The sequence below is a fragment of the Tauraco erythrolophus genome, chromosome 3, assembly GCF_009769465.1.
Source record: "Tauraco erythrolophus isolate bTauEry1 chromosome 3, bTauEry1.pri, whole genome shotgun sequence".
Taxonomy (NCBI): Eukaryota; Metazoa; Chordata; class Aves; order Musophagiformes; family Musophagidae; genus Tauraco; species Tauraco erythrolophus.
In genome coordinates, this window is record NC_141467.1 from 78,939,799 (window position 1) to 79,005,683 (window position 65,885).

The 65,885-nt window shown below is 44.3% G+C and overlaps 2 protein-coding genes across 2 annotated transcripts; one reads left to right on the top strand and one right to left on the bottom strand.

The window, feature by feature from the left end:
• Positions 1-5,667: 5,667 nt before the first annotated feature.
• ESRP1 (epithelial splicing regulatory protein 1) lies at positions 5,668-38,137 on the top strand. Its single transcript, XM_086609464.1, has 14 exons — positions 5,668-5,799; positions 6,005-6,133; positions 6,983-7,096; positions 9,957-10,071; positions 17,704-17,802; positions 17,906-17,960; positions 19,825-19,935; positions 20,026-20,158; positions 20,242-20,284; positions 21,751-22,052; positions 23,547-23,765; positions 25,726-25,924; positions 27,775-27,943; positions 38,047-38,137. The coding sequence occupies exons 1-14, from the start codon at positions 5,668-5,670 to the stop codon at positions 38,135-38,137; spliced, it is 1,911 nt and encodes a 636-aa protein (XP_086465590.1).
• Positions 38,138-64,859: 26,722 nt separating this feature from the next.
• LOC147529056 (GSK-3-binding protein-like) lies at positions 64,860-65,465 on the bottom strand. The gene has a single exon (XM_086609465.1). It carries the CDS (start codon positions 65,463-65,465, stop codon positions 64,860-64,862), a length of 606 nt encoding a protein of 201 aa, XP_086465591.1.
• Positions 65,466-65,885: the final 420 nt, after the last annotated feature.

The window sequence follows — 65,885 nt, forward strand, 5'->3', positions numbered from 1 at the left end:
AAGTCGGACTTTATGTGAAAGTCTTGCATCAGTTTAAACAAGGGTGTGGTTCGATATATCCCATTTTCGGTGGTGAAACTAGTTCAGGAAGTTCCCGTCCCCACACCTCATGTTGGGGAGCTGGGCCACAACCAGTTTTATTGGCACACCTGAAGAGGTGTTTCGTGGCAGTGCAGGGAGGCTCATCAACTGGAATTGCTTCCAAATCCACTGAAAACAGGGTACTGCCTCCTTATACTATTTCATCAAATGTAGTTTAAAATACTGCAAATCCCTTCACAGAAACATTTCAGAATTTGAGACTCAAGGAGCCTCCTTGGCCATTCTGGCAGATCTGCCCACTCTCATTCTTGCTGGGGCTAGGATCCTCTCTCATCCTGATGGATGAACAGATCTACACTCCTGGAGTTAAATGTAAATAGTTTATGTAGAAAAACAAAAAATCTTTAATTAGATATATTTTGCTAAAGTAGCACAATGCCTTACAGCTGCTAGTGACACTTGCTGTGGCTTATGTTGGTTATATTTATGGGCTCCTTGGAGATGTCTATGGGAGAGTAGCTTTGCAGATCTACTCCAAACATGGGCATTGTCGGGCATATCATTGTGGTGGAGGAACGCAGTCCCAGTCAGATGGCTTCTCTCCTGGGACAGCCTGGAACAGTATTGCAACCAGGTCAGCTAGCAGGAGTAGTTTCAGTAACTGGCAGGGGAATTCCAGCCCTGTGTTCTTATCTGCAGTGACTCCCTCGCTGCTGGTAACAGCTATGGCTCTGGATGCGAGAAGATTCAGCTTTGCAGGATTAAATTCAGATGGCTCTGAATGCAATGTCATTGATTTCAGCGCGTGGCTGACCTTACAAGTCAGTGGCGTTTCTTTGCTGCAAGGTAAAGCAGCAGTGTGTGAATGTCACACCCAGTTGCACAATTCCAGGGAACAAGTTGGGTATTGGTAGAAAGAGATATAGGGACTGACGAAAGTGGAGAAAACAGAATTTGGTTGGCAGCAGCAATTATTCGAGAGAGATTTAAAAAAACAGTTGGTGGTAACCATTAACACATTCCAACAAAATGATACAGCTCTGCTGATTCTCTCATTCCAGTTGTAAAAAGTCGATATTCTGAAAGAAAACATAAGCGCTGATTGCGAAGATCAATACAGGTGGGAGACCTGCCACAAACCAACTGTCTGTTCAGGGAAGGATAACAGAGTTGCAGGTGGTATTGGGGCAAATTGAAGACTCTCCTATAGAGGAATAAAGCAGAGTGGGAGATGCAGAAATCGCAGGAAAAACCTGGAGACAGAGACATGTGCAGTGTCACAGGTTTGCTCAGAATAAACCAGGAGGAAGGGGGTCAATGAGTGAGAGGAGGAAGCTTCAGGAACATGAGGTAAATAAATAAAGAGGCACACAGGTCTCTTGATATGGTCAGGGGATGGTGTTATGACCAGCTCCTTGGCATGAAGGAGTGCGTGAGTAATTTCAGAAATTTTCTGAAACAGAAAGTGGCACAAAAGGACACGTGGTGGGAAACCAGAACTAATACAAAAAGGGCAGAGAAACAGTTACACTGGGATTAGTGAAGGGGCTGGAAATTAGACAGACAGGCAGCAGGCGGGAAACAGGAGTATCAGAGGAGAGAAATACAGCAACAAGGTGCTGGGAGGAGCCTTGAGAGGTCCTCATGCCCCAAAGCATGCTAGTACATTCCTGTAGGTAACAACACTGATGTCATTGGGAAGGTGACAGACACTTCATGCAGAGACTATGCTTAACCAGGCCCGGGGATAACGAACAGTCAGGGAGAAGCAACTGGAATGGGAGTGCACAAACGCCAGGAGCCTGGGCAACAACTCAGGAACCTGAACGACTGGTGCGTATTGTCAGACTGGATACTGCAGGCATGAAAGAAAGAGGGTGGAATGGGAGCTGTGTCTGGAAAACAGACATTTTAGGGAAAGAGAAGAATAAAAGGTCATGGCACTACAGTAGCAATTAGCGGCAAGTGGCTTCTAAAATAAATAAATAAAACATGGATTAATCAAAAACCCAAAAGACATAATGGGAATTAAAAATACTTTTAGGGTACAGCTTAACCTATGAAAGGGGCTACCATATGTAATGGCAGCCTGCTGTAGCAATAAGGGGGGGACTCTGGTGCTCCTAAATGGAAAGAGACAAGATAGAACAAGACGATAAGAGGGAAGAAAAAAAATAAACGCATAAGCCAGAACACAACAAATCACAAGTGAAGGAACATGTACCCATCCAGAAACAGTTTTCACAAAGACAAGGGCTGCATCTCGAAAGCCAAGCAGGCATTGGGAAGGAAACCATCTAGAATTGGGGTTAAATCCAGTTGGCGGCTGTTCACAAGTGGTCTCCAGGGCTCAGTATTGGGGCTGGTTCTGATATCTCTTCATTGATATCTCTATCAGTGATCTGGATGAGGGGATCATGTGCAGATAGTGTGCAGATGATGCCAAATTGCGCAGGAGTGTTGATCTGCTGGAGGGTAGGAAGGCTCCACAGAGGGATCTGGACAGGCTGGATCGATGGGCTGAGGCCAGTTGTATGAGGTTCAGCAAGGCTGAGTGCCGGGTCCTGCAGCTGGGTCACAACAACCCCACGCAACGCTACAGGCTTGGGGAAGAGTGGCTGGAAAGCTGCCTGGCAGAAAACAACCTGGGGGTGCTGGTTGACAGACGGCTGAATATGAGGCAGCAGTGTGCCCGGCTGGCCAAGAATGCCAACAGCATCCTGGCTTGTATCAGAAATAGTGTGGCCAGCAGGACTAGGGAAGTGATTGTCCTCCTGTACTCGGCACTGGTGAAGCCACACCTCAAATACTGCATTCAGTTTTGGGCCTCTCATGACAAGAAAGACATCGAGGCACTGGAGTGTGTCCAAAGAAGGGCTACAAAGCTGATTAAGGATCTAGAGAGCAAGTCCTGTGAGAAGCAGCTGAGGGAACTGGGGTTGTTTAGCCTGGAGAAAAGGAGGCTGAGGGGAGACCTTATCGCTCTCTACAGCTCCTGAAAGGAGGTTGTAGCGAGGTGGATGTTGGTCTCTTCTCCCAAGTAACGTGATAGGACAAGAGAAAACAGCCTCAAGTTGCACCAGGAGGGGTTAGATTGGATGTTAGGAAAAATTTATGGACCAAAAGGGTTGTCAAGCATTGGTACAGGCTTCCCAGGGAAGCGCTTGAGTCATCATCCCTGGAGGTATTTAAAAGCTGTGTAATGTAGTGCTTAGGGACATGGTTTAGTGGTGGACTTGGCAGTATTAGGGTTATGGTTGGACTTAATGATTTTCAGGGTCTTTTCCAACCTAAAAGATTCTATGATTCTGTGATTCTAGAATGGATGATTAAGTTTCAGTGAAAGATGCTCAGCGAACCAAGCAAGCACTATCTCTCTGGCATGCTCCAATGTGAAGTCATTTTGAAAATGTACTTCTGGACTTTTTTACTAAAGTATCAATTTTTTTTTAAGAAGTTGCACTAAACTAAGACCTGAAAGGGAAACTGTGCAAAGAAATTCTCTATACCGTCAAATCCCTCTGCTCCAGGCTGGGCAAAGGCCACTGAGCAACTCGCCGTGCAAGGACCAATCCCACACTTCAGATGCTGAGTACAGATTGGCTGCAACCACTGCTCAGGACGCACACCCCAGTGCTCCACTTCACATATGTTTTGCTCAATGCATCAGAAAGCTGGAAGGCAAACGCACAAAGAAAACCAGGCACTCTAACCCTCTCACAAAAGAGGGCACGATTAGCTTGCGTGTTTCCTGACACCGGATTCACGTGTCCAATTTCAGCCACTGTTTTTAAAAACTGGAGGAATTCATTTGCCATCTTCACCCCTCAAGTTGCAGTAACTGCTGAACACCGTTTTTGAAATCTTACACCAAAAAGGGTGAAAATTACTCCAGCCATCTTCCATCATGCAAAGGCTGTCTATTGCAGCACATAAACCATCGAGCAGGAATTTGGTGGCAGTCCCTGTGAGCAGAACCACGCCGCACCAAACTGTGGCGGGGCAGGACAGGGGTGCCAGGCACCGTGCGGACTAGTCAGTGGCTGACAGGATCCCCAGCGCTTGTCAAACACACCCTCTGCCTTTCTGCCAAGCCAACAGATGTGTACGTGTTAATAAAAGGAGGGGCAAGCTCCACCAGCACAAGGAACGGCGATGAAGCAAAGCCTGATGTGCACCATGGTCTCAGGTAAACGTTTAGAGAAGGAGCATCACAATGAAGTGGGAAATACACATCCAAGGTCTTAAAGAAATAGAGGCACTACAGGATTTCCTTGGGGAAAGTTAGTGTTACTTGTTTAACCTACATTCAGTGACCTTTCAGTTATTCGTAAAAAAAAAAAAAAAAAAAAGGTTTTGAGCAATACGCATTTAAAACATAAATTTCCCAGAGAAACAGTGATTCCCAGAAGAGAGGTTGTTGTCACCAGGACTAAAATCACCGAGTTCATTCCGGGAAGGCTCCGACAGCCAAACCAGCCAGCTCTGAACGCCCGACTGGCTCCACGCTGCCAGGGCGGTGGGGAAGCCGCCGTGCCGCTGCCCTGAGCGCGACCGAGGGAGAGGCTTCGCCGTCCTGCGCCCGCTCGGCTTCCCCGGCAGGAGCTGCTCTCGGTGGCGTCCGGCCCGCACACCGCCACGGTGCTCCCTGGCACGGCACGGCACCGCCCGGCCCGGCCCCTGCGGCCCCCGACGGCCGCGCTCGGCCCGTCACCGGGGCGGCTGCGGGGCAGCTGCGGTCGGTGTGGCCGTCTCCCTTCCCCTTCCGTCCAAACGGAGCGGGAGGGGAGGGTGCCAGGCAGGGCGAGCCACGCTGCGCTCAGCCGTCGGACGGGGCTGCGGGCTGCCCGCGGACGCGGGGCCGACCTGCCCTCCCCGCCCGCCGCGACGTGTCCCGGCAGGAGCGGGCGGCCTCGCCCGGGCGCGCTCCCTTCCGCCGCCCCGTCGGTAAGGAGTCGCTCCTTCCCAGGCAGCGCGCACCGACGGCGGGAGGCGCAGCCCGGCAGGCTGCGAGCCGCCTGTAGGTGCACGTTAGGGCTCCTCAGAGGCCCGGAGCGGCTCCGGTCCGGTCCGCTCGGGTCCAGTCAGCCCGTCCGCCGGTGCTCCCGGCGCCCCGCCCGCCATCGCGGCCCCGCGCCGGGCGCCCCGCCCGCCATCGCGGCCCGCCGCTCCGCCAACCACCCCCGGCCGCGCTTGCCACGTCCCCGCCCGGCGGGGCCAATGGGCGGGCGGCGCCAGGTGTGTGCTACCTGCACCACGTGGGGCGGGGGGTGGGCAGGTAGCGCCGCGGCCCCGCGCAGAAAAGCCCGCAGCCATTGCGCCTTTCCCAGGGGTGCAGCTGGCGTGGGAGCGGCCGCCGCCCGTCCCGGACGGGGGAACAAACAAACAAAAAAATATAAGGGGAGGGGGGTGGGAAAGGGGGCGGCTGTGCGCCTTCCCCGCGCCAGCTCCTCGGGGAGTGAGGTTGCAGGTGGGGGCTCTGCCGCTTGGGTCTCGCTTGGAAGCGCCTCGGACAGGGAAAGCTTTCGGCGTCTTTTCTTTCCCCTCCCCCCTTTTCTTTCCCCTCTTTTTTTTTTTCCTCTTCCCCCACCCCCCCTTAATCCTTTCTGCTGGCCCGGTGGGACCATGACGGCGTCTCCCGACTACCTGGTGATCCTCTTCGTGTCCACGGCGGGCACCAACGGGGCAAGGCTGGGCTCGGATGAGCGAGAGCTGCTCCAGCTCCTGTGGAAAGTGGTCGACCTGAGGAATAAAGAGGTATTTTCCCCCGAGGAGGGAGCACCCCGGCCTGCTGCTTCCCTTGGCCCCTACCATGATGGGTACAGGTGGGGCAGCCCTCGTACTGGGCTGGTGGTGGGTGCCCCAGGCTGGAGCAGGCTCTGGTGGAGGGCAGGGGCTGGTGATGCAGGTGGGGACCTCCAGCCTGGGGAGCTGATTCGCCGTTCCTCTGCTTTTTCTGGAGCTGGGGCACCTGCATGATGTGCTGGTCCGGCCTGACCACCTGGAGCTGACGGCTGAGTGCCAGGAGATCACCCAGGTGGATGTGGAGAGCCTGGCACTGGCTCCACCGCTGGAGCAGGCATTGAGACAGGTGACACCCCGTAACAAGGTGCTGGTGTCCCTTGGGTGCTCCCTGGTAGAGTAGAAGCAGCATTATTATCCGTTTGTCCCTTCTACCATCACTGTTGGGGACAGTGGAGCCTGGCACAGGGTCACTGCAGACATGTGGACCAGGCAGCTTGGTCTGTGGTGGGCTTTGTGGAGGTTTCTGTCTTGCCTTTTGCTCATTTGCCTTGAGAGGTGCTGAAACTCGAGAGAGGAACATCAGGGTCAGGTGTTCCCTTACCCCGGTCTTCTGCTATGCTGGACCCTGAGTTTCAGCTGAAGGTGGACCCCAATCAGTGTGGGAGGAGGCCAAGTTTAGGTGCCCCCTGAAAAGCCTGGGTGATGGCAGGCCCTGTTAAGGCTTGTAGCTCATGAGTCCTGGGAAGGAGACAGAACTGAAGTGTCTAGCGAAATTGACGATAAGGCTAAAAGGCTGTCTCCTTTCCAACATGCTTGAGTGCCCTGTCTGGAAGGCTCATCTGCCCCAGCACTCCCTCAGGTCTCTGCAACCAGCTTTACATCTCCTTGCAGTATTCCTGCAAATGCTCCTGGAAAAGGACTTTTTTCTGTGATGTGGACCATATGTGTGGCCACATCTCACTAGAAAGGGGGAAAAGGGGCAGTTTCCTTGTTAAGATAATTATCATGAAAGTTATCATGTGCTTAGCTAGTAAGAATCAAATCTACAGAAGTGAAGGACTAGGCTCAAACAAAAAGGAATTCCAGCTTTATGTTCCTGCTGCCTAGGAATAACATGTTACCAACTGATGACGCTGCCTAGTGCAGCCACTCTGTTATCTTTTACATGTGTGTCTTTTTCTGTTCCTGCTTTCAGTTTAATCAGTCCGTGAGCAATGAGCTGAACATTGGTGTAGGTACTTCCTTCTGTTTCTGTACTGATGGACAGTTGCATATTAGGCAGGTTCTGCATCCTGAAGCTTCCAAAAAGGTATGTAGTTGTTAAGTTTGACTCTTAGTGTGCTTTATATGACTTCTTGCAAAACCGATCAACTTCTCTGTAGTGTGAGGGTGCCTCCACACAACCATAGTACAAACATTGCTGGTATGTTAATACACTTACCTGACTAAAAACCTGTCTGTGTGAAGGCATAGACAATGCCCTGCACTTACATAGCCCTGAGATGACTTTTTAAGTTAAAGCAGAAGAAATTTTTTTTTTTTGAGTTAAGTCTTTGAGAAAAGAACAGTGTATTGACAGCATACTTGTAGCTCCTACAACTGTAGGAGCTACAATGGGTTAACAAGTGGGAATTTGGAAATGTTGCCAAATAGTTAACCACCTTAATCATAAACTGTCTTTTGAAATTTTGCATTCACCTTTAGGTTCAGCAACTTTCAACCTGTGTGTAGTCGGTTGACGCTCTAGGGCGGTGCTCACATTTGTAAGGAGCTGAACAGTAGTTTCAGGCAGGCTATGAGCCATGACTAGTCCCATAGTCTATAGAGTTTTCTGTAACTTCAGAGTTGCCAAATCACTAGCAGTGTCATGAGATCCTGCCTACTTTTCATTAGTGATAGAGTTGCAGCAATATGCTGAATCTAGTCCTGAAATGACTGCTTCAATATTAGTAACATCTTGTTTTGTGGCTTGCTGTGAACATGCATTGCTCTGTAACCGAGCTGTTCTGCCCCTCTCCTTGCATCTGATCCGTGCCCGTCAGTTTGCTGCTTCATCTTAGAAGGGGCACTGCTGCAAGTCTGTGCTACTACAAAACTGGTACTGGATGAGTTTGGGTTTAATACTTCTTGGTGCTCTAAGTATTTATACCTTTGAAGGTTTAGAAGAGAAGCAGCGAACATGATTCATAATGAAGGGACAGTCCTTATACGTGTAACTTGTCGTAGGGTATAATGTGGGAACAGGTTTTTAACAGACTTGCTTCTCACTTGTCATGGGTTTATGTTTTATACGGTTAATCTTTCCATGCAATTAAACTATGTGGATAAAAGAAGGGACAACCCTATGATTAAAGCTTGTCTGGTATCAGGGATAGGCATCCTTTTTCTGTATCATCACAGGGTCACTGGTAGGAATCAAATCTTCAACAAAATCTTCTTTTGCTGTTTCGTTAAGAATTATTCATTTGGAATCTGCTCTGTGCTGCCTATAGATTAAGTAAACCAGATGCTTATGAGACCTGTAATAGTTCTTTGGTGAATACCCTAATCCTGAGGTTGAGGTGGGGATTACTAAAATCCAGATAGGCAGAAATGTTTAGGCTCTTGAGAATGTGGGGTTTTTTTCCTTTTAAGATGCCCAGTCTGAACCAATCTAGCAACTCATGGTATCGCAGAATGTTAGGGATTGGAAGCGACCTCAAAGGATCATCTAGTCCAATCCCCCCTGCCGGAGCAGGACCACCTAGATCAGACCACGCAAGAATGTGTCCAGGCGGGTTTTGAACATCTCCAGAGAAGGAGACTCCACAACCTCTCTGGGCAGCCTGTTCCAGTGTTCTGTTCCCCTTACTGGGAAGAAGTTCTTCCTCATGTTTAAGCGGAACCTCCTATGTTCCAGCTTATATCCATTTACCCTTGTCCTATCATTGGATGCCACTGAGAAGAGCCTGGCTCCATCCTCATGGCAGTCACCTTTACATATTTATAAACATTTCAGAGAATGAATTGGCATCAACTGTTCCAAGTGAATGTCAGTGAAGTACAGAACTTGATCTCTTACCGAGAAAGAAAAATAGCCAGGCTAGAACTAGAGCAGGAAATCTTGGCAAGCACAACTGCATTTTCATAAGTTTGTCTTTAAAGAGTATAATTTGCCTAATGCACCTGTCCATATGCGAAGATAAGCCCTAATGTTTTCAAAGCAGAATTTGTTTAAGAGTCTGAACTTCTTTCTTTGGTCTCTCTAAATGTCCTTTCACGTATCCTGTGATTCAGTTATAATGCCAAGATGCTAACTAGTTCTTAAATCACAGAAAGCTCTTACTTCTGGTCTAGAGAGGCATTGCAGACAACAAACAGCTAAGTGGAATATCAAGTATTGTGTCTGTGGGGAAGCTTTGGGCTGAAGAGCTAACTGAAAGAGTAGAGGTTTGTGTTGGTTTAAACAGCTTCCTCCGAGTAGTCTTCATGTCTTCTCCTTACCAGCCCCCCAAAATTTAAAAACATGTGGTGGAGGTAGTGGTGGGGCAAAACGGATTTTACTGATTGCTAGTGGGCATCATAACTTGCTCCTGCCTTCGTACGCTGCAATTTAAAGCAGTCACCACACGCAGACTGACAACCTCTGCATTGTATCAAACCCTCATCTGCACACAGTTGAGTGGTTTTTTTTTTGGTTCTTGGTTGTTTTTTTGTTTTTAAGGGAATAAATATTTAAAGTGTGACTATTCTCTGAAAACTCAGCCTTATCTAGATACCAAAACATCTTCTGCTAGTCTTGCAAAATTTGCTTTGCTCTATAAACTGAACTGAGTGCCCTCTGGCTTTTTACAGTTAAAATTGGAATCAAGAATTGATGATAAATGTTGCAATAGCAGGCATTTGCTCTCCTACATATATATTGGATCTGAGGCACCAGTAATAATAGCGAATGTTTCTCTGGCAGTGAAAAAGCACATTTCTCTTTTTAAACCACACAGAGAGGAAGCTGCTTAAGCAAAAAAGTTTATAAACATGCTTGCATGACTAAGAGCTGTGTGAGTTTCTCTGTAGCAAAGGCTGTTTGTGTTTCCTACTCATTATAAGGAAATTGTTAGAAAGTTTGGTATCTAAAGATAAAGTAAATTAAACTCACCCTAGCTGACAGTAGTTACTTTGTCCTTTTACAGAATATCTTACTACCTGAATGCTTCTACTCCTTTTTTGACTTGCGGAAAGAGTTCAAGAAATGTTGCCCTGGCTCACCTGATGTTAGCAAACTTGATGTTGCAGCCATGACAGAATGTATCCTTTTACACAGTGATGGTGTCTACTGTTGTTACAGGTTTGGGTGAATTTTAGGATAGGGATGCAGGAGTAATGCTTGCAACACATGTTTAGGGGTGGTATAACTTTAATGAGTGACTTGGACTTGTGCTGAGCATTCTAACAAAGATGAAGATAAAAACATACGAGGATGCATGCTCCCATGGGGAAAATCCTGTGTTTCTTGATTTCTGTACATTTTCTGTACTACCTTTGTAGTTTTGTCTCTTTAAAATTTACAGTTTAGTGTAACAGGCATATCTGTTCAAATCGCTGATATGAATCCTAATATTAAAGTTACGAGGTTGCTTCTCGCATCAATTAGATTTTTATTTTATTTTCAGGTAAGAGTCAATGTTGGGAGATCATCTTAATTTTCAGGAAGGGGAATGGTTATTCTTGATGTGAACTTGTAGTGAGTCTTTGATTCAGGAGTGAGCTTAAGGCAGGGATGCTGTTGGCACACGTGCTATTTAGTCTCATGGAAGCTGTACATGTTGCACCTCGCAAGGTGACGCTGGGCTGGCAATAAGATGCAGTCAGTAACATTTCATTTCCATTTTCAGTGATAGAGATGTCTAAAATTATGGTCTAAATAGTCTTAAGTGCTATGTGACTTAGTCCTGTCTGGCTCTTTACTAGACTTAGCTAGGTTTTGTTTGCATGCCATGTACAATTACCAGAGCCAAAACTGGGGCTGTGAATGATTTGGCTGTACCTTCTTCCATGCTTCCCCAATGGCAGCCTCTCCCATTGCTGCAGGCTCCAGTCCTCATCTCAAATGTACTCTCAGGCATGGAAAACACTTGACTTCCCTACTGACCTACTGAAGCTGTGACCACAAAAGCTAGCTAGTAAGGAGGGATAAAGGAATTTGGGAGTGTTTTTTAAAATATTTTTTATTGGATTATTTTGTCATTGTTTTTAATAACTTTTTTCCTTTGACTAGCTTATTGTGTCCATAGAGTGGTTGCCATTAGGAACTGATATTTTTCAGACTCAAGTCTGTAGCTTCTGAATAATTTTGGGCTTTTGCTGCAGGACTGCTGTTGCCTGGACTTTGTACCTGTGTTGGGGATGTTAAAATATCTATGTATGTATGGATTTTTTTTTTTTGTGTTTAACCATAAGGTTGAATACTGGAGACTGTCTGCTCTGCTTTGCCATCTGCAAATTAAGATTAATCTCCCATAGTGAAGGGGCAGAAATCACTTCTCCCCCTACTTTGAGGTAAAGCAATACACTTAGTGTAGGAGTGTGAATTTTCATGTAGAAAAGCTAAATAAATGCTTGTGTTGCATAGCCTAGAAGCTGGATGATGGAGACTTCTTAAAGTTATGCTCAAAAGCTTAATACATTGTTTAGGGATGCTTTGACATGAGCAGGAGACGTTAAAGACACTGAGTTACTTCAACTGTTTTAGAGATGTCTTTTCTTTCTCCTTGTATGAATGTCTGGTGTACATCGTGCCACTGGAAGCAGTCATATAACTGTAGCCACCTGGAGTGCCACTGGTCAGTGACAGGCTGCGTACTCCCTGCCTGCTGGGAGAGGGGAGCCGACCACCCTGCGTTACCCAACTGTCAGGAAGCCCCTGAAGAGTTAGTACCATCTGAGGGTGGTTTTGGCAGTTGCCAACAGTATTTCCGCCAAGTTCCTAGAGCCTCAGTGAGTCTATCCAAATGCTCTCAGCTTGACTCCGAATTCTGGATGTGGTATGCTTCTTAAGGTATATAAGCCTAAATAACTTAGTTCTGGTTTAATATTAATCTTGTGGTTTGTCTGGTTTTGTAACTGCTGATGCTCTTATTTGTAAACTTGCTGTATTTGTGCAACATGGCTGAAACTAATTGTCTCTGCCCTATATTGCTTGAGAGTGTTGTGGAGTGGAGAATGCAGAGACAAAAAAGGAAAATAATTTTTATTTTCCTTTTATTGACAAATATGATGACTTTCTTCTCGCCTTGCTGAAATGTGCCAACTTAATCTCCTTGGTGTCAGAAGCTGTATAAGTTAATTGCACTTGCAGAGTCTGGACATGCATGTAATGCTCGAGATAAAAAAAAAAAAAATAATTGTTGAAGCAGGTGCTAAGTCCAAAGACTCGTTCAAACAGTTTTGTGCAGAGATTTTTTGCTTTCCTTCTTCATGTAAGCAGGATAGCTACTTTCCTCCTGAGACAGTTAGATAGAAGAGAAAACGTCTAAATGAAAAGCAACTTGGATTTGAAGTGGATATGCTGGTGTGGGGGACACAAAAACAAGTAAAAACAAACGGAGTAGGTTGAAACAAAGTTGCCGATCAATGCACAGAATCTGACCAAGCTCTTGATATTCTTGTAGAAAGCGCAGATCTTCCCCCTGTAGCTAAAGCGGCTGCATGAGGAGAATCTTTCATGACTTGTGCCACAAAAACTATACTGGCCCAGGTTCATTAGCATTTGGTGGGGATAGAAGGTTTTGGTTAAAGGTAGAGTAATGACTAGAGGTGCAGAAGACTTGTATTTAAAAACTGGTAGGAACCGGAATAGAAGGATTTGGGGGCACATCCCTTCATGTACTTATGTCTCCATTTACTTGTGTGTAAGATGGTTGTGATTAGTGAGAAGAAGCTTGTGTGATATGAAAGAGGTAGGGGAAAGCTGGGTATTATTGTACAGTCATTTAAATTATTAAAAGTCTTCCAAAAGCTTTTATTTTGATGGGTAACATTTGATTATCCATTTGCCTGTGATTTGTTGTTTAATGTACTCTATTGCTCCCAACAGTCAGGGGCGATAACTTCCTACTGCACAGTCATTCAAGATACATATTCCAGTGTATAACACACTGGATAGTTGGTGCTCAGCTATGTATTTCTTGCAGACAAGGCAAGCACAGTCTTGAAAAAGAGCATAGAGATATTAAGCCAAATAACTGGCTGGATTATTCTTCCTTTAGAAGGTACTGCTGGGACTTACTCTTTCAGCAAACTACTTAAAATTGTGTACAGCAATGAAAGCATTCCACATCCAAGAGCTCAGGTGGTGGAAGCTTTACATCTGTCGTGTATCCCCCCCCACACACACCCCAAGAAATTATAAATTTCAGGTACTAACAGCCACTGATTTCTGTTAATTCAAGGTAATCAAATTTCACGGCATTTAAAACATTTTAGGGACCAAGAAAGAACTGAGACTAGTTGTAACTGTTAGCCCTGAGTGCTGCTGCTGCCTAACTTACGGTCTCAAAACAGTTTTTGGTGTAGGAGACAGTCTTCTGGCAGACTTTCTTTAGTCAATATTGTGTAAGAGTTGTGACAGAAGAACAATTATGAGAAATTTTGAGTAACAAAAAGAACGTGAGAGAAGCGATCATGTTCTGGCAGAGAAAGGAACTCAGGTCTGTCGAAATCTTTTTTTTTTTAAACATGTGTAAGTATACAAAAGGAGCAGGGCTGTTCTTGCACCCTCTGTACCTCCCATACTTGCTGCACTTCTCAATTTGCAAAGCTTGCTGAGCCAGTTTTCACTGCTGTGAGTGCCTTCAGGGTGGAGTGAACAAAGCTTGCATGACTATTCCTATTCGGTCTGCAGAAGACTCATCCTTTGCCTCAAGATTGGGTGTGCAGAAGCCATTAAATGGCAAATAGCTCTTGCTTCCTCCAGTGCTCCACTCACTTCTGAACTGGATTTGTGAGGGTAACTCCTTACTAGGAGTATCTACTGGATGTTGTCAGTAGAAATACAAGCATACTTCAGAACAGCCTGCTTATTGTGCTGGATACTGCAATACTGAAACTTGGTTGGTTTGGTTTTGTTGGGTTTTTTTTGACCTGATGTCTTGAAAACAGTGATGTGGAGCACAGTTATAACCAATAGTACTTAACTCTGGCAATAAAAAGCCCATTATTGGGTATTACTGGAGAATCTTGCGTATTGCTGTTTGTGTTTCCTGTGATAGTACTCAGGAACTGGTTAATATCAGATTACCTTTCTGCAAAGTAGTATTTAAAAAGATGTAATATTCTGCCTGAAGAGACTTAAAAACAGAACAAAGGGGGAAGAAGATCAGTGCAGAACACAATTGCAATACTAGTTCATGTCGTGTTGTCTCAGAGCAAAGTTAGTTGTTCAGTATTTCTTTTGCATAGTTAAAAAAGGAGTTGAGAGACTGAGAAATGGAAGAGAGTGGGAGGGAAGAAGTCTTGGAGGGCACTGGCAGTGGGTGAAGCTGTGGTGATGAATCAGAGGGAATTATTTAGAAATTTATTCCATCTTATATAGTCGATCCTGATGTAGAATATGCCTTCTCCCCCTGCCCCCTTTGCTAACTTGCTGAGTGGTGCAGGAGGTGGTACCACAGCTGTGCAACAGCATTAAGAAGTTCCTTGTTTCCCATCCTGCCTTGTAATTCAGGAGTGTCTCTTGCCCATTGCTTCATTTAGAATAATATATGTGCATGCTATTGCGTATAGTAGCTTTAGACAGCCAGGTCTGTTTTCTAACACATCCTCAAATGTGAACTTGGGTTTATCCATTGCAATCAACTCCTTCCAATTGCCCAGGAGAGGCAACCTTTAAATATCACTGTACACAATCACATGTGTAGTCTCCTATCCCTTCACAGAACAAGACGTGGGTTTTATAAAGACTATTCCATTATCAGCTTTTTCCAAAGTATCCATAGTTTCTAGTGCCTCCGTTGATAGCAGTTTAGCTTTATGTAGTCAGTCCCGTTCATTAGAACTCAGCTTAGCACTTATTTAATGTTATTGTTAACATGCTCCTTACATGTGCAGAAAACTACCAATTTTCTTCTCCAGTCTTGCCTAAAAGCCTTGCTTCAGAGCTAAAAGTGTGAGTGACTTCTCATTCCTGCTATTGTTGATGACTTTCTTCCTCCCCTTCCACTGTGTTTATATATAATCTAGAGTTCCTTGGCACAACTGACTCCCTCTGTCTGAACACCTGGTACCAACTTCTGTTTGCACTAGGGCATTCTTAGAAGCTGTATCTCCTGTTGATCAATATTTTCAGTGAAAATGTTATCTGAAGAAAATGAATGTGGGGTGGGGGAGTTTGTTTTCCTTGTGTGACAGTCTTGCTTCAAATTCCCAGCCCCTTCATGCTGCTGCATTCCCCTCTCTGGCAGCTAATCGCTTGTAGAGATCTTTGGCTCTGCAAAGAGGAAATATTGAAATGTCTCTTCATTTTTGACACCACAGTCTAACAGCCAAGCGCATGTGTGTGCACATGTGTATGCATGTCCCCTGCTCCAGTAGCTACTGAAACTCCTGCCTAATTTCTCTTGATTTTGACAGAGGAAAGATAACATTTCCAAAATATTCATTAGAAAATTGTCAGACAAGACCAGGGTTCCAATACCTGCGTCTTCAGCAGCTTCTAGTTCCCTGGATGGGCAGCAGAGACTCTGTGCAAGTGCAGTGTGGAGCTGTTAGATGCTGCAGGGGGAAGGGTGTCAGGAAAGGAGGAGAAGCATTCCTCTGCCCTGGTGCACAAGTGCCCAGAAACATCTGTGTGGTGCTGATTAAGCACCCTCCCTACAACGGAGTCTGTTTGTGGATTATTTTTCTTTTCAACCTCCCTTCCCCAGGGGACGGGGGAGGAGATGAGCTTGAGTGTACAGCTTGGGAAGAGATACTGCAGTGAAGAAGTTTATTCTTTGTCGTAAATACTGATAGTCTCTTAAACCATGCTTTGAGGTTGTTGCATGTGGTTTGTTCAGGATTTTTAGCTTGGTTTTTAAGAAAACTATTTAATGTTCTCATTGCTTTACTACATAGAAGGTACTGGCAGGGTGGGTAATGGCAATGGTTAGAAAACTGTATTTAGTTAAGCAGTTGGAGGGGAGGGATCGCTTATGTAAGTCATCTGGTTTTTAAACCATGATAATTCACTTAGTCTTACAAGAACGTTTGAAGTTTAAGCACCATCCTCTTACTTTCTGTATTCCAATATATGCTTAAAACCAGCAAAGCCTCAAAATCAAATGAGCCTCAAAGTGTATTGTGTTGGCACAGCAGCTTTCCTTTCCTTGCTATGGAAGTGGAGTTCCTTAATTCAGCTGAAAGCGTTTTTCATCTCCACGAGATAACAGTCAAAAACAACTAAAAAAAACAAATCTATGTTGTAGGAGTGACTTGCAATCATCCCACAAATAACAGGGAAGACTTTCTTTCACAGTGAAATTTGTGCCACCTCCCTTGTTGATGAGATGATATGACAAAGCTGGTGTGTGGTGTCTAACAGAAGCTGTTGTTCTGTTCCCTGCCCTTCATGTAGGCATCTGCCAACTCAAAATGCGCTCAGCTCTGGGTGGACAAAGCTTTTTTTCTTTTAAGAGGAACCTTGCTATCTCGGACTGAGAAGAAACTTTTGAGCACCAAAATGCAGATGCTTCTGAGCATTTGAAATGTGTCTACTATAGTTTTTTTGATATGTGGGCAAACAATTGGTGCATTTGACTGTTTTGAATGTCTTTCATTACTATACAGCTATGCTAGGATAGGTCTTGTTTAAGAAACTCTTTCACTTTTGCGCTAAAGTCTTGATGCAAAGTGATAAGAGAAGTCAAGAAAGCAAGTCTTATTAGCCAGAATGCTTTATGTTTTACTTCTGTTCCTGTTTTTTTGGTTTTTTTTACCCTACACACCTGAAAGAAGGAAATGTGAGTGGAAAAGACCTTTTTAAAAACTTGCTTTGAAAATGATGGAGTAGATTTCCAAGTAATCTTACAGTTCTGTAGCTTGGTGTTAGAGAGGAGCAAATATGACAATGAGCAGAAGAGATACCATAGTAAACTCTGTTTAAAGTTATGTGAAAAAGGACAGTATATGCAACTTAAATCAGACTTCCTTTATGAACATGAGGTTTTTATCTGATCATTTAACAGCCTGTCTTTCCAGGACAGAACACTTCCTGCTCTCTATTGGCAGGAGAGCTTATCCTTGCTATCATCTTCCAAAATCCTTCAGATCGAAGAAGATACGGATTATGAGACTCTGTTTTGTCTCTTGGTTATCTACAATGGTGCACTTTTACCAGATTCTAAAAATGCTTCTGCGTAACAGCACAAAACTTGGGTTGTAACTTCTCATAGGCAAGATTTAGATGAGGTGCCATTTGTGAATTTTGTCAGTGGTAAGATGTTTATTCTACTTTGGGATTTACTTGTTCAGAAAGCATGTGTTATCCTCCTATTTCTGGACCTTCTAGTTGATGGTTTGCTGCTTCTCCTTCCCCAAACCTCCTTAGAGGTTAAAGATGATGTTAATTAAAGAGGACAGGACTCCAGTTTCTTCCACATGCAAAAGTGTATCTATCTGTCAAACATACGTAATGCATGAGTATATTAAATATATATATATTTATGTATGTCCTTATTATGGGGCGTCATGTCCCCAGATACTTTCTGGAGTGACCTCACACTCCTGTGGGTGGCAGTAGTTAAGAGGCCAAGGCAGAACAGCTGATGATTCCAGCAGCAAAATGGGTTAAATCTTCCCCCGAGAAGTGACTTAACCATCAAGGATAACGTGAAAGCTTGTTGCTCGAGCAGGAAGCCAGTTAGAAATCTGTTTGGTGGTGATTGACTTAACTCCAGCATGAAGATTTAAATCTTGACAAGAACAGTCCAGCATTTCCCTATGGAGCCTCTCAAGTTGAAGATATGGGGAATATTATTTTAAGGCTAATATCTGAACCATACAGTAAGTGGTCATGATGTATGAGTTTTCTCTGTTGCTTGCTTCTTTTTTCCTGCCTGTCCTGTATGTTGAGAGAAATGAAAATAACTTTCGCTATATTTCATAGATCACCGATTTTCAGATCCAGAAAGAGTGAACTACAAATTTGAAAGTGGACCTTGGTAAGTTTCTTCTCCCTCTTCTTGCTGCCACCCCTCCTCCCCCTTTTTTAAAAGATACTGCTTAGATAAGATGTACTTCTCTGTATTCCTAACTTGCAAATAGCTGTTACCATTTATCTTGCCAGTGCTGTGGGAATCAGTTAGATGCTCTAGGTGGGAAAGGGAACAGATATTCTATGATCAGATGCAAGCAAGTTTTCTTGCTAGGCTTTGGTGTTGCCTGTTAGCTGCTGGTAGTTCTGGGTTCTGCTAATAAGTGCAGATATATCTGCTTATAATGGGTATTGAGTGTGCTGTGCTATTAACAAAGAACGTAAGCATTTTTTCAGAAGTAATCCTATTGGTGCTAGCACACTCTTCTTGCAATTTGCTTCACAGTTACTGAATACACATCACGATTTATTCTTTTTTAACAGGGGAGAAGTATTTCCATAAAGATACTGTGCTACCAGTAAATTGCTTAAGTGATAATGATTGTCTTTTTCCCGAATATGTTTTAAACATAACACTTTATCTACTTTTGATGATTGTTTTGATGATTATTTTGTTGTTTGGTTGGGTTTTTTTAAATGTAATCATGTTTTTCTATGTACAAATACAGTCTTTACTCAGTGGTTTGCTGGATACTCCCTCTGCAGTATCACAAAAGCTGGTGTTAAACTGATCTTATTTATATTCCCATCTTGCATGAATACTCGCTTCCCTCTTCCAGATTAAGGAACTCTCATAATGGTAAATGATGCCGGCACTTTTGAGCCAAAAGAAGCAAGAAAAGAATGCAACAATATTGGCAGAAAGTATCCAGTGAGATTAGCTCAGGGGTCATATTTTAGCATTGTTCTAAGCTTTTTCCCTTTCACTAACAAAATCCTGGGATGAGGTAGAAGATTCCCATCTTATTTGTGATAGTGAGAAGTACAGAATTAGGAGGCAAGAGGGAACAGTTTGGGACAGACACCTATGGAAAAGCCACCCGAGATATTAAAGTATGAGTGAGAAACCTAACTCTTCCATAACAAGACATACCACAGCCTTTTTCTGAGAGGGAGTCCTCTGCTGCTGAACAACCCTTCATCTGCTTAATCAGTCACATAATCTCTTCTGTTCAAAAACCTGTCCTTGCAGTAGTCAGAAAGGCAGCCTTGGGTAGCTGTGAGTGTTTTGTTGTACATGGCACTTAACAAATAAGAGAACAAGAGGCTGCGGTAATGACCATTATACCTGGCTTTCTGTGGCTGAGCTATTCCCATGCTAAGCAGCCAGTGTAGCCTGTAGCTATATTAGTCTCTAGTAGCACAATGATGGCCTGAACAAGCAATGTTAAGGCTAAACTCTTTGGACAGGAGTCCTCTTGTGCTGAGTATAACCCTAAACAGGTTTGGTCTTGGCTTGTGACTGGCTCTTACACACTGTCACAGTACAAATAATGAGCACTAACCTCAGTTATGTCTAACTGCTCTGCTTCAATTTCTGCCTAGCTAAGATTAGAATACCAAGTCCTTAATCTTATACCAGTAACCTTGTTCAGGCGATGGAGAAGCACAAACCATTGGTGTGTCAGGAGTGGGGAGTAAATTGGGAACATGACCGAAGAGATGAGAATTCAAGGAGCAAATGTGGTGAAGCAGGAAAGGGGAGCTGGGAAAGGGGTAGCTTAACAGAGCAGACATTCCCTGAGGAGAGACACATGCAGTGGCTTTGGATGAGGGTGGCACTTACTCCTCACTGCCCTGGCAGTGTCATCCAACAGACACGGAACTGTGACAGAGCCTGTCCCTGGAGTACAGGTGACAAGCAGGGAGGGTGGTGTGTGGCAGATACTACAGGCAGATGTCTGCTTTACTCCCTCTTTCTGTGCCTGCAGCAGCAAGATGGAACTCGTGGACGACAATGCTGTTATCCGAGCAAGAGGATTGCCGTGGCAGTCGTCTGACCAGGACATAGCGAGATTCTTCAAAGGCCTAAATATCGCCAAGTTAGTAGCTCAGAATTTACCTCTACATTCGTAGTGCTTCATCGGTGTCAGTCATGGATTTCTACCTCTCTTTTGATTTGAATCTTGCAGGGGAGGTGCTGCGCTCTGTCTCAATGCCCAGGGTAGGAGGAACGGGGAGGCTCTTGTGAGGTTTGTAAATGAAGAGCATAGAGATCTAGCGCTACAAAGGCACAAGCATCACATGGGGAGCCGATACATTGAGGTGCGTGACACTGGCTTTGAGATCCTCTTCTCGACAGGAGTGCAAATAGCATGCCAATCACATGTTCTCTTTTCTTTCCTTAGGTATACAAGGCAACAGGTGAAGACTTCCTTAAAATTGCAGGAGGTAATTTTTAGGGGGTGAGAAGGGAGGATTTGTTCCATTAGTATATGTAACTAACTTCTGGCTGTAAACTGCTCCTGTTGGATACGGCCTTTCATGTTCATTCTTTGTGTCGATGACTACGTACTCTGCTAGCAGCAGCCCGAGATGTTCCATGATTTATCTGTCCATCTTTGTCTTCCACGTTCTTGCCATTTTCAAGCAGCCTGTCAAATAAGGATTTGATCAGTCAGGGTGATCTTGCATGTGGGCTTAATTTGTTAGGTCATCTTCTTAACTGAAGGGACCTAAACATTATTGATTGCTGAAAAACAAAACCAGAGTAGTTTTTCAATGCAATATGACTGCTGTTGCTGTGGAGACTTGCACGTAAAAGCAAACAGATATCACAATGTAAATAACAAGGGATTTATGGAACTGATTTTCTTCAAATCAAATCTTTGCCTTAAACTAAAGGGGGAATTTAGGAGTAATGTCTATTTAAGGAGTATATTGAAATATTAGCAGCCTTGAAGTGAAAGGCTGTAAAACTTGCTCTACAAACCCTCCTGTGGTCTCTTTTCCTCCCCTTTGTGACTCCAAGCGTACAGAATTTGAGTTAAGATCCAATAAGCTGTAACGTATCTACAGTACTACCTTAAGGTCCTTGTTGGCTCCTGACAGAGATTTGTTTTGGGGATTGTAAATGACTAAATGGATGTCTGAGGTTGAGGTTTTAGAGTGGGAGAAGCTATTAAGCTGTCAAATAAATAGCTAATTGATAGTCTTGGTAATAGTTGCACCATTCAAAGTAAAGACATTGCACACTGACACTGGGGGCAAAAGTGGTGCGTGTCTGGCACAACCAAACTTCTTTGCAGAATGAGCTAGCTGTAAGTGAAAGGACCACATTAAGATGTGAAGTTGGTTAGCAGCTAGCTTTGGTTAGGGTAGCGTTTTGAGCATCAGTGTTCTCCTAGAGATACTGAAAGTAGAATTGGTGGACTTTGACGGTTTTATCAAGATAGGATGAAATTCCAGAGCTGTTTTCAACGTGCCCTTCCAACTTTCCTTCCCAGCACAATGGTCTGGCTACTTGGTTACCCAGTTACTATATTATGGCTTCAGAGCATGTTGAAGGTTATTTTTAAGTTAGAAAGGCAAGGTTCATGGTGGCACAGGTACCACTCGTGCAAGAGACTCACAGACTGTGCTTTCCTTGGGCTCTGAACATTGTAAGTACTTTCTATGTTCCCTTTGATAAAAGATTAATCTCTTCCAATTGATGGAGTAACATTATTAAACTTTATGGTATAGAACACTTCCCATTATTTCTAGTTTATCAAAGGGACATCTTTCCTGACTTTGGAGGCAAATATTGTTCCACCTGATCAAAAACTGTCTGTGGGGAGGAGGTGGTATGCCAGAGTTGCTCATGATTTTGTGTCGCTGCCTAGACTTAAGTGCTTCTGTACATCTTTTTGTTAAAGGTACTTCCAACGAGGTTGCACAGTTCTTGTCGAAAGAAAACCAAGTGATTGTCAGGATGCGAGGTCTTCCTTTCAACGTAACAACAGAAGAAGTGCTGACGTTCTTTGGCCAGCACTGCCCTGTAACAGGAGGAAAGGAGGGAGTCCTGTTTGTCACGTACCCTGACAGCAGGCCAACAGGGGATGCCTTTGTGTTGTTTGCTTGTGAGGAATATGCACAAAATGCACTGAAAAAGCATAAGGACTTGCTGGGGAAAAGGTACATTGAACTCTTCAGGAGCACTGCAGCGGAAGTTCAGCAGGTGGGTGTAAAGCTTACAAACATTGGCTTCTTGTAATCCAAACTCCTACTTTGGCATACAGCAGTGGAAGCAAATGCTGCTTGGCCATGTCTTGAAAGCTTCTCTTCTCTCAGTCTTGAATATATATATATAATATATATATAATATATATATATTTCTCAATCATATATATACACTTTTGGGGTTTTGGCTTCCAATAGCTTCACAAACAGCAGTTATAGCAGAAAGTTTTTGTGGGTCTAGTGCTTTAACGCTACAGACACTGAATTTGCTTAAGTCCAATGATGGTTTATTCAAGACAAATCCTGATCTTTAGCAACAAATCCTGATCTAAAAGACTTATCTTTAGTCACTGGCACAGAACACCAGAGCCTTTTGATGTAATTGTCATCTTTGGAGCGATGTATCTGAAGAGTCTTACGAATTGCCTCTAAGGGCAAGTCTCAGCCATCTTCTGCCAGCACTGGGTACTTAGCAGAGGGTGGCAGGACTTTGTGAAACTGGTCCTGAAAAGTGCCTCTTCTTGCATTAACATGACTTTATGGGCCATTAATTGCAGTTATGCTGTCAGGGAAAGGAAGAAGGGCTGAGAGAATTGTTTATGTATGTCTCCAAAGATTTGTAGAGCTTCAGCTGAGGTCACTAACTTATGACTCTAAAAGGTCTTGTCTATGATGCAAATAATGGCCAACTAATAGCCACATTGTTGTAACCAAGCAGTAGCCCAGCTCTGTTCCCCCAAGTATGTAGAGGTTTCAGCGCCTCGTTCAAAGGGTGACACTAATGATGTGAAGGCATAGCTGCAACACTCACTCTTGTCATTGTATTTTTCTCAAGTGCTCTCATATGTTTCTTTGTTTATCAAAACCTTCTGATAGCTGTATAAATGTAAATGAATCTTAATCTTGCTCAGAGAAAGTTAAAGGGTAGTGATTGAATATTCAGAGAACTCTTGACCAGGCAGAGTTTTTACTGTTAAAATTAGTAACAAGAAATCTCAAAGCATGACTGATACAGATACTGTGACTCAGTAACACCACCTATGTTACTTGGTGGACTATTGCATCTCAAGTCAGGGCTGTTCGGTAATGAAATATGCTTCTAGTTCCAAGACTCTTCTGAAGTTTTGCAGAGGAGATATTTTGGGTAGAAGTGTCACCATGACTCTCTGCTTTGGGATATTTTTTCAATAAAAATACTGTAGAAATATAGGTTTCATGTTCTAGGATGTCTTCTGAGAGTTGCATAACAGTTCAAGTAAATTCTCCAAAACAAAATGATGTTTTTCAAGACAAAATGATCCAAAGATTTACTTTAAAACATACAAATTCTAGGCACTGCTGTCGTGGTTTAAGCCCAGAATCTGGCTCACTTGTTTCTTAAAATACTGCCCAGAGTGAAAACAGGTGGCATTGGTGTTATGCTCAGTTCCTCTGAGTTGAAGAATAAGTAAAGAGGCTTTCTGTAACCTCTCTGTTTTTCTGTTTTGCACAGGTGCTGAACAGGTACTCTTCCACGCCTCTCATTCCTCTCCCCACACCTCCTATTCTTCCAGTATTACCTCAACAATTCGTGCCTCCCACTAACGTCAGAGACTGCATACGTTTGCGTGGTCTTCCCTATGCTGCTACTATAGAGGACATCCTGGAGTTCTTGGGGGAGTTTTCTACAGATATTCGGACCCATGGAGTTCACATGGTACTAAATCACCAGGTCGGTAGGCACCGCGTTTCTAGCCACTCTGTGCCAACTGCCTGTGTATATGTGAACACAGTCCTTCTGATGCTATCAATAGGGAAGCACCTTTGGGATTGACACTAATGGCATTAATTAGCTTCCAGCTCTCCTCTAAAAGTGCACTGATAATAGACAGGTTGGCTTATTTGAGTCCTGCTGCACCAGCTGCTGCATTTGCTTTAGAGTGGTTTGTTACTGAGACCCATGTGCCTAAAGCTAAGCCGCAGTCCCAAGACCCCAAGGGGTTGGTGCTCCCAGAGCAGCAGTTGTGATTCTGCCCAGTTCATTGGCTTGAACTGCAGACTGCCGCTCAACCGTATGCATAATTTCTCTTGTATGAAGCAAAGAGTATCTTCAAGACAAAAGCGTGGGCAATGTTAGCTCTCAACGGAGTGGTTTGCCCCTGCCTTGCTGAACAATGTGCCTCAGGTATATTTGAGGACGAACGTGACTGCAGCCTTTTAAAGACAGGATTTCCTATGGCATAAGTCAGCAGCTGAAGCTTTGGGTTTCCTGAGCTGTGTGATTGCTTTCTTTAAACAGTCACAGCTAAGCACTAAGATTAACAGCTCATTGGCATGTATAAACAGTCATATCTTTGCCATTGTTTTCTGGAAGCAGTTTCTACCAAAACTTTTTAGACAAAGGATTGTGCATTCTTGTGATCTCCTGTATCTGCTTAATCTTTGTGGCTTTAGGAGGAGGAGATGGCAGCTCCTCTATCTGTATGGAGATGCCCTGAGTGGTTGCACTGATTATGCTGTTTATTGTGGTATAAAAATTGTTCTTCTAAAATTTTGTTTGAGACTAAGCCTAAGCTGAAACTACAAAATACTTCCTTGTCCTGGAGTAGGGCTTCTGTGTTTCTGAGGTGTGGGGAAGCAGAAGGTACTATAGTTATTCCAGTACCTCTCTATCTGAAGAGGCTCCTGTGACTGTGAGGACTTGACCTGGCCAAGTCTGGAGAACTATAAGGAATGTGCAGGGCTGGGAGAGGCTGAGAAAAGATTCAGATGTTAAAGCACAAGTAGCGGTTTACAGTAGTATCAGCCCTTGCCAGCAGTAACTAAAGAATCTTGAAGAAATCGGTGTGTGTCTGTAGTCCTGAGGGCTGTCTGACACCCCTGCCCAAAGCCGTCAGATTTATTTTTTTCCCCCAGATACTGCTTTTGCCTGACTATTAGATTTTTATCTTTCTGCATCCTCCCACCATCCTTGGTTTCAACCCTCTAATCATGAACAACTATGTAAAGGATGGTGATAAGGTTGTTCTTCCCTCTGAGACTAGAACTGGCCTAGAACTTCAGTTAGAGCTGGCTTCAGACATTTACCTCTGCTTTTGGCTACCTCAAGTCAGCAGCTGCATGTGCCTAAAATGACTCCTCCTCGTTGCATATCCCACTCGTTTACAGCTGTACATAAGAATAGCTTTTTTCTCCACAAGCTCGTACTGAGCCTTGGGCTAGTAGCCTTCTTAAACATCCCAGCCCATATTGGCCTTAAAATTTTAAAATCTCATTTAACATTTGGCACTTGACTGTATTTAGCCTTGAATTTTAAAATCACAGATAATAAACGTGGATTAGATCTTCCAATTACTAAATTGGTAAGAGCAGGTCACAAAGCACCTATGTACTGCTGAATTACAGTCTCTCCCATAGGTGTCCTTATTTTTTTAAACATAGAAGTAACGTGGCTCAAGTTACAACGTAGCATAATTGAAACAGGTAAATAAATACAATCAAATTAGCACAAGTTGGAAGAGCTTTGAGGAGGAGAGCTTAAACATGCTGATGGGTGATCAGGTTGACTGTACTTGACTTTGGAGATGAATGGCTGAAGAGACTGCTTTTTTTTTTTAACAGCACAAGTTATTGCTATGCTGCCACTTCATGGGAGCTCCAGAAACATTTCTGTTTGTCTGCCTGGTTTGTAGGGACGTCCATCGGGAGATGCTTTTATTCAGATGAAATCTGCAGATCGAGCTTTTCTGGCTGCGCAGAAGTGTCATAAGAAGACTATGAAGGACAGATATGTTGAAGTCTTTCAATGTTCTGCTGAGGAGATGAACTTTGTATTAATGGGGGGCACTTTAAATCGAAATGGCTTGTCCCCACCACCATGTAAGTTACCATGTAAGTTTTGCATGGGTCTTGCCAAAACTCTACGCTATGTGCGGGTAGGTGTTGGAGCTGCTTTCTTGACTCTGATTCTGGTTCTTGGAAGGAGTGTCAGATGGGGTTATTAAAATAAGGTCTTTTCATCTTAAATCAGCAGCAGCTTGCAATCATTATTTTTCCCTTTGGTTGTGAATTACTGTGGCTGAAGAACTACTTTAAAATTACGCTTCCTTTTCCAGTGGCAAACTTCCCCTCCCTGACACTTAACTTGGCCAGGGTGAACCATGACTTTGAAAAGTAACTTGTAAGCCCTACCTAGAGCTTAAAGAATAGTTTCCCATTTAAGCTGATTTGTATTTACATTTTTCATCATGGTGAACATGTCAAGTAGAAGCCCTTCCCCTTTCATTTCCAAAACTTAATTTATGACACTATTAATAATGTTCTCCTTTGAAACTGAACTCTTCCTTTGCTTTTTGTTGCTCACCAGAATTGAAGTTGCCTGTGTGGGAGTAAAATACACATAGCTTTGGCCTTAGAATTGCTCCTCAGAGCTACTAAGATGAATGTGGACTTCTAGACAAGTGTTTGGGGGAAATGCTCTAAGAGCTTAAGGGCTAACTTATTCAGCATACATGCCATATAAGTGTGAGCCTATGGGAAAAATAATACTTTGCTTCTAAGATCATAAATGGCAAGATAGTCAAGTAGGAGCTTTCTCTCTGTCTCTCTATGCAAATGTGTTATTGTTGTTGGTAGTTGTATTGTGTTTTATTTTGTTGGGGTTTTTTTAAGAAGTGTCCTCTAAATCCTAGTCAGAGCTGCCAATATGGCAGCAAGCTTTGAGTGTTGTTCCTTTTCAGTTCCTTGAGTAGACCTTCAGATAATCCTTAGGAGATAAGTTTTGCAAAAAGCTTTGCCATTTTCGTTTTTTGGTTTGTGGGTTGTTTTTTTTTTTTCAATGCAAGTATACTTCTGAGCAGGGATCTGCAATATGTAGTCCTATGTGACAGCTGTTCCACACAGGGGTTTGAAGCTTCTCCTGAGAGTTCCTACGACAGGTTCTTCAGTAGAGTCCCAAACTTTGGGAACTCTTAAGGGGCCATGTTCTCATTTCCATCTACAGATGCCAGTGGTGTATTCCTCGGCCCCTTTTTGGTCTGTCACTGCCCCATCCCATAGTGCAGTCAGATGCTGACTGTCACTTTAAGCTTCTATTTTTGTTACTCAGGGTTATCTAAAGCTTTTATTTATTTGTTTTATGGTATTGGGAAGGAGAAGAAAAGGAAAAGAGTGGCAAAGGAGGAGGCTGAACTCTCATATGTGAGAATTCATTAAGGGCCTCACATCTTGCTGAAACACCAAGTGCAGTTTTAATTTATTTTTTTCTAGACTGAGTGTTAGCACTTAGCTGCTAAGCCATGGCTTTTTCTGCTCTGCTGTTGGTTAATTGAAGACAGCTGTTTGGGGGATAGAGTGTGTCAGGATGGAAAGAGTAATGTTAGGCAGATCTTAGGCACTGAAGTTTCCTCCTTACAGTGGAGAAGTCTCACATTTCTTGATTGGAGACTTCATTAAAATCTGAGCCTAGACGAGAAAAACTGGTCTCCTCTTCAGAAAGAGACCCTATTCCCAGAGTGAGAGGTGGCTTTTTGTGTATTACTGTTTGCTTTTGACTAGCGGGGTGGGCACAATGCTTGTAGTCAAGCCCACATTGGTAGCTCAGATTTATTTCCTGCGATGAGCAAGAGAATGGAGAAGCCTGTGAAGGCTCTTTACTTACTGCAGAGTTCTTCAGCTAATGAAGACCATATATATGCTGGAATTTAAAAGGTCCTAATCTGTTTTCTGTTTGTTCCCTTTAGGCCTTTCACCCCCATCCTACTCCTTTCCAACGCCTGCTGCAGTTATGCCAACAGAAGCTGCTCTGTATCAGCCATCTATGCTCCTGAACCCACGAACGCTCCAGCCCTCCACGGCGTACTACCCCGCTGGGGCTCAGCTTTTCATGAACTATACAGCGTACTACCCCAGGTAAAGCAGAGGAGAAACCAAGCAGGAACAAAGAAGTCTTTTTGCAGCAAGTACACAAAGCTCACAAAAGAACATTGTCTGCTGTGCTAAAAGCTTGTGCTACCAAGAACAGCTTGTTCGGTATCTTGGTCAGGGAAACAATTTCAGGATATCTAGAGATTTCCCAGGTTTTAAAGTATTTTGGGGAGTGATTTTTTTTTTTTTTAAAAAGTTACACAGTTACAGTGGGATTTTTTTTTTAATTATTTTTTTTTCCCCACCTAGCATGCCTCTTAAACTTGTTAGTTTGCACTGTTGTGCCCTCAGTAGGAATTGGTGTGTGCAGTACTCCTTCCTGTGTCCATAAAGAAGTCCTTGGCCCCTTGTTAGAAGGGGTGGATTGAGGTCTGCCTTAACAAATTCTGCTGAAATTCTGCCTCTGTTTTTGTAATAAAGTAACTTTTGACCTTTATGGTGAAAACTCTTGTTTACTTATTTATAAAAGTACTGCTTTGAAGCATATGTGTTGAACGCATGTGTAAAACATATAGAGGCATACATTCTTCCTGACCTCATAAACACCTCTCACGAAGGGCTTTTGGCTCTTCTGGATATATTAGCTATCTTCTACAGAACAAAAACTCTTGATATTTGTACTCTGCAGTCATGAGGCCTTTGAAAGAGCCATGGTCCCTCTAAGCCATAAACAATTCTTTATCTGTCAGGAAACCTGCTAAAGAACTCGCTCACCAGTGCTTTTTACCTCTGGAAAAGGGTCCAAATAGCTGCTTATGAAGCAATGTGGACTCTCTAGTACCTGTAAGATAACAAAGATCATCTTATTACTTTACACTAATCCAGTATGTCTGTGAGCTGCCTCGTTTTGTTTTTTTCTATTAAAATGTTTTCTTCACTCATGAGTTAATTCCTATAATGCCTTCATGTCTGTCTTATGGTTATGATAATATGTTACCAAACTCAGCTGCTTTAATGTAAGATCAAGAAAAATAAAATTCCAAACTTGCACTGGCAATATAAAATAAGTTTCTTAATAATTCTATATGTCATGAGAACACAGTAGCAGTAATAGTTTGCAGTGACCTTGACATGTTGTACTTAAAGTAATGATAGACTGGTCACTGCAGGCTGTGTCAGGACCTACAGAGATATCTCACTGAATGGGATCCCACATGAGTCCCATCACTGGTTGCTTGGGCTGTGGGCATCTATGTTGAGTACAGATGGACCAATCCCAAGTCCCAAAATACCCTTTTTATGTTCTTGTCTGACTGACGGCTGTATCCTATTCTTAGGAAACCATGCCTATGTAACTACTGTGCCAATTACAAGTACCTTGCTTTTAAAAAAAAGAAGGTAAAATTTCTGGAGTCAACTTAGCTTCTTTCCATTTTGTGAGATCTGGCGTTTGGATATTGCTTTTTACATCCAGAGTAAATGCTTGATCTACAGACAAATAGTTTGTACTCTAACAGAAGTAGTGAGCCTTTGTAGCTGATATTTTGGGGTTTTGTACTAAAAAAGTAAGCTTTATTGCTCTTTCAGGCAAGTTCTCCTTGCTTTGTAAAGGATGCAATAAGTAATTGGGTCCCTTTCACATAGCAATCAGAACTCTCTTAAATGGAGTTTTCTGGCTTTGAAATTATTGAAAAAATGTTAAGTATGTGCAGCAGGAAAGAATGGGGTATCCTCTGTACTAAGTGGTGCATTTAAATGCATGTACATGGAAAAGCAATACAGAGCTGGTGGCTAATGATCAGACAATGGTTCATAAATCTAACTAGTGAATACTTATGGAAATAAGGAAAGTTTCTTTGACCTGCTGCCAAAAGGTTCTACTGCTTGTGTTTTGCAAGGTCAAGTTGCTTTATAATAGCCAACTCCATTCTCTGCACAGAAATCAGCCTAGATGTTGGGGGGGGAGGGAGGTATTACTTTAGTCTTCAATATTTATCCCTGAAACTCTCAGACTCTTCTTAATGCTGTTCTAGCTTTGGTGATGAAACCTGATGGTGTTAAGAAATGGATGCCTTCTATGCTATTAAAATAGCTTTAGTGAACTCCTAACGAAAAGGAGGGAGAGCAAGTTATTCGGGATCTGTCAGTCTTTGATATCTCTGTTCAGCTTGTAATTATATCTGGCAACATGTTCTGACAGCAAGTCAGTGGTCTCTGTCTCTGCCTAGTCCCAGGCTTCTGAGAAAAAGAAAGATAGGATTCATGGGAGGGAGGGGTTTCTTTCCTTATCTAACCCTGGATAGATAGGTGTGCTAGTTGCTGTGTGTATGTACATTGAAAGTAATTAATAGCTGCACTATTTAGCAACTCCTAACATGTTCGATAGAAACTTTTACCATACACAAACTTGAAAGTTACTGCTATGGGATTTGTAGGGTTTTTTTTAAAGTTAAATCTTACTGTCTTTGTTCAGTTGTAAGGCCATTTTCATGGCTTTTAAGCAGTGCCTTTAAAACCTCAAAAGTTTCTGTCAATTCATAATTGTAGGAACACACTTAAACTTTGTTCTCTTTTCAACAATATTTTGAACAGTCAAGTGGAAAGGGGAGCTTCTTACTCAGTGGGTAGTGTGCTGGCAGGACTTGTAGCCAAAAAATGATGTGGAAACTGAAAACTGATGTGGGTTCAAACAAACTGGATAAATTCAAGGGCAGGAAATTCATTGTGAGTTAGTGAATACACAGAAACCACATCTGGCTCAGGAAGTCCTTGAACTCAAAATAACTGGAAGAGTGTTCTTATGTTCTGTGTCCTATGGTAAACCCTTGTGCTATTGAACCAAGGTGGGTAGGTGAACTTGTTTGTTTGCGTCTTTGAAGTAGTATATGTCTTGGGAGAGATTGGTAGTGCTTGTGAGCATGGGTCTTTTCCAATGTGTTTGTACTTGACTAGTTTGTAGGCTAGTTGTGCTAGTCTAATAGTGGCTAAGTTTGGGTTATCTCTGTGTTGTGTCAGTGTATGTACAGCCTGCTCTACTGGAGTGATTTGAATTAAAAAGACTCTTTATTGTGGTAGTTAAAGGTATGATTCTAACACTTGCTGCACAAGGAAATACAGGGTAATTTGTTATTGTTCTCATCTGTCTGCTTCTGCTTCTTTCTGCTATGGTTTAGGTATGTTTTTTTCTCATCTATACACTGATTAACTTGTAAAAGTATTTATAGATTATATATGTATGCAACATACATATATATTAATGTTATATGTATGCATACATACATAAAAAGTGCCTATGTATAAAAGCGAAATGACCAAGCTTAGAAAAAAGCCTCGCTTGTTCTCCATGATGGATTAGATCCTCCATAATGACCATCATGTAGAACAAGAGAGGCTTTTTTTTTTTCTAACTTTAGTCATTGATCAAATGCATATCGAAGCACAATTAAATTACAAGCATTTTAAACTGGCAAAACTAGGAACAAGTGGGTTGGATTAGGAGTGATACCATTCAGAGCTCCTGCCAGCAGCTTTATTTGCATATCTGTGTGTCTGGCTAACCAGCATCACTTGACAGAACTGGGTTAGGAAACAACCATATGTGTATTTAGCCTGGGAGAGCTGTCACAGATGGAGAATAGCAGCAGCCAGAAACAAAGCCTCTTCATCAGCTTAGTTGTACTCATAGCATCATAGTAACGCTCTGGACCACAGCTCTTAGACTGTAGTACTCTTTTTATTTTTATAATAAGTATGTCAGCTTGGATTGCATGAGATCATATCTGCAGTGAATGGGCTCACTGAGCATAAAAGCCTCCTGGCTTTTAGTTGCTGTCCAGCAAATGGAGTTCACATGTTTACATCAAGTGGCAGAATTTGGGACTCTTCATTACCTGTCCTTGCTCATGGTGAGCTGGTCTCCGTCGCGGATTTGTCAGAATAACCTCAACTCTTTAGTTAATGGCACAAACTTGTCACCAGAATGATTGTTTCTGGGGGGGAAGCCTTAATGATTCACTCTTCTAAGTGAAGGTAGTTTGCCAAGGATTAGAACAGTAAGGATGCCTTTAACTACTACTGTGTTTCATTGGAGAAGGAGCCCATTAGCAGGGAAGACTAATTGTTGTATGCCTCCATAGGCTGTCATTATCTCTTCACTTCTAGGTTTTAATTAGCAAAACTACCATGGCGTCTGACAAGCAGGAGGATGTTAATGCTCCGATCAATAGGTATCCGGATAGTAAAATTATTTAAACTTAAACCTCACCCTTCTTCAAAGTTGATAAGCCTGTAAAAATATTGTCTCTGGTAGTAGTGTCCAACATTTACTTCACCCATCATACAAAATGCCACCATGGATGCTGGTGGAGGTTCTTTTATTTACAGATCCCAGATCCTTTTGTTTGCTTAATATACTGAATGATTTGCTGTTCAGTTAGCAGCTCTTACTGTCACCTCCTGACTTTGCTATCTAGTAAAACATTTGGATTAGTACGAGGGATTAACTGATACTGCAACATTGTGCAAGGTAGGTGCAGAGATCAGTTTGAGTATAGTTTTTCCTTTTCCTTATTTACAGCATAGTTCAGTGGTGGGAGAGAAGATCCTCCTGTTGTGCCTCAAGGCATGTGTCATCCATGCAGGTGGCTTTTTTAAACATTTGCAGTGACACCCAGGTGATCTCCGGTTATTCAGGGTGCAGAGAGACGTTTCTGGATGCTTCTCTTTACTCAGCAGCAGATCTCTACAGGGGTGTGTTAAAAGTCTCAGCTCTACTCAGGGCAGACCATTGCAGTCTGCTATGGCATCAAAGACTTCTGGCTCCATTGCCATTGCTTGTTGTGCTACCACTGACTTACACAGATGTGAAGCTGGTTGCAGCAGCCAAACTGGTTAGATATGCATCGAGTGGGCAGCAGGTTATATGGTTAAACATGGGGATGGCATCTGTACCAAGAGTTGGGTTGATCTTGGAATAAGGCTCCTTAGAGCTGAAAACTTGTTTTATTAAAACTTTTTTCTTAAAAAAAAGAAAAAGCCTTCCCTGTTGAGAGCACGGTCTATAATATTTGTCCATAATTAAACAGCAGTCACAGAAATCAAAATGTTTCTATTTGATTAATAGATGACCTGATGATTTAGCACTCATACTTCTGCTGTTTGTAAAGTTATATGGCCTTTCCTTCTTTAAATGGGGACAAATATTCCAGTCTTGGAAAAGGAAAATTGTTCTGGTTATGTAAATGTGTGTGTTAATAGTGTGTCTTGTTAGTTTTTATTAACAAAGTACCATATTAAAACTTTCAACTTTGGTAATTATACCACAAAACTTACTAGCTTTGCCTCTCTCAGACTTTGTATGAACCACTTCTAAAAAAGCTTTATACTGAAGCTGCATTTCTTCCTGCTTTTGGGCTGCTTCCAGCAATGAACATCATAGGCATTATGCTGCAAGCTTTTGTGTACGTGCACATTATACCCATGACCTGTGACAGCCCAAGGAGTAGCTGAAAATCCCTATTGGTCTCAGAAAAAAATCTGTTCTTTGGATGCTGGAGTGATCTGTCAAATTTCCTTGAAGTTTTCTGAAGGCTGCTTGGTGATGTGCACCTTATGCTTTTTGCTGTTCCTCCTGCTGGCTTCAGTCAGAAGATCTGGCTTTGCGGTGCCGCAGAGCTCCTCAGGGTCTGCCAGGCTTCCTAAAGCTAGCAAAGGAGAAGGCTAATTTAATCTTGAAGCAGTAGTGGATGAGTCCAACAAGTAGTTTTTCCCTGCTACCTCCCCTTTCTTTCCTCTCCTACGACTTTCCCTATTAGTGTTCCTCTGTGTAGTACAGTGAGGCATATGCAGTAAGTCTAACTTGCAGTACAGGACCTGTCTTAGACCTGAAACTAATAGAAGCTGTCAATCAGTAGCCTGATGGAAGGATCTATTCAGTATCTGTTGTCACAGAGCAGAAAATAGTTAATACTCAACAACCAAAAGGACTACAGGACTACAGACAACAAAGTCATAGGAAAAATAGGAAAAGAAAATATGCAGAGGGAATTGAAACTTGTTGATGGTGTCTGTGCTTATACCTGTTCCTACGTACAAATAGTGCTGGGTATGTCTGTGGTTCCCTTGACTGACCTGCAGGATACTTGGCAGAGATCTGAAAACCTGCTTGGTTATGTATGCTGACTGCTCCCAGGTCACACCCACTTTTAATATAAACCACAGCTTCCTTCTGGATATTGGGATCTGTTAAACAAATGTATAATGGAAAAAAAAAATTAGGATATTGGATGGGAGAGATGGTGATCCTCAATGTTTCTACATGGTATTTTAGTGATGAATGTTTGGGAGCCCTTGAGGTGCATAAATGCTGTTTGAATGCCTACATCAACCTTTAGAACATGTGAAAACTCTTTCTTGCATCCAAAACTGATTTCAAAATTTAATTGTGTTTTATTTTGAGGGTCTTTGGAGAATATCACAATCTCAGAAATATTGACTGGGAAAAAAAATTCAGTCTGACTGTTGATTAGATTCAAGAAGAAGGATCAATTCATAAGGAAAAAAGGTTTACGTTGGGAAATGCTTCATATCATGTTTGATTTCAAGAACTAGATTGATATGAAAAGAGTTAAGGTCTTGCACTGCATCATTATATAGTGAGAACAGCTGTAGAAATCCTCTCTCACCCCATGTAACACACATGAGTATTTGTTCCTGTGGTTTCTTTAACTAGAGAAGATAGGCTGGCATAGCTATTTGTCTTATGCCCCCCCCTGGACGCTTCATGTTACTAGTGTCCTCTATCTACTGCTTTTCCATCTGGAGACATGACCACTCCAAGTCACTCACTGTTCCTCTAGGAGGTTGTCACCCGTGAGTTTGGGGGAAAGCAGAAATAGCTGAGAGTGGTCCATATGTTATCTTCTATTGGGAATTAGCCTAACCTGTTGCTGAAGCTGTTACCTTTCTCTTCAAGGTGGTGCTATGGATTAGCAAGTGCTTGGAGCATCTTGGTGCAAAGCCAGCAGAGTTGGCCTGAATAGCTGGAGTTTTAAACAGAGATGTCTGACTTCCTTAAAACAGATTAAGATCCTGTAGAAGTAATAGTAATAAAAATAGAGTAGTGCAAGAGGAAGAGGACTTAAGGGGAAGCACTTTTGCCCCTCTGAACACTGTCCAACCAAAGCTGAGGGGAAAGCACATAGAGGCTCAGCGTCAGGGCCAAGTGGCTGGGACAGTGGGAAAACTCTTTTGTGGGACACCCAGCTAAAGTTCTCATGGCCCATCACTGCAAGTTCTTGTGGCTTGTCTCTCAGCAAGGGCCAGGGAGGCAGAGGATCTTCAGTTTGATAGTGATACCTTCCAAAGACAAGGGCTGTAGCCTTGCATCCAAAAGGAAAGCTGGATTGCTCAAGGTGCCTGTCTTATTGTGTGTTTGTGTTCTGGTGGTTTCTTGTTTGTTTTTCTTTTTAACAGTGATGCAAGCTAACTTGCTCTTGGCTTACTAAATGAGTTTACTTCAGAAAGCTGCATCATGGTCTCATTTTGGGGTTGGGTACTTTATCTCGCCTAATAAAAATCAACTCTGCAGAGAAAACAGGAAAAAGTTCTATTTTCTTGCTCTTCATACAAGTTTTGGAAGTAATAGGGTTATTTTCATAAGGATTCTGGAAAAATTTGAACTATTCTATAGCTTAAATTCTCTTATGGTGTTCTGTTTTCTTATCTCAGATGCATAAATTACCCTTTTTGGTAGCTTCAGCTGGCTGGCCAAAAGGATTAATGTTAATGACACTTTCCACAAAGTTATGCAGTTGCAGATAGTCTGGGAGGGTGTGTCTTGCTCAATGAAACAAAAGAGTAAAACTTTTATTTTATTAAATGTTATGTATGTGCTTCTAGCAGTAGCTGGAAACTAATATGGATTATCTGACACTTTGGCAGTTCCAGCAAATTTCCTCTTTTTGCTAAATCAGAACAAAACAGGGGTCTGTTAACTCGCTGTAGTTTTGTGGCAGTTCGAATAAGGCTATGGAAGACCTGACAAAGAACATCAAAGCTTCGAACATCTACAAACTATGAGTATGTTGGATGTTAAAGAAGAGTATTTTTTTATTACTCCTGAATAGATTAGATTAGTTATTGTGGCATTAATATTGCTTTAAAGCAAGGCAAGCATGTCCCTTTTTGGCACTAACCTTTAACCTGTGGTAGTTGCCATTGACCACAAAAGGTGCTGTGTCTAAAGAGTACATGAAATGTAAGTAAATAAAAGCAAATACTGCATTGCTGGCAGCTGTGGAGAGCTCCTTGCTCAGAGGTATTTGGCAGGTAGCTAATGGAGACAACTGACCTGGAGCTTGCATCCAAACTGTGGATGGGCATATTTGCCATGGATTCATCTCCTGACTCTGTAGCTACATTTAAAACTTCAGGGTTGTAGACAGCATGTGGTGGCAATAAGCTCTAAAGCTGAATGGTGCACTGGGGGATAAGACTTATTTTTAGCCGCCTCAATGTCATAAGATGACCCTGGGATCTTGTGTTTGAGAAGTAAATAGGTGCATTGACTGTAGTAGTATTTTGTTAGAGATTAGTAAGATTATTAATATTATGGAAGAGGCATGCAGGGAACCATTAGTGGGAAGTGCTGTATTGTGATAAATACGTATGAAGATGCTACTCTACAGCATAAAACTTTGACTTCTCATAGCTGTTTTTCTGACAATAGGCTCAAAAGTTATATAAGTGACTGCAAGTGTCATCTTTGGCATTAGACCATCTCTGCTATCTAGTGAAGCCACCATTGAAGAATTGTTCACAAAGGTACCCACAAACACAATATTGTGGGGATAAACAAGCATTATAAGCAATTCCTGTGGAAAAACATCTCACCTTCTAGACATGGGTAGCTGTTCACTGTAGAAGTAGTAGTGTTAGACCTCAGTCAATTGCATTTGCTGAGTGAAAGCCCTTGAAGACTTTCTCTTTTGTTTTGTTTTCTGAAAGGAAATCATAAACATCTGTGTAGTGTGTCCAGGAATGGCTTGTCTGCTGGATTTGCTTGTCACCTGCTGTGACTGAGCTATCCCCTTCCATACCATGCTGTAGGAACATGACCCAGGGCTTTGCAAATAGGGGAAGGACAAGACTGAAAACAGTGATGAGAACACATGCTTGAAGGCAAACGCACCTACTTGACTTAAAAGTTGCAGATGAACTCAAGAAGATGAGCTTTAATTTAGAGAGATTGAATATAGGCTAACAGGACTTGTGGGGAGGGAAGACTGCTCCACATGGCATCTTGGGACAGTAGCCTTTGGGCTAAATTTAGTCTTCATGAATATCATTTTAGCTAAGGATTTAAATACAGATGTAAGCAAGCAAAGGAAAGACTGATAGTCCCAAGCAGAAACTTTCCCATGGTATTTTTATAGCCATGAGTTTGAAGAACAGAAATGAAGGTGGTCTTGGAACTACCTTTCTAGTGTATTTTGGGGAGGCTATCCTAGGTCTAAGGAACAGTATGAAAATGGTGATGGAAATGGTAGATGCTTGAAGCCATGCTCAGGAGATAAAGCAAAGTGATCAAGGTGGCTTTGAGCAAGAAGTGTGGGCTTTTTGGGGTGTTTATTGGGTTTTCTTTTTTTTTTTAAACTTTCGTCTTAAAATTGTATAAGTAGGAGAAGCCAGTGGGCATCCTTCAGTATTAAGACAAGCTCAGGGGTAAATGGCCTATGTGGATATACCTAGTAGCGAACTTGTTAACTTTTCCTTTAGAGACTTTGAGAGTATGTGTGGCTCTGGCTGTACAGGAGGTGTGTTTATCTCTATCTCTGGGGACACTCTCTTGAGACCAGTCAGTTGTGACTGCCAGAGTCTGGAGACGATCTTCTTCAACAAGATACTGTGTGTACTGGTGTACACACCAACTGAGCTGATGTGGGAAGGTGATTACCCCAGTGTAGTTTCTGTTGTTGAATTACTCTTGATGCCATGGTGACGGCAGCATTACAGATGTCTAATTATGTGGCCTGAACTTTGATATCTGCCCAGGGCTTTAAGAAAGGTTAAGGTTGCATAGCCAACTGCTTGCTCTTTTCTGCACTAGTTTGGCTTCTGATTGCTTCTGTCTTAACTTGTGTTTGTAGTATGCAGCAGAGGATGGACTTGTACACACAAATGATCCGGCCAGGACAGTGTCCAAAGAACGGATTTGCATTTAAAGGCCCCAGCAGTTAGACTTCCTTAGAGAAGGTAAGGATAACCAACCCCAGGAGACGGGTTTGGGGGTATCCCAATATTGGTATTTCAGTGTTTGCTTCAGATAACCACCACACTCAACATAACTTTTCATTTGCTGCCCTGGGAACGTGGCTGTTCTTTGCTATGTCTGGAATGTCACACTGTAATATATAAGATCTTGGCTACTAAAGCCATCATTTAAAGGATTTTGACTCCTGCAGTCTTGTTATAGGCTGCTGCTTTACGTACTTCCCAGGGCTCCAAACATATGCTACTTCAAGCTTTAATATCAGTACCGAGGTCTTCTAGAAAGCTCCTCAGAGTCAGTTTTCTTTGAGGACCAAAGTGCAGAGATGACCTTACTCTCCTAGCAATGTGCTAGGATATAGTGTTGGTTAGGCAGAATGAGCTACTTTCTTAGATAAACACAGAATCTGACTTCTAAACCTTGTGCTGATGTAAAATTGCAGCAATGAAGTAGACTGTGTTTGTAACTGGCAGCTACTCTCTTGCTTTTGTGAGCTTTCTGATCAGGCCACTTCAGCCTTTCAAGCTTGGTTTACTTGAGCTTCTATATAGGAACAGTCAAAGGGTGAAGTCACCTAGAAAGCGTTTATGCAGAAAAATGCAAGTTGAACTGAAAAGCAGTGTATTGATGACTGCACCGTGTGCTTTATCATGTGCAGTAATCTTAGAGGAAGATATAGAAATATACCTACAAAAAATGCTTCTGTAATATCTAGTATTTTTAAAAAATATAGTCAAAGAAGTGATAAGATTTCTTTTATGCCCTTTTCTTTCTTCTATTCCTTTATGCAACTTCCTCTCTGAAAAATAACAACAAAAAAAGCCCTCTTTTTTTCATTCTTCTTCTTCTCTGATGCAAAGGCAACTTAGCCCAGGGTGTAATCCACTTCTGGGCAAAATATTCACCTGCATCATCACCTCACTGTCATCTGCTTTAAGAGTCCTGCTGAGTGAAGTACAGCATGTGTAAAAATGAAAGGGACCATCTCAGGTAGTTGGCCAACAAGCTGACTTTTGGCTGGGTTGATAAAGCTAAACTTCATCCCTACAACTAACAGTCTGAGGCCATAGTTACGTACTTATAGCATCCTGGCTTAAACTATTGTACATCGCTTCCTGTCCACCTGTAGCTTCTTGCCTGTGGTGAGCATCACCATGCAGTGACCTAAGTCAGAAAAGCTGATCCAACTGGAAGAATCCATGGGGTTTGTCTTTCAGCCTGTTTCCACCCAATCCAGTTTTCAGCTTAACTGTGTGAGTACCTGTGTCAGCTCAGAGATGGAAAGGTAGAAGTGACCAAAGCAGACACTGAGGGATAGTAATGGGATTGCCATGTTGGAGTTGATTGTAAAAATTCACCTTGAAAACTAAAAGGTCGTATGATATTGACTAAATTCTGGCATACTCTTGGTGAAACACTGTTCTAACAGAAAATGTCATTGAAATCCTGTGTGTATGAGGTGAAAACTAAAGCTTTTGATCCTTCAGTAAAGATTTGATATTTTGGAAATCAAGAAGTTAAGATTTGCTTTTATTGTGAGGTTCAGCGACCTGCACGATTCTTTCATGCAGATTCGTCCACCTTTTCTGATGTGTTGAACAAACACAGCAAGCCTAGATGGAGATTTTGATTATGTTCCCAGTTTTACTGCTGCTCAAGAAAAATCACCAGGACTTTGAAAATCAGCAGATGGACCTCTAACTGTTTTAAAGTTAATGCACAATTTTTAGACCACTAAGCCCTTCACTGAGAGCACAGGTGCTGAAATCACACGAGTCCTCAAGGGTTTCTTCTTGACAAAGAAAGTATTAAGCTGCTGTTAACACAGAATAGTTTAGCATGAACAAATCTGATCTACTATGTTCTTTGAAATAGCAAAAAAGTATTTTTTACCTAATTTTGCACACAGTTTAAAGTTGTTCTTTTTTTAAAAAAAGTATTTTAAGGCGTCTAATTGTTCATTTGACATTTTTATAAAAAAAAACTTGTATTCTTGTCATGTATATATTTGTCTAATCTGTGCAAAAGAAGCCTCTGTAAACTTTATATATAGGTATATTTTACACAGTGCAGAAATAGTTAGGAATGTTAAATGGATTATCTGAGAAAAAAATGCTGTAACTTTTGTAAAAATATAAGCGCGGGATGTTAAATGCTTTGTCTCTAATTCTTATCTTGTACACTCTTCACATGTACTCAGGTATGTAAATTTTAACTGGCTTACAGGAATAGGCGTTTTCAAACTTTGATCATACTGCTTAGAAAACGAGAAATGCAGTTCACTTCTCTCCTGCAATACTATTTTTATTTTTCCACATCCTGCTTTACCCACCCTGCTTGGTGTTGAACAGTCTCATCTTTAAGAGAAGGAATTGTGATCTACTGTAAGACCCAGCACCTTGTCTGCTTTAAGGGAGGGTCAGGCAGGGACAGTAGTGAGTTTGGTCTCTCTGAACTAGAGCAAGTATACTTTGGCTGTAACCCAGCACCACAACTGTCACTCTTAGCAAAGAAATCAGAAGATGTACATGCTCTTACTTAAATAACTGATGTCTTCTAGCAGTCTGTGCTCTCCCTGCCTGCCTGCCCTGGGATTAGACTTCAGTTAGGGGTTAGAGCATAACATCTTTACATGGCAAATTATACTTATTTGTACTGAAAGAAGGGGAGTGGGGGAAAAGAAACTCCAAAATAAAGATATTTATGAGGCTAGAAGTTGCAAATGGGATAGGTTCTCTGGCATGTTCAAAATAAATATTACGGAACTGAGCAGTGTAAGCTGATCTGTTCTTGAAGCAATCCTTCTCTGCTGCAAGTTAGAAACTATCTTCCAAGTGAGAAAGCTGCTGCCAAATGAGATAAGGTATTTGGCAAAAAGACCTGTCCCATTATTTAAAAACACACTAATCCACAAAAATGCACCTGGTTCTACTTCTGTTGGTTGATGTGGCAAAGCATTTATTCTATGAACTCCTCCTTGCTGGTCCAGCTTCTCCTGGAAAGCACAGCTGGGCTGCTACCCCAAAGGTAATTCCCCTCCCAGAGACAGGCACCCAGAGCTGTGTGTGTGCTTTGGTCCAAGCCTCTCTGAAACATGTGGACAGTCCAGTGTAAGAGACCTGTGTCTGCTGGAGAGGCTGAGCTCAGTGTCAGGTTCTGCCTCGTTTGTTCTCCCAGATATATCTTTTAACTGCGGCCAAAGGGCTGCACCTTTGTGCTCCATCATTTGTGTGTCCTCTCAAGAAGAAAACAGGCTCTTGCAGCTTGAGAAGGGCCTCAGTCCACCTTGTAACCAAGGGTTGCATGAGTGAAACCTGTCACCTCTGTGGCAGTTAGACTCAGGGGGCTGTGGGAGGTCTGCACCTGGGATGCCTAATTTGGGTCCTAGCAGCTTTGGAGCCTGTTTCACTTGCTTTTCTTCCCTGACTTTTCCCTAAACTCAGTGGAAAGAATAGCAAAATTTTAGAACCTAACTTATGCTGTGATTCCTGGGAGGTCCTCGGGAAACCTCAACAGTTAAGACAGAGTTGCTGTAAAGCACTGCGTATGGAGTGCTCAGGTTCCTCCTACAGCAGTATTTAGTTACTGCAAGACCAAATCCACAATAGTGCCTTGGTGTCTCTGAAAGTAAGTACAAGGGAATGGAGAAAAAAAAAAAGGAAGAGGGGTGGCAAAGTACAAAAACTCTTCCAGACAAGGCAAGTAATAATGGAAATGAGGCTATCTAATTAAAAATCCCCCCTCCCTTCCTTTTTTTTCCTTATTTCTTTGCTTTTCTCTCCCGTGTGCCACACTCCCACAAACACTACAGCCACAGTAATCTAGACTTGTACTTTCTTTTGGCAAACTTCATACTGTTATAATCTGAAGTATTTGACAGGGTGTTCTTTTAAATCACTGTTCTGTAAACATATGTATATGGAACAGGAGTAATTGATGCAAAATGCTTTTAAATGGTATTTCCAACTTTTCTTTCTGAGAAGATGATTCTGCCTTTAATTTTGGAGCACAATTATAAATTAATAGTTATGCAAAGAGAAAATTAGCCTATATAAGCCACTTGGAGAGTGATGGTGAAATAGAGTCTTTGCATATTAACTGCACAGGAATATCCCAACTGTGCAAATACAGATAGAGAACGAGTGGATGGGAAGCAGTAGGGCAGAAAAGGTTTGGAAGAATAAATCACAAACTGAATGCAACAATAATTAAATGCTTTTGAAAAACAAAGGCAAATCTCATGTTGGGTTGCACAAATGGGCCTTTTGTTTGGGATGCCCTTGAAGTTTTCCAAGTCTTCTAAACAGTGCTGGTAAAACTTTAGCAAAAGGTTATGTCTAACAATTGGCACAAAAATTGCAGAAAGATGTGGACCAACTGCAGAGGGAACCGGTGGAATGTGAAAACAGCTCCCAAGGGCCTGCTCTTAATTTGGTGAAAAGGAGGCTGAAGAAAGATATGAAAACAGTATATTAAAAAATATGGCTATGAAGAAAGAGGGAATAAATTCTTCCTATTGTGGATGGGATGAGGAGAGAGGTATGGTGCTATAGGCAGGGACTAAGGAAGGCATCAGAACAAACCTTTTCATACCAGTAGTAGCTAAGTACTGATCTGGACTGCCTGAGAGGCTGCTCAGTCTCCACCCCAGTAATATTTTGGGACTGGTTGGCCATGCACCCATCAGAGATGGCGCTGGTATAGCTGATCCCACTGTCAGGTGCAGACATGGACAGGATGGCCTTTTCAGGTCCCCACCAGCCTTGTTTTCTATGATGATACCACTTTCTTCTTAGGACCCTGGCCTCAGATTTTATGAAGTTAGATGCAGATTCTAATATATATGATCTGAGTTGGGGTTTGTGTTATTTTTCACAAGTTCTCTCATGTTTGGGATTCTTTGGGTTCTATTTATTAAGTTCAGAACTGAAACCTTTATATTCTTTTTCAATAAGACTGTTTTAATTGATTATAACATTAAATTTCATTTAACCTAAAGCTGGGTAGTATACCATTCCCCCATTATAACAGTTGCATGTTTTAGAAATCAAACAAACCAAAAATGAGACAATTCCTACAAAGGGGGAAAACGTGTGTGTTCAGTTTTCTTTTTGCAAGATTAATTGGGAAATCTCCCAGCTTTGATATCTCTGAATATCTCACCCACCTCAGTTAGGCAGGTTCTCAGCTGGAGGCAGTTTTGTTTATTTAAGCAGGAAAGCCTAAGACTCCATCAGTAAAGACGAAAGTCCAATTCCATGATGTAACTTTCTCTGAGGTTAAGATTATTGGTTGAACTTGAGATGTGAAATGTATTCAGATGTGTAAATAATATGTAATATGAAGGTAATAACTGGAATTAATATCAAAAAAAATTTGTGCAAATATATATTATACTTTCATAAAGACTATATTTAAAGTTATTGTGTTACATGGAGGAAATTTACCTTCTGAACTACTGTGTTCATAAAACCTGTTTCTAAATCTAATGGTTTTATATGTTTAAAAAAAAAATATCTAAGCTGTGGAAGCATATTATACATTCCGCTAACCTGGATAACCTAAGGAATGACAATACTGTTTACCCTGATGATAAAAGTATGTCCAGTATTCAGGCTGCTACATCTTCATCCTGTGTCTTTTTTATTTTTAACCAAGTTTCAGCAAGCATATTGTCCAGTATTTTAAAATTCCAAAATTAAAATACTAAACCTGAATATTTACGTACATTATGTGGGTTTTTTATAAGACCTTAATGTTAAGGATTTTTTAAAATAAGCTTCTGTCTAACACTTTGGTGCTTTCTGTGGTCAGTATGCCAGCCTGCGTGACATGATTTTAGACTGTTTAACTAGTGCTGCAGTTTAACCCCAGCTGGCAACTAAGCCCGACGCAGCCGTGCGCTCACTCACCCCCAGTGGAATGGGGGAGAGAATCGGAAGGGTAAAAGTGTGAAAACTCGTGGGTTGAGATAAAGACAGTTTAACAGGGAAAGCAAAAGTCACACACACAAGCAAAGCAAAACCAGGAATTCCTTCACTGCTTCCCATGGGCAGGCAGGTGTTCAGCCATGTCCAGGAAAGCAGGGCTCCATCACACGTAACAGTTACTTGGGGAGACAAACGCCGTCACTCTGAACATCCTCCCCTTCCTTCTTCTTCCCCCAGCTTTACATGCTGAGCGTGATGTCACATGATGTGGAATATCCCTTTGGTCAGTTGAGGTCAGCTGTCCCGGCTGTGTTCCCTCTAAAATTCTTGTGCACTCCCAGCTGGCAGAGTGGTGTGAGGAGCAGAAAAGACCTTGATGCTGTGTAAGCACTGCTCAGCAATAACGAAAACATCCCTGTGTTATCAACACTGGTTTCAGCACAAATCCAAACCAGCCCCATAGTAGCTACTGTGAAGAAAATTAACTCTGCCTCAGCCAAAACCAGCACGACAAGGAACATTGCAGTCTTTTTCTTGGTTTAAAACCATTTGAAAAATAATATGAATTCTATCACAATTTGTTTGCTATGAAAATAATGCCCTACATTTAGGGTAGGGTTTTTTTTAAGCCTAAAATTCCTAAAAAATCCCCCCTTAAATTTTTATTCTTCTGTTTGCACTTTTGTAAGATAAGGGATAATCTCACTATAACATCTTGCAACAGCAAAAGCTGTAAGCAGGTGTTGGGAAGGGCTGGTTTCTGCACTCCACATGGGCAACTATAGAGAGCTTGGTGCTCTTTTATTTCGCCAAGTCTGAAATTTCTCATCCTAAATATCCTACTGTTCATCCTAAGCCATCAAAGCCAAGCAATTTTTAAACTACCTAATACTTTAAATCCTTAAGTGTATTTTAGTCTGTGGGTTTGGGTTGTTTTCAAAGATTGCAAGCTGAAAATAAATACACATTGATTAAAGTAACTTGCAAAGGAACACCACAAGTCTGTGAACTTGAAGTGGTTTTAACCCAGAACAAGTAACTTGCCAACCAAAGCTGTGTATGTTCTGGTGTCCCAATTGCAGCAGTGCCGTTCTCTACGGAGATGTCGTTTTTCAGGGTGCTTGTGTGACTGCCGACAGCCTGGAATGCTGGGACTGCTGTACCTTGGGATCTTACAGGTGGCGAGATCCTAAAAGTGATGCTGCCAGCAGGCAGCACATTGCAATGAAAAATGCAATCCCTGTGTTGCCTTTTTTTTTAATAGTTTAACACTTTCAGTGAGGGACCTTGTTAAAATGTGGAACTGGTAGAAACTGGCCAAAATAACGAGAAGAGAGAGAAGAATCTAACGGCCCTTGTAATGATCCACTCCAGGGTGGGCTGAGGGTGAGGATGCCCTTTTCCCCTCTGCTACCCGCTTCTCTGAGAATGGACTTTCTGCCTTTTTCTTCTGCCTTTTTCCATGCTCCCACTTATCTCTGTCCTGTCCTGCTCTTTCTCCAAGGTCACCTCTTTGGCCTCCCTGGACCTGGGGGGAGGGCAGAGCTGAGCTGTGCCCCTCACAGGGCAAGAAGGGCTGGCAGGGGGGTAGTGCTGGAGGGGAGAGAAGGGGGTGAAAGCCACAGTGTGGAGACACAAAATGCCAGGTAACCCGTGCGAGTGCCACAGCACTGCCCCGGAAGAGAGGATGGCGAGGGATAGGCACGACCCATTCCCCAGCATCCCCTGTCCAGCCCCTGTCCCTCTCCGGTCCCACGTTGGAGGGAAGGAGCCAGTGTGTTTGCCAGGCTCGATGCCACCTCGAAGCAACCAGTTATTTCAGTGTGTGCACTCAGACGGGCATGTTTGGCTCGTGGATCCACGTGGACTCGTTTTTTTGTTGTTGTTTAATCATTAATCGTTTGAATGGAGATGTAAACAGCCGTGCTCGCCCGCATCCTCAACCGCAAAGGAAGCCAAGTGATCCTTTTACACACCACAGGTCAAAGATGGGCTACTTGTCAAACAAGCCTGGGAGGTCAGAGTGAGTGTAAGTGAGACGAGCTTGCTTTTGTCCACCTTTGTCACCTCTGCCACCTCTGCCCTGCTTGGCTTGAGAAGCAGCTGGAAGGTCATGCTGTGCTAAATTGGAAACAAAAAAAACCTCATTTTCATGGTGTAAATGGAAAGTAGTGATAAAAAATGTTCTCCTGTCGCTCTTGCATGTCACGTGGCAGTTACTTGGCTTAGTACCTGCATCTCCCCGGGGGATGTGCCATCCTGGTCTGCTGCAGGAACTCCTGCAATGAGACACTTCAGTAAGAGAGTTGGTGCAAACCCTGCTGAAAGGACACTGACTAAAGCACTGGCTACAGAACTGAGCTGGAAAACAGCTAAAAATATATTATTAAATACCAACCTCACAACTTCAGTTTCTGGTGTGAAAGGTGTGGCTGCACATGTCAGCCTGGCTGGGCCCAAGGGAGAGGACTGATTAGTGGCTTTAACTGAGCAAGGACCCCACATGAACTCCAGTAAACCGTACGCTATGGTGGTCATGCTGCCTATGAGGTGTCTGAAAGAGAAATATCATACCCAAGGAAGGGCCTGGAGACCCAAACTTTGGGGTTTTTCAACTTTATCACTCCAATTAAGTGAAGGTACCACCTCTGCCTACAAGGAATGCCCCCATTCATATCCTGGGGCTATGATTTCATAGTATGAGAGCAACCTCAATCGAAAATCCCTTCCTTCTCCTGGGCCATGCTTGCACCTGGCTCTGTGCCACCACACACTGCCCTAAGTCCTGGGCACAGATCTGAAGGTCCAAGGACACTCTTGGGCATAGAAAAGCAACAGAGATCTTCAACCACTGGAACAGTTCTCCGTTACTGATCACAGTTTGGAGGTGGATCAACAGCGGTGGCTGCACAGCCAAGGGGAGCCTCAGTGCTGAGCCAGGAACAAGCAGGGCATTGAAGTAGCACCACAATCAACACTACCTGATCAGGAATCGGGGTTGTCACATCACAGGATCCCAGGAAATGAAACGGACTGGGAAAGCCCAGGGGACGTTTAGGGAGGCACGGCGCTCTGCTCTCACCCTGACAACAGCACTAGAACATCGAATTGCCCAAGAGATCAACCCAACCAAGGCTTCCCGCAATGAGTGAATGGTTGGCAGAAGAGTATCCCACCCAGTCTCGTTGCACTGCTGTGCCGTGGTTTAACCCCAGCTGACAAATAAGCCCCGTGCAGCTGCTCACTCACTCACCCCCAGTGGGATGGGGGAGAGAATCAGAAGGGTAAAAGCAAGAAAACTCGTGGGTTGAGATAAAGACAGTTTAACAGGGTGTTATGGTTTGAAGTAGGGGGGGAGGTCCGGGTGGCTGAAGCTGCCCATCAGACCGGACTCCCATCCCCCTCGGGGCTTGAGCCAATCGACTCCTCTGCGAATTGCCCTATTTAGTCGGGACAAAGGAACCGGAAAGGTGTGCCTTTGCCCAGGAGTAAGGAGACGGGAGGGGGGCACGGCCCCTGCTCCCGGCTCCTGGCCGGGCCGGCGGCCTGGGCCGGGCCCGGTGCCCGCCCCGTCGAGGATGGCGGTGGCGGAGCTGCTTGGGGAACTCGGGGAGAGCCCTGCTCCTGGGGCTCCCACCGGGCCGAGTTCACCCAGAAAGGACTGAAATCTAAGAGAAATGGCCACACAGATAAGAGGTCAGTGAAGATGGGACGGAAGAGTGTGTGCCACGGCTGAGTCCCCCTTGCGAGTGGCCCCTTGTAACCAGCCCTCGGTGGAGCAAGCAGAGACCCACTCGCAGCCCGTGGAGGATCCACGTAGAGAAGAGATGCCAGAGCCTGAGCACGGTACGCATCTAGAGTCCGTGGGATGACCCCCGCCGATGGGGAGGTGTTTCGTTAAAGGAGATGCCTGAGCCTGAGACTGTTGTGAATCATGGGCACAGGTCGAGGCGCATTTACGCATCTCAGTCTGTGCGGAGACGCATTTAAGGTCCATATGACGACCCACGCCGGAGCGCATTTAAAGTCTGTATGATGACCCACGCCAGAGCGAGTGGCTACAGCTCCTTAAAAGTCCAGGACTGGTAAAGCCCGCACTTGGGGCAAATCCGATGGGGTAAGGATTTGCCCCCCCAGCGGGTAGGATTCACGCTTTCGCTGTGAGTAGGGGATCCACTGGATCAAGGGACAATGGTGTAAGGACTCCTTCTCCTTTAAGAGAATCGGCAGCAAAAACTTGGAATAAACTGACCTGCACTCCCCCATTCCCTGCCCCCTGCGCCGCTGGGGGGAGGAAGTAGAGCCGGGAAGAAGAGGCAAAAGGGGGGGAGTGGTGTTGTTTTTAAGACCTGGCCTTGTTTTCTTGTTATCCTCTCAAGTAACTGTTTCTGTTTGCTTTTCTCTTTGTAGGTAGCTGTTAATAAATAGTTTTGCTTTAAGAAAACAGCCTCTTTTGCCCGGGACCGTGGTTGGTGGGTGCTCCTCTGTTCCTGTCTTGATCCTCAGCTCTTTTATTACATTTTTCTCCTCTCCATTTTACTGGGGTGGGAGAGCTGCGTGGGGTTTAGTTGCCGGATTGGCCTAACCCACAACGCAGGGAAAGCAAAAGCCGCACACAGAAGCAAAGCAAAACAAGGAATTTCTTCACAGCTTCCCATGGGCAGGCAGGTGTTCAGCCATGTCCAGGAAAGCAGGGCTCCATCACGCGTAACAGTTACTTGGGGAGACAAACACCATCACTCTGAACGTCCTCCCCTTCCTTCTTCTTCCCCCAGCTTTATATGCTGTGCATGACATCATATGGTGTGGAATATCCCTTTGGTTAGTTGGGGTCAGCTGTCCCAGCTGTGTCCCCTCCCAACTCCTTGTGCACCCCCAGCCTACTCACTGGTGGGGTGGGGTGAGGAGCAGAAAAGACCTTGATGCTGTGTAAGCACTGCTCAGCAATAACAAAAACATCCCTGTGTTATCAACACTGGTTTCAGCAGAAATCCAAACCAGCCCCATAGTAGCTACTGTGAAGAAAATTAATTCTATCCCAACCAAACCCAGCACAACTGTGCAAGAGAAACCAGATGCAGGAGTGGATTGGACCACAAAGGTTATGAGCCCCATCTACCCCAGCGATCGAAACTAATCTCACACTGATTTTTGAGCCTGACCAGTGATAAAAAAGCGATCCCGGGCTCCCTGCACTCATGGAGCCTGGGCTGGGTGTGCGGAGGCACTGCTGTGGATTGCTGCTGGAGTCTGGGGGGTTGTGGCAAGGACTGAGGCTGTGCTGGGTCTCCGATGGGGAGGGAGGTTGGTCCCCTCTCACACAGCCACAGCCACATTCAGCAGCGACAGCCCTCTGTGACAGCATGGGAATGCAATAAGAATGCACAGAAATGAGCGCAGAGAAAAATTCAAGATGGCCTAGATTAATCAGCAAGCCTGGTTTGTTTTTTAGAGAGCTGTTACACGTTGGTGCCCGTAGAGAGAATCCATCACTGTATAACGAAGTGTCAGCAGGAAAAATGGGACATTTTTTGAGTGTTCGCTCCGTGGTCTCCAACGCCAAACCCCGATGTCCTGTGTCCATCCATGCAGATGGGCAGTTGCACAGGCTGCTGTGATCCAGGGGCTGCTGCACTTGGTGCTGTCAGCCTCGGATCTGACTCTGTCCGTGCTGTCTGTGTGTCCATCCGCGCTGTCTGTGTGTCCATCCGCCTGCTCCTTCAGCTGCTGGGAACAGGGGGAGCACCCCGTCCCTGCATTGCTTCCACTCTCAGCCCCTCAAACAGAGCTGGCATGAGGTTATAGTGGAGGGGGTCTGTGCTGCCAGCTCTGCCACTGGCAGCTCAGCCAGCTTTCAGCGGGCAGCAGCAGTGCCTGGCATGTGAAATGGCACCGCAGCATTTCTTAGGAGAGTGGTGTGTAACTCAGGGTGCAATATACATGCCAAACGAAGGACAAAGAAGCCCATTTATTAAAAAGTTTCAGCCCGTGCAAATCTGCCTGCAGGGTGGAGAGGGAAAGGATGTTACACGGAATAAATGCCTTTTATAAGTGACCACACGTAAGCACAAAGTTATGGAGTGACAACATTTCTAGAGCATCCCGCTGCTCGAGAGCCATTCCTGGTTAAAAGACCCTTGTCACTACTTTAATATAAATCGTAGATGAGCTATTATTACTAACCAACATCTCAGATGGAAAATAAGGTTACAACCAGATGGAAAAAGCTGTTAAGATAGAGCTGATAGATGGTGTTTAATATTTGATTCTTTTTTCAGGCAGAGACTGAAAAAATAGCATAATAGAATCACACATTCGTTATTTTCCTCTGACTTCAGATAAAAAAGCATCCAGTGTTGGAGAAGGCTGCACCCTAAGTTTCAAACCCAGCCTGATCTCCAAGTCTCAGGCAGGCTGGGGCTGCTTTCCATGCACGGTCACCAAATGCTGCTGCTCTGCAGGTTCAGTAACATCCTCGCTGGTGCCTGGTGAAGGCTTCTGACTGTGCAGGTACCCTGGGGTACAGCTGTGCAACCCTGGGAGCTCATGGGCTGCAGGGCCCTGTGGTCAGCAATGCTGCCGGGGCATCACACGACATCACTGTGTGTCCCCCACCCACCCACAACAAGGATCAAAAAAGTCCAACAAGGTGTAAACGGGTAAATAGCAACAACGTAAAACCGGATGCTGTGGTTAGCTGTCACCACAGGGCAATAACTGTGGATTTGAGGTCATTACTCAGGTTTTCAGGGGAAAATAGTGTTTGGGAAGAGCAGGGGGGCTCTGACAGGGCCACTTCATTTCCACGGGCAGAAGCCTGTGGGGTAGAGCCGAGCCGCCTGCCCAGCACTGCATGGCAAGTCAAAAAAACCTACTTGGAAACAAGCTCTTGGCCACAATGGGTTTGGAAATAAATGCCGCTTCTCCTCTATTGTGCAGGTGATTTTCTCCCCCTCCCAACTCGTTATAAAACCCATGAGCTGTGACCAGCTTTCGGGATGCTACAGGCGAGTAACTCTCCCATTGAAATGTTCTGTCTGCGGTGTGGTGAGACCCAGCATCGCCTCCGCCAGCTGAGGCCACAGCCACAGCGCACACTTTCCAGCCTGGGAAGATGGAGGCTGGTGGGTGGAAACAAAAAAAGGGCAGTGTCTTCCAAACCTGTCTCTGTGTGTGCTCTGGGACGAATGTGTAGTGGCTGAACCAACTGGAGGGAAAGAAATTTCTGGTTTAATTAAATGAACAGACTGAGCAACCAGATGCTTGAATAAAGAATAGAGAAGAGCTGCTGCCTCTCCAGGAGAGAATTTGGGTGCTGGGAGGTGGTGCACAGACAGGCCACTTTCCCCTGCTCCTGCTCTTGGGGAAAGCACTGTATTGTCCCTTGGCAAGCAGGTGATTTGGAGTGACGTCGGTGGTGATCGTACGCTTGCACGGGAGGGGAACCCGAGCTCCCCTTGACGACAGACGCTGGCTCTCCCCACAGTGCACACCAGGATCACCTGACAAATCCCATACGGGTGATGCACGACACGCTTTGGGTACCGACAGATTTACAGAAAGCTGCTTAAGGTGGACGGCAGCTGCACGGCGGCTGTACGAGGCACTTGCACATCCTTGTTTCGCTGTGTTCTACTCAACTGAACTAATAAGACAAAAGCCACTTTAAAAGAGCCCTACAGATTACCTTGCCCAAGAGCTTCTTAAAAGCTCACACAATGAAAGTGCATTGGAGATAAAAACATGGCATCAGTCATGACAGTATATAATAGCTATGATGTTTAACCCAGGAGGAATCAGCTCTGTTAAGTGTGGCGTGTCACTTTACAACTGCTGGCACCCGGGAATAGCGTCTGTGTTTCTGGGTCAGTCTTTCAGATCCCAGTTTCTTAGACTAAAAGGGCCTGAACCTCTTTGACCTAAAATGTAACGGCCCTCTGTATTGTGCCCTCAAGTAAATCTAATGGCCGGCAGTGGTGCGACAAAAATAACGCGGGCAGCTGGTGAGGGAGTTGGTGTCTGTGATTTAATTCATCCCGAAATTGGTCTCAGTCACTCCATTTCAATGCAATTTGCGTGCTGTGGAAGCGTTTCTGCAGCTGAGTTATTTCTGTTGTTTCAGTCCCGACGGTGATCCCTTGCCCCACATCCCATCCTGCCCAGCTTCGCCAGTCCCACCCACGGAGGGTGACAGGCTCCATGGGAGCGGAGTCAGTGACACCGCTGGGCTCAGGGGACCTGAGTTTCACCTTATACTTTACCAGCCAAGTTGTCTGACTCCTCTCGGTTTTAGCACAAGATGGCTAATAAGCGTTATCTGTAAGTGAAAGTACAAACAGGTTTTATCTCCAGGACACCAGGCAGTGTGTACCCCCACCAGCTCGGAGACAACCGCACCTCTCTACGGTTAAAAACCACCAGCCCCTTATCTGCAAAACCTCTTCCAACAGAGAGACCCAAGATATCTTGTTTTCTGGCTCTCAAGACAAAGACTGAAGCTCAGGTCTGCGTTTTTAAGTTTCATTTTGCCAATCGGGAGTTTGCAGGGCTTGGTCCAAACCATCCCCAGCTGAACGGCCACGCCAGCGGCACCGCTGTCATCGCAAACGCGAAACCTGTTTAAACTGCCATCCTGCTATCGAGTATCCCAGTCCTGCTTCAGCCGAGGAGAAGCAGGTAGTTAGTTAAAGGGCTTAGCGCTGTTCGCTTGATAAATATTGATGGTGTGGAGCAAGGAGTACAGCAACACTGCAAAAGGTCCTTAAAAATGTTCAGAGGATGAAAATTGCCGGCACTGTTGTGATTTTGAAGCTCAAATAATAAATGATTCAACAACTGTACAGTTACCATGGGGATGAATCCTCATTGAGCCTAAAATTACCAAGCTGCTGACAAGGACCTATTTTTAGTATCAGCAGATGTGTATCTTTAAAAACATCAGCACAAACCTACTACTGTGTGTTTGTGTATGCATGCCTGCTCGCCTGTAATTGAGTTTTCTGATGCTAATAACAAAGCAAAAATAAATACACGCCTGATCGCTGCAACGGACTACGCAGCGATTTAGGCTGGGGGCTGATAAGTGGAAGTTGCAATTAATACCTGATAAATAAAGCATGCAAAGTGGCCAGATTGCCAGGATGTAACCGAACTAGTAAGAAGAGCCCTATCATTACCGTCAGCTACTGTGCTACAGTAACGGAGTGTGTTATTTTCGGTGTCTTGAATATCTAATGGGAAGCGCCCGTCTGCGCTGTCACAGCCCCACGACACGGGAAAACAGAAGCTTCAAGCTGACACAAGCTGCTGGCGCACATCCTGAATCTCTGCACTCAAAGACTGAGTTTGTCAGCGCTCTCCCTCTATTTCACACTTGAGGGAGGTGCAAGGATAACCCCCCCACACACACCCGAAAGCACGCAGATTAGGCAAAGTGTTAATCCATCCCCAGCAATGACATAACGGCAGCCGGTGCCAAGCGGTGCAGCACTTGCTAGCCACCGACCCACTCATCCCATCCGCTCTGACTCACCGCACCGCCAGCCACGCAAATCCTGCCGACAATTTAAGGTTAGGGCACCTGCACCACTGGCTTTGACGGGGTTTTTCTCATTAACTCTAACACGCCAGGCTGGAGACCTGCCTTTTTTTTTTATAGCCTAACTTTGCTGAGGGAGAGGCCAGAGGGTAGCTGTAATGACATCTCATTTAGAATCATAGAAACATAGAATGGTTAGGGTTGGAAGGGACCTCAGAGATCATCTAGTTCAAATCCCCCTGCCATGGGCAGGGAAACCCTCCACTACACCAGGTTGCCCAAAGCCTGGTGATAAAAGGACTGGTTTGGTGTTGCCAGACGCATCGCTGGATAGACACAGCTCTGCTTGCCTCTTGGCATGCAAGTGCGGTACATATACACGCGGACGGAGTTTGCTAGCAAGACAGCCAAGCAAAAATCAAAAGCAGTACATTAGAGTCGGGTAGGGTAATAGGGCGTTACGGGAGACAGTTCAGCAGTTTTGTTCAAAAACCAAACAAGCTCTTCAGGCTTCTTACAGGCAGGGACAGAGACAGTGGCGATGACTGCAGTGGCTCGTAGCAGGCAGTAGTGCTCCCTGCCTGCGCTGCTGCGTGAGGCACCGGTCACGCCTCCCACAGAGAGACATGGGAAAATAATGGCATTTCAGATAAGAGAGAAGAAGAATAAAGGATCAGGAAAAGCTCTTGTGCCGAGACATATTTGAAAAAAAAAAACCCTCTGTGGATGATCTCCTATCCCAGAGTAATTTATGTAAAAGGGTTTGATTAAACCATCCATCATTTCCCATTTTTGATGTTTTATTAGGAAAGAACAGTTTGTACCTCAGAGTTGGCACTTTGAGATGTGTTGGCCATGTATGCTCTGCTCTTGGAGTGTACGTGCCTCTATTACAATGTCTGACTCCGCTAAGAAATATCATAGCGTTCTGCCACTGTAGAAGACTCTCCTGTGTTTTGTTTTGGGTTTTTTTGTATAATTGATTTTGAATAATTTGGAGTTTGAGGGAGTTTTGTTTGACTTCGAAGAAGCTGTCCCGGTGGAAGCCAGCTAATCGATATTCCAGGTGGTTCAGAGATGCTCTTGTTCAGAAAGACTGTCTGAACAACTTGACCGCACTACTTAAGATTAACCTGCGAGCTTCAGGAGATCTGGATAGCTGAACCACCTGGACTGGCCCTGCCCTGTTAAGATCATACATGTGGAGGTGTCATGAATTTCCTAATGCCCTTGCTGAAAGAAGAATAGGGTGATATGTACTGGAGACCAAAGTCATACGGAGCACACAGACATGTCTGAGGGATGGTCTCAGGCTTGCAGCTTATCTGAAGCAAAGGATGTGAATTTAATTTTGTAGCAAACAGAAACTTGACCTAATATTCAGTTTTCAGTTTGAACAATTGAAATTGGAGGTTTTTTTGTTGTGCAGTCACAGTGATCTGAAACCCCCAACCCAGGCACTGAACTAGAACATTTTCTGAGAAGTCACTGGTTCACTGGTTCACAGCAAACTGTTTCCTGATACTGAGGGTGTTGTCAGCTCTTGTCAAGTCCCAAGGCACTAGGCTTACTGCGACGAGAGCTGCCATTATGAGCACAATCCTAAGAGCACAAGGGATGGGGTCCTTCAACTCTGGGAAAGGGCTTTTTTTCTTGCTGTCTTGGGAATAACTCTTACCCTTGGGAACACATTAACATTGCACTGGTTTGTACCCTCTTGAGTCCAAAGGTAAGAACAGATGATCCAGATGTCAGATGTGGGGGGAAAGTAAGAATGCTTGAACCATGAGGCTGACATCTGGTCCTTTCTGTCTGCCTTTTCCAGTGCTGGAGGAAAAAGGTGCATGTGTCTGCCTAAACAGCATCAGCTGAGCAGTGGATGTCCTCCTCCCTGTTGCAGATGAGCTGGGGAGATTGGTGTAGACTGGTGGCTGGGGAAAGGGTATTACTGCTTTTGAGCCCTCACGGATTTCAGTAAGAAAGGGCAGAATCTAGATCTAGAAGAAACTGAGAAGAATGGTCCTGTCAACCATAGGACCCTAAATGAGAGCAGTGCTCAAAGTGAATCAGGGTGAAGGAAGCTACAGCAAGAAAGTCTTGAAATTACATCCTTGCTAAGGGGCCACATCCACATAGCTTGGATACCTTATGCCTAGTTGAGATTTAGGGAAACACTGGGTGAATTCCATGCACTGCATTAGAACGTAATATTTTGTTGCAAGTGGATATGCCAGCTTTGTAGGATCGTAGGATAATTCAGGTGAGAAGGATTTCAAGAGGTCTCTAGTCCAATCACTTGTCAAAAGCAGGGACAGCTCTGAGGTCAGACCATGTTTCTCAGCGTTTTATCCAGTCTGATCTTAAAAACCACCAAGGATGGAAACCGCAACCTCTGGGCAACCTGTTCCAATGCCTGACTGTCCTCCTGAGAAAGAGGTTTGTCCTTATATCCAAGCCATGAGTATGTGGTAAATTATTTAATCAGCTTCTCTGTGCCTCAGAAACACCACTGAACGCAGTGAGAGTGTCAGTAACAGCAACTAACTTAAAAAAAGAGGTAACTCTTAAGTGGCATGTGTAACTGCTATGATGTCATTGCTTTCAAAATATGAGCTTTGCAATAACCAAGGAGTCAATAACCAGGCAGATTCTGGTTTATAGCCACAACTATGGAAATCAGACTTGGGCGGTGCTGTATTTCCCCTTCTCTCTAGGGCTGATGGAGGAGGCTGAGGATTCTATGAGCACCACTAGACAAGAGATTCAGATCTTAAGTGATGGGGCGTTGAGGAGCACTGATGCAGAAGTAAATATGGTCAAGCCCTCAAATTATCCCTGTTCTGCCAGTGCAGACCTACATTCCTGGAGGCAATCGGTGACAGGAAAAGGGCAAAATTCCAGCGAGATCCAGGCAGGTGCTGAAGCCAAGAGTGCACCAAAACAGAAGGAAGAGTTGGGTCAGTGCTGCCCATGGTCCGTGTTCACATGCCAGTATCCTTTTGTAGACAGTTGAAGGAAGCTGCTTGAGCCCATCGTAGTTTTCTCTGCCATGCTACTGTTTTTCCTCATCACGAAGCTTGTTTCTACCCACAGTTCTCCAGATGGGTCTCTATCAGTCTTCCCTCTCATGATGAGGCTCCATAATCTGCTCTCAAAGCTTTAGTAATCACTCTCTCTAGGAATTAGTAAGGGGAATTGAGCCTTATGCACAATTCTGGGTTTCAGTGTAGGTCCGTTGGTCTAGAATGTCTGAAACCACTTTTTCCCCAGAGTTCTTCATGTCCTTGTATTGGTTGAAATCTCAGCGCTTTGGGGAGTGTTTTTTTCTTGCTCATCTTCTGTTTCTCTTCCTGGTCAGCTCCAACGTTTCCTGAGGAGTCTCTTGTTATGGGGCCCAACTTCCAGTCCCACACCTCTCTCCAGAGGCACCTTCCACAAAGCAACACTCATTCCTGCTATTTCACCATCATCCTCAGCGTTACACCCAGAAGCCAAGGCATGTCAGATGGGCTGGCTGGGCTCTCTGCTTCTCACAGAGGTAACCTTGCCCCCTGACCACACCAACCACCCTCCCACCGCCCTCTGCAGAAGCCAGCTTTGCATCCAAGCATACACGAGCCAACTGACCACAGCAGATCAGGCCTCCTGGCTCTGAAAGCACTGGACAACTCATACCATCATGCACAGCTATCAAGAAAATCAACTGTAACCATGACTAAAGCTCCAAAACCCAACAGTATGGAAAGGGCAGTAAGCTACATAACCAAGAGGAAGCCAAACTGCCAGACATCAGGACGAGAACTGCTGGGACTCTTCCACGACACAGCAACTGATATGAAGCAGCTGACCAGCATCCAAGATATGGAGCTACCTAGAGCTCAGGTCTTACCCAGTATGACAATCCCTGGAGTTTCAAAGATTTAATTATGTGTGACTGTCACTTATGAAAGATCACCTTTGCTGCCAACCCATTAATCTCATCTGCTGAGTCACAGAAATTCAAATAAATTGGACTAGACTACTGGCAAAGTTGAAATCGCCCACTGAAAATCCTGCTCTTTCTATTTAGTTTTAACATTCAAGTTAACATCCCTTCTTCAATTTAAAACTTTCTAAAGTTTATGGACTTAAAAGTAGTGCCTCTTGGATAACACAATTTCAACTTCTAGGTGTCTCTGCTTGTTGTACTTAAAGGTGAAGACCAGTTTGTAATATAATTTCCCCAAGCAGATACAATCTGAAATTATTAAATGTTTTTCACAATTAGATTTTGAGCTGAATTTTTTTTTTTTGCCCCCTCACCCTGGAGGAAAACTTTTCTGACTCTAGAAAATATGAGAAAAATTTCCACTCTTGCAAACAAGAAAAAACATTTCAACCACTTAAAAATACTGAAGCAAAAACAATTGAGACTTCTAATAATAAGTTAAAGCCATCGCGATCATAAAGCAGATCTATATTGTGCTGGCTGCAAACTTCCAAGTGACTCCTGCATGAAGACACCTTTGAAAGAGTTATTCAGCATCGATATATACCTGACAATAACTTTTGTTTTGTTTAGGAAGAAGCAGGTGAACCAAAAGCCATTTGAAATTCTATTTCTTAAATAATTCGGTAGTTCTGCTGAGGTCTTATCTACTTTTACTAAGATAAGATCTGTTCAGGTGCAGCGATCAAGGCAACGCACATACAAGACATAAGCAATATTGCACTAAAAATACATTTGCCTTAACTTTGACTACGAGACAAAAAGCACAATGGTATTCTCCCATAATTGTTGCTGTATAGTAAAATTTTTCCTAAAAAGTTAATTTTAAAGGTAATTAATAGCACGTCCTTTGTATAGGACTATCTTTTACTCTTAGTGTCAGTAAAACATCTGGCTATTTGACCCTGTGCACAAGTTCTGTTTCAGCGACTCACATTCGACCTCATGCTTGTGTGAGCAGGCACACAGCACCCATGCTACGCGTGTTTGCTCTTTAGCCCCAGAGCATCTCTGCCTTACCACAGGCAGGAGAATAGGATCAACATAAACCAAACGTGCTTTGAAAGGGTCTCCAGCAAAACAATGGGAAAAGTCAAAAATTGGGCTGTGGATCACTTCCAAATCCCTACTGAAGTAAGCAGTTTGACTTTCAGGGGTGCTTGACATCTGTAGCCTCCCTTAAAAGGGAAGAAAAAAGGGGAGAAGAACAGATCTATGCAGATGCAGACGTGGGAATTTCTGTCTCTTATTTCCATTCTGCAACCAGTCTGGGACACTACAGGCTGACATACTCATTTTTTATGAGTATAAGATTTCCATGTCCTGTGACCCAGGATCCAGCCACTGTTCAGGACAGAGATGAATGTGGCCAAGGAGGTTTGCATCGGTGGCCTTGGAGGATAGCAGCTGTCAAAGCAGCCTAGTGGAAGCTAATAGAAGAGCAGCAAGATGAAAAAAGCAAATATCTGCTTTTTTACTTTCCAAAACGATGCACAGATATCACCTTGGTGGGGTATACCTGTGCACTGACCGACAGCTAAGTATGGCCAGAATAGCAACTGCCAATGCTGTCTGCTCACAACAGGAGAGGATTAGATATTCCCCTCATTTTCCACCTTTCAGGAGGAGCTGGGGATGTACATACACTCATTCAGTCACCTACTTCAGCACTGCTTAGTTTCCCGTGGAAAACTACTAGTCTTGTAAAAATGAAAAGGCATTGCAATGTGGATTTAAGAACACTAATAATCCAAATTTGCACCTTAACTCAGAGCCCATGCTTCTGTAGATTTAAGCTTTGAAACGAGGACAATTGTTGCAATATAGGTGGAATAAGACCCGACCTCTTGTGGCAAAATGCTTAGAGCAGCAAATATTTAGTACTAAGCCGGCCAGGATCCATTCCTCTAATTAAAACATTTTCATCCTGGTGCTGTTTTATCACATGCCACCAAATGAAAAATGAATTTCTTTATTTCAGGGCTGCTCCTAAAAGTGATCGCATTGAGCTGGAAGACTACAACCACTCTGGACTGTAAAATCGATCAGAGATCACCTTCTGAGGGACAGTTGATGGCACAAGCCCGATAGTGTGCTGGAGAGCGGTGAAGTTCCTTGGATGAGGACTGACAGTATCTACATGGGAGGAAAATGAAAGCAGGTCTATTTATTCTCTAACTTACCACTTGGCTTCCAAGTGTAAAAACTCCAGCAGGATTTTTTTTTTCCCTAGCTTTACAATTGTTGCTGCTATAAAACCTGTACTTGAGGTTGGAATTGAATGTATTAAACTTCTTCACATAGCTCAGGAGCTTACAGCCTTTCTTTAGCACCTCTTCATGGAAGTCCTGCCAAGTCAGTGATTACAAGGGGGACAGAGAAACAAGGTGTTTTTACAATTTCTTTTGATTGCTGATGTCCTAGTGCCTACAGCAATGAAGAGCACCCTTAGCTGGCTGTATTACTCTACCAGATACCACCAGATTAGATCATGGGAAGCAAAAATAATACAATTTAGATAAAGGACATTGCATAAGGAGCAGCTAATGCTGTGCGCTTCTGAATTTATGGTGCCTGATTTCCTGTAGCTTCCTCTGTTATGGAATCTACAGTGTCTACTAGTGCAGCTTGGGCACACTGCAGCCTTCCTCGCTAGTCTAAGGGCACCGATTCCTTCTTCTCTAGAAGCTGCCTTTGCCATGGAAATTGCAAAATAGCAGTTCCACAGTTTTGACAGAGGTGGTCAAGGTTAGTCACACAGCTAAAGCATCATTTTTGGAAGAGAAAAGCGAACCATCCTCATTGACTCAGGAAATGAGTTTGCCAACGTAATTTTTGTGCTGCTGCAAAGACACTTTTGTAATTATTGTAGCACTTTTAAGTGGCGTTTTCCAGCTACTTCTAAAAAAAGACAGGAGGAAATTCCCATAGAAGTTCAGAGGAATTTTTCTGTTAACTTCATCTGCTCATTTCGTTACAGCTAGGATTTCACCTCCAATTTCTGCCCTATGTCGTACAAACTGAAGATGAAAGATAGTTGTAACTTGCCCTCCAACTCATACACTGCAAGCTTTAAAAGAAGTAAACCAGATCTTGGCTACCACGAAGTGACTGAACTACAATATTGGAAGCCAAATGAACAAGCAAGTCAAAAGTACCTAGCAAAAAGCAACTGAGGAGAACAAAGCTACTTAGTATCTGGGAAGAGCAATACAACAGGGACAAAAGACATGTAAAAGTGAAAGACTGCAACAAGAAGCTGAAAAAAACAGCCTGGGTAGGGGGGAATACAGGGTGAAGAGAGGAAAATTATGGGGCCAGGGACTAGGAGGCAATAAGAGATGCTTTTTAGATGGAGATGGAGACGGAGATGGAGACGGAGATGGAGAAGATGTCGACACTGAGACTGGCTCTGGCTTGCCGAAACTTAAGTTGTGCATTAACCAGCCTACGTCCTTCTTCACCCTTATGCCTTCCATGAGATGCCCTTGCTATTTTCTTTAAAACCTTCTTTAAAGCCTGATTTTAAGAACTTAGGGCAGAGGTCCTACTTTCCTACCATCCTTATTATGCCGAGTACTATACCAACATGATTTTTACAGTAGTCTCTAAGTGCTGGTGCCATACATAATAGCAAGCTAAAAGAGAGAAGACACGAGGGAGATAGACGAAACCCATTCCATCTGCCAGACTTCTGGCTAAACTCAGTTACTTTCAAGAGCTCAGGGAACGTAGAAAGAGCAAGATACAACAAGGGTGCAAAGCTGAGTTTTGGGCAAGGGGTCAGGAAAACAATCCTTCAGCCATATAGAGAAACCTCAGGAGGTGTTAAGCTGCAATATAGACTACAAATAAAAAAACTGTGGCAGCCTTGTGCCACGCTAACGCAATGCCACAGAGAGGTCCACTGAAAGGGGATTGTGAGTCTTCTGTGCATTTGTTCACAAAATTGCTTAAGTTTACCCTCAAAATATAGCCCATCCCATAAATATAATGAAAATAAACTTCTTCCTTGATGCATTGCAATACCACTTGTTACAAATACCTAAATGGCTTATTTTTGATTCTACAGCTTATGTGATCCACTGCAAAATCTTGTGTTTTGAACAATTTTTTTTCTCACAAGAAGGCAGAAAAAAAGAATTTGCAATGAACCAATGGAAACCTTCTGGCAATATTTCAGTTGGTCCAAACATCCTGTAAAACTTGGCTTCCAAAACCAAAATAAGTCACGTTTGATCCGTTCCCGTATGAAGAAGTGCTCTATTTTGAAGAAGATAATTTTAAAGACTTATAAAGAAGATGTGACAATAAAGGTTGCCAGCATGAGCTTAGGACATTCACGATACAAGTGATGAAGACGCATCGGTGAGTTATGCAAGTTATCTGAAACAAATGCCAAAATTCCTTTTACCAAATCAGCACGCACTCTACATAACACTTAGCTCACTATAACCCTTTTCATATATACATCTCCCAGCCTCGCACAAAGGAGAAAGTAAAAGCTATTTTAGAAGTAATTTAGGAAGCTTAAAAACCAGCCAGTCACTGTGAAATTTATTAGCAGCTTTTCTAAGCCTCACTTCAACTGCCAGTTTATTGAAAAGTGTTATTCTAGTAAAATCCTTAAAAGGAATGTCTCCAGGCTTTCAATGACTACAAAGGACACTTGTAAAGTTAGCTGTTCTCATTAGTATACAGAGGCTAGGATTTGGGGAGGGGGAAAGAGGGAGGGGGAAAGGGGGACGCAGGATCGATGCATAATTATCAGTGGCAAAAAATTCAAGTCAACCATGCCAGCTTTCAGAATTTCAGCCGACAGCCACGCATGCACTTTTAACCATAGTTGTGTAACCACTCGGGCTCCATTGGCCGTGTTCGGTTTTTAGCTTGTTTCCCCCAGCTTTTAGTAAAGAAAATTCAACTACTCATCCTAGGGTTCAAATTCAGCATCAGCACAGCAAATACCTATCTGCCCAAGCATCTAAAGGACAAATACAAGAACTACTAGGTTTTTAGTTGTTGGCTAGTGGTTATATTTGAAGCTAAGATTTCTTTTTACATTCTATTGAACTTTTTTCCCCCAGATTAAGAAAGAAACAAGAAAATTTCAAATAAAAATTTATTTAGAGTAAGGACAACCTACACATCACATTATTGTGTTAGAGGATAAGAACGGCAGATCCTAATCCTTTCCAAGTTGTGCAAAATGCCACAAAAGCAGCATTAAGTCATGAGAAAAAGGACTTCAGATGTTAGTAGCTAAGGAGGTTCTAAAATGCATTAAACTTCTTCCTTTGCATTTTACACACTTTGATATGGAAAAACTGCATTCTACTTATAAATTAATCAAGATAAAGCTAATAATACCATCACATACTGTTCCTAGCACATGAGGAATTCAGTGAGACATTGTAAAAACCTTCAGTATCAGTTTCTAGCAGTAGCTGGTAGCAGAGAAAGAAATCTAAAATATTTTGTGAATTTAATGTATTGAAAGAACTAATCACACAAGTAAACGTAGCTGCTCAAATTGTTCCCTTGGACAAAGGCAAACATCTTCCATTTTCTTTCATGTGGGATTGCTACCTTCTTCAAAGGAGAAGCTTTTACCTCAAATTGAGTGGGGGCTGGGAGATTGTTATGCTCCAGTCTGTCTGATGTGTTCAGTTCTGATCTCCAAGCTCATTCTTTGACTCCTAAAAACCTAACACAGGATTTTATCAAGGAAGCTATTCAGAACAGGTATTGGAACTTCATCATCACCAGCATCAAATTCTATGTTTTAAAGATTTATTTTTTTTCTTCTAAATTCCTGGCTAGACCTCTCTACACTCCTTTCCCCCCCTTCCAGAGTCTCTTCCCCTAGTCCTAACCTCCCCCCCCCGCGAAAAAAGAGAAAAAAACATAAGTAACCAACACAAGCTCTGTTCCTTCCCCAATACAAGATACCAAATTTTGGTTTCAGTATGATTGGACTTCTAAATTCCAACAGCTACATTCTTCACTGCTCGAAGGGGCGTCTCACAGCTTCCGAATGAACACTGCTGGCAAACAAAGGAGCTCAGTTGCATCCCCGTGCATTAATAACCGGTGTCCCACTGCATCAGACTATGCGGATTGTTGTGGGGATTTTTTTTGTGTGTGTGTGTGTCTGCGAAATGGAGATCTTCTTTCAGTTGTGAGATCAAGGGGAACATGCCTACTGGAGCATCATCCACGTAGTTTTGTTCTCATGAACCAGAATTCACTTCCCCTTAACAATGAGACACAATCCCAAAAATAAAAACAAGACCACGTTTATTCAATACAGACAGGTTATTTAAGACAGTAAGTCCTGCAAATCAGGAACACATTTCCAACACTCCGGTACGAAGTGCATATATTTAAAATCAACAGCTGCATCTTGTATTTGAGCCATTGAGTTTGTCGGGGAAGGGTGGATTCAGGTGGTGTTTTTTTTTTTTTTTTCCTTTTTGGTAGAAAAAACTTGTTTCGGCTACCTTATGTGAACAATGCGTCTCAGGCTCCATTCACTCATCAGGCTTTACAATTTTAAGTCCAGCTGCCTTCCAGCTTTGATATTCACATTTTTTTTTAAACTGCTTCATACAGTCACAACGGGAAGAAAATAATAATAAACGTTAAAATAATAATTAAAAAAAAACAAAACAAACGAAAAAAAAAAAAAAGCCAGCCCAGGAAGGGAAAGGAAACACCTCCCGCCGGGGTCAGCGAGAATTATTGCAAATGGCTCCCGGGAGACGGAGCAGCCCCGCGGCGGCCGGGGGACCGGCGGCGGGGGGGGGGGGGGGGGGGGGAGACCGCGGCCCCGGCCCGGCTGCCCCGGCGGGGGGAGCAGGAGGAGGAGGAGCTCCCGGCGAAGGCAGAGAAGGGGGCGGGGGGCAGAGAGGGGGGTACACAACAACAGCTCGGGGCGGGCGGCGTACGCGGCCTCCGCCGGTGGGAAAGCGGCGGGGCTCGGCACTGCGCCGGGGGTGACCTTGGGGCGCATCCGCCTCACCCCAACCGACACCGACCCCGCCGCGCCCGTCCCGTCCCCCTCCCCGGCAGCGGGAGGGGGGCCCCGCCGCCGCCGCCCCGGGGGGGAGACTTACATCGCGGCGGAGCCCGCACCGCGCTCCCGCAGTCCCTTCGGCGGGGGGCCCCGCCGCCGCTAGCGGCCGCCCCAGCCGCGCTCCTCTGCCCCGGCCGCCGCCGCTCGTCCACGCCGGCTACTGCAAGGGCTGCACCGCCGCCGCCTCGGCCGCCTCGCCGTCCGCGCCGCTGCTCCCCGCCGAGACGCTGCCGCTGGAGGCCGTGGAGGCCGCTGCCGCCGCCGCTGCTGCCGCCGCCGCTAGCTGCAGCCGCCGGACGGCTTCTTTGATGAGGTTGCCGGAAAGGATGAGCTGCTGCAGGAGCCGGTGGGGGTCCTCTTCCTCCGCCGGCCCGTCGCCCGGTCCCGGCGGCGGTTGCTTCCTCCGGCGGGCGGCGCTCCGAAGCCAGCCCCGGCCGCACAGCTGCTTGGTCACCCGTTGGTGGCCGCTCCTGTCCGGCCGCGGGGGCTCGGCGTGCTGCTGCTGGGCTTGCGGCGGGGCCGGCCCCCGCGGCGCCAGGAGGCCGCCGCCGCTGCAGCGCGGCGAGTAAGGGGCGGCGCGGTCGCGGGCGCTGCCCGGCCCCAGGTGCTTGGGGCCGCGGGGCGGCGGCGGCGCCCGCTGGGCGCTCAGCTGCAGCACCTCGCCCAGCTTGGCCACCAGCGCGTCCACTTCCTTGGAGCCCGCCTGCCCCACGGCGACCGAGCGCTCCAGCAGCAGGAAGCGCTCGCCCGGGCGGCACGGCATCTCGGCCGGCGCCCTGCCGTGCCGCAGACGCAGCGGGACCGGGGCCGCTGCCCGCCGCCCCGCGCGCACGCGAGCACACGCGGCTCCGGCGGCTGCGGTTGAAGCTGGAGCTCGGCCCGCTGGGGTTGGTTTGTAAACAATGGGTGACGCGGGATCCCGCGCTCCTCCCACTGCGCCGGGCGGGGGGGGAAGACCCCGCGACCAACCGCCCGCCGACCGCTCCCGGCGCCAACGCCCCGCGCGGCGGGCGGGGGCGACTCGCCCACCAGCGCGGGGGCGGCTCCCGCCGCCGGAGACCGCCGGCCGGGCGAGGCCGCCCCGCGCCCGCCGGCCGCGCCGCTCCCGCTCTCCCCCCGTCTGCGCGCCGCGTGGACCGGCCCGCTTTCAAACCCCGCACCTCGGGGCTCGGAGGCGGGGCGC

What these genes read in the sequence shown, in the direction of transcription:
- ESRP1 (XM_086609464.1), top strand. Translation starts at nt 5,668, where the DNA reads ATGACGGCGTCTCCCGACTACCTGGTGATCCTCTTCGTGTCCACGGCG. An exon ending in TCGACCTGAGGAATAAAGAG is followed by an intron (nt 5,800 to 6,004) that starts GTATTTTCCCCC and finishes CTTTTTCTGGAG; the next exon opens with CTGGGGCACCTGCATGATGT. An exon ending in AAAGGCCTAAATATCGCCAA is followed by an intron (nt 19,936 to 20,025) that starts GTTAGTAGCTCA and finishes TGAATCTTGCAG; the next exon opens with GGGAGGTGCTGCGCTCTGTC.
- LOC147529056 (XM_086609465.1), bottom strand. Translation starts at nt 65,465, where the DNA reads ATGCCGTGCCGCCCGGGCGAGCGCTTCCTGCTGCTGGAGCGCTCGGTC.